At 35.5% G+C, this 72,089-nt stretch overlaps 1 protein-coding gene, 1 long non-coding RNA gene and 2 pseudogenes across 4 annotated transcripts in view; 2 read left to right on the top strand and 2 right to left on the bottom strand.

The window, feature by feature from the left end:
- The window catches only part of LOC306652127 (uncharacterized protein), a 154,897-nt gene extending 141,602 nt beyond the window's left edge, over positions 1-13,295 (top strand). The window contains exons 12-13 of the mRNA XM_079125177.1: positions 8,979-9,201; positions 12,738-13,295. Of these exons, the coding sequence (XP_078981303.1) occupies positions 8,979-9,184 (206 nt within the window). The 3' untranslated portion in view covers positions 9,185-9,201; positions 12,738-13,295. The remainder of the gene's footprint in view (positions 1-8,978; positions 9,202-12,737) is intronic.
- Positions 3,336-6,709, top strand: LOC306652084. Its single transcript, XR_013761303.1, has 3 exons — positions 3,336-3,690; positions 3,776-3,857; positions 6,681-6,709. It is a non-coding gene; the product is annotated as an uncharacterized lncRNA (long non-coding RNA).
- A 22,311-nt stretch (positions 13,296-35,606) lies between the features above and the next one.
- LOC306652094 (RNA-binding protein 3-like) lies at positions 35,607-36,117 on the bottom strand (annotated as a pseudogene). The gene has a single exon. The product of its transcript is annotated as an RNA-binding protein 3-like (transcript).
- A 12,630-nt stretch (positions 36,118-48,747) lies between these two features.
- On the bottom strand, positions 48,748-52,554 carry LOC306652108 (5'-AMP-activated protein kinase subunit beta-2-like; annotated as a pseudogene). Its single transcript has one exon. The product of its transcript is annotated as a 5'-AMP-activated protein kinase subunit beta-2-like (transcript).
- Between the last annotated feature and the right edge of the window lie 19,535 nt (positions 52,555-72,089).

The raw sequence follows: 72,089 nt of genomic DNA, 5'->3' as shown, positions 1-72,089 counted from the left end.
CTTTAGGCAGATCACAGGACCAAGCTCTAGTTGCTCAGAGCTCTCAGCAGATCTCTGACTCAGTTTATCTTTTATAATCACCTTAATCTTGTTGTGAATGCCTCCAAATCCACATTTTATGTCAGAGATCTGTCTTATAAGTTAATATGTAATGTATGCTTTTTCTGATATCCCAGGGCAAATACCTATATAAAATAACAAGTGAAGGGCTCCAACATGCACATTCTAATTCTGTCCAGGAGTTTTGGCAGCATTTTGAATTATGCTTGACATCATTGCAAAATTCCAAGTCTCTCCTTTGCTGAAGATGTTGTATTTGAATTGAGAGGAATCTGCCTTAGTTTCCTATCTTGCACTAAATTTAGTTCCTTTATGAAAATAAGGAGATTTTGCTGTTACAACCTTTATAATTTTGAAAGTTTTAGGACACTGATGTCATACTCTTTGTGTGGATTCACTTTGATATAATGGTGAATCATGAAAAACTAATTTCCTCAAAATCAATCCCAAATAGCTCCATTTTTTAAAATTCACTCTTCTGTTAATGGGAATCTGAGTTAGTTTCATAACTTTATAACTGTGACTTATAATGCTGAAACATTGAAATTTATATGTCATGTGTGCAAACTGATTTTGCTACATTGGTTTGAAGGTCAAGGAATGGGAAATCTGTGTCATATGGCAATCATATTCCTAGTACCCTGAAGAATCTCCATACTGAGATTTCCAGAGAGGAAGTCTTAATTTTCATTCTCAAGGTGTAAGATTGTACTTTTCTCCCCAATTCTCCACTGCACTTATTATTTGGATACATTGAAGAGAGGAGCTCAGCTTCAGCTGGACTGCACAGGATGTTATCTCATATAGAAATTATTGTATCACCAAATGTAATGGTCTAATCTCAAATTCCAATGACTTCACATTTATAAATATGAAAGTGTCTAAGAGTGATAATCAAAACTATATGAAACTCATTATTGCAATTATATTTACCAGAGTGATTCTGAGCAACATAAAGAGGATTCTGCTTCTTTTATATCTGGTCAGTTCCATCCAAGTGCAAAAAAGAAAATAAGTGGATATGTACAAGGTAAGAACCACAAAGGATACAAAATACCTTGGGGAGAATATGGCCAAAATATAGGGGCACTGGTGTATAAAATTATCAAAGAGTGTGCCTGTTAAGTAGCTAGTAAGGATAAAGGAATGTAAGAAATGTCAAATGTTGTAAGGTTTCAGCCACAGGTTTAATTGAGGGTATTGCTAAAGAATTGAATTTTGAATTACATTAAAAACATGTTTCTATCACAGGTAAATTTGAAATAAGAAAAAGGACAGAAGAAGAGGCAATAAAGACTGAGAAAGGCAATAAGTATATGGGATCAAAAAGAAAAAAAATCTGTGTTACTCAGGAGAGGGTAGGAAATTCAAGCCACATATGAGAAGCAAAAAAAGCAGGGTTTTCAAAATGTAAGAAGAGTGAATGTGTTTTTAGTTCCAAGGTAGAATGAGAGAAAATTTCACAAGCTTCCTGAATTATTCCCAGTTGGAAATGAAATGAGGAGTAAAGACCTGATCTTCATTTACCATAAATGGTTAGGCATGCACACAATTTAATGACAAGCAGCATGTTTATACATGCTAGGACACTTATAGGGAAGAAATAGCAACTGAAATATTAGAAAGAAGCATGAATATTTATGGAGCATTCTACAAATCCATATATATATATATATATATATATATATATATATATATATATATAATTAATGTTGGAAATATTACAGATCCTTCTAAACTTTAATTTGAGTCGATATCCTAGGGAGGATATCAGAACTACATCCAAATGAACATAGAGGAATTGGAATCAGCCAAAGTTTACACTGGGATTCTGAAACTGTAAGGAATCATCTCTTGGAGAACATGTTCAAAGTTCATTCTGACTCAGCAGGTCCTTCTACGTGTCCATAATATTCTATTGAGATTACAATGATCTGGGCCCATAGAAAATATGTCCATTGAGGAAATATACAAAAATATACAAAAACTGGTATAGATTCCTACATATTAGGACACAAGCAGATCAAGTGCAAATATAAATATTGCTTTCATTCTGAACATCTCTTGTAGAGTAAAAAGGACTCAAAATGCCAAGAAGAATAAAGTATATTACAAGAACAAATTTGATACATTGGCAGAAAAGAAGAAATGGCAAAAATCCATACAATGTAAAATGGAAAGAAACAAGCTCCCTCCTCTACAAGTTCTTTTGGAAAAGCTAAAGGGAAGAGAAAATGATAGAGGAACACAAGAATTTTACTAGAAAATATTAAGTGGAGAGAATGCTTTTCAACTCTTCTTTGCTTTCAAATCCAAATGTGGTATACAGAAGATTGTAACCCATGGGGCCTGGAAGAATAAGGGCAACATATAGCTATCAACTACTCCCCTCTGTATAAAGTAGGCACCATAATGTGTGAGGCTTTCTTAGTGTTATTCGAATGAGTGACCTTGCATTTTTGAAGCAATCATTGTTTTAAAGAAGGCAAATAGTTCCATTCTTGTCATTTTTACTATTACAATTAATATTAATGTTTTTATCACTATTTTATTGTTTCTTTGTTGAGAAACCATGTTTCTGGACATTTCATGAATGCACAGCATCACTAAGGATAAATTCTGAAATCTAGAAAGTAAATGTTTTAAACTGGGCTTTTTGTGCAAATACATGTAAAAGCTGTCTAGATATGCCACACAAATTCATTTTTTAACCGGAAATCTTTGTGGTGATTACTCCTCAAACACCAACACTGTTACTCTTAGAATATTTACCAATTTATTTGAAACAAAATAGTTTAATGATATTGAATAATTCTATAAGATTTAGGAACACTTTTTCTTTTGGATTGCCATGTTAGTCCCCTTTATGTCTTATCCTACATTTTTTCATAGATGTGTGTGGGACCACATTCTTAACAAAAAAGAGGAAAAAGAAAATTGATTTTGGTTAAAACTGAGAATACAGTAAAAGAAGATGAACCAGTTTCCCACATGAGTATGAACAAACACTCATATGTGTATTAGTTGTATTTTAAACACATATCTGGACTAATTGCTCAGAATACTCTCTCAGATGAGCAAACAATTTTACTTTCTCCTGAAAACTCATCATAACTTTGGAGCTATTAATTGTAATAAAAATTAGGGACAGGAAACACATTCAAAAAATGCATTAAATGATTCTGATAGGATTCACAGAGTTATGTGGTGCCACATTTTTAATTCAGCTTTGTCATTAAACTTCTCAGGGTCCTTTTTTTTCTCTTCTACACACAGATCACTGTGCTTTCCAGCATTCTGCATCTTGGCATGGATATACATACCAATGTCTTAGTATTAAACATCATTGCAAAACTGATTTTACCATAGAAAATTTTTTGACAAATTCTACTAAGCCTGTATTCTTGATTTTAATTTAGTACATTTGAGTCTTCTGTCTTTACTCAACATGAAGGCACAATAGAAAGAAGAAACATAAAGGTAAAGTTGTCTTGACCAATGCTAACTCCCAGAACTAGGGCCCATATTCATTCAGTAGGAACATGAGGGTAGTTTTGTTATATTCAGGTTTTGTTGAGTATATATCTCAATTTATTTTCAGTACCTCAAGATTAACATGCTTCCCATAAGGTAATTCATCTTTTATATTTATGTTACACTATTAAGTTCATGCTGGATGAAATGTAAAATGTTTGTGTAATAGCTTGCCTCCAAGCACATCAAGCCTATGATTGAAAAGAAAGTTTCTCTTCCAAAAAGAGTAAAATGGAAGAAGGAAGCATAGACACTCAAATCAGGTAACTCTTGAGGTACAACTTCTCTGGAAATCCTACATGAAAACTTTGGACTTCTCACATATGACATGGATTTTTTTTCCACAGTGGGTTGGGAGGATTTTCCCCAACCTGTGTGTGTTGATGACTGCATGTACATTTCAAAATATGTTGTGTTTCTTGCTCCATATTTTTTCATGTCCTTCACCACTGATGTGGTCAGTCTGCAGCAAGTAAGAATGGAATGTGTGATTATGTGCAATTTATGTTACTCCTTTTCTGTGAAATGAATCCATTATTTGCTAGAGAAGTCTTTCCAGAAATTTTGATTGAGGGGTATAAATCATGAAGGTACTTGCACATTCCAATGAAGTATTTACTCATATTTCCATCCAGGTTCTGTTTATTAATATTTTTCTCAATGGTGCACACTGAGTGAGAAACTTTTGCCTGATATCCATTTGCTCTTTCACTGAGCCACTCCCATGGACCTCTCTGATTCTATAGTGGATTTTGTACATCCAAATTTCAAAAATTTGCTCACCAATTTCCTAAACAATTTCTTTCAACATAGGAAAATATTGCCATAGGAGAATCTGCATGGTAAATGAAAGCAACATTCATATTTGTGGTGTTCTAGTACACATCTCATTTGAAATCTTGAGTTTTAGTCAGGAGCAGAGTCTCATATTCGTGTGCCCAACATTCTTTCTTTATTCATGTAATTAATCTTCATTCTACACAGGTGACTGAAAATATTCTATTTCCTGTATTTCTGGAAACATTCCCTTCAATCAGGCCTGCATCAACTTCCTAGTGCACTCCTGCCTTCTCACTATTTATCTCCATTCATGCACACACCCCTCATGTTCTCCTGCTTGTAGAATTAAGTTTGTTTCTACTCTTTATGCACGTACTGCTTATGTATCTGTTGGCTCTCTCTGGACCATGGATGTTCAAACATCTTACATTTTGTAGGAATCTCTCATAATCAAAATTCTGCCTCACTCTATCTTGATCCCTCTCTCTGCCTGCACTCTCTTCTGGCAGTTCTACTTACCAATTTCTATATCTCCATAAGATAACATTTCCATTTAAACCCTGTCTGTACGTATAACATTTTCTACCTTTGGTGAATAAACTCATTTTGCAGTCTCCATTTACCTCCATCTCTGGAAAATACTTCATCCCTGGTACCTGTTACTTTCTGAAGCTCTTAATACATGCTCATTTATGTGTGGAAATAAATAAACCTGTTGACAGTAATTTGATGTTAAAGCAGCCCCCTCAATTATAGAAACTGATGGGCTACACAGGAAAAGAAATAATTTACTTATCACCTATTTATTACCCAGAATGGATACTGAAAAGTGTCTTTGGTAGCCCCAGGGAAAGTAAAACCAGTGTATGTCATGAATTACAGGCATAATCATGGAAGTTTCACAAAACAGAGTGATGCAATAATCCATACCAAAAAAAAAAAAAAAATAGGAACGAACCATGTCTCCAACTCTAGATGTTTCTTTGGAAAACTTAAGTGAAAGCTAAAGTTTGGCAGAAATATTAGATATTAGGTAATTTTGGGTGGAACCATGAGGAAACTATGATAATGCAATTTAGCTCTTTTTAGTATATACCCCTCAAACCAAACCCCCCCATACCTACCAGACTCCATGATGTACATGACATCCATTTGAGTCATTCAGATGAGAAGCATATCATATTTAAATCATTGTTTTCTTTTTAAAAGTTATTCTTAAATATCATTATTATTATTATTATGTTTACCATTATTATTTTATTGGTGCTTTAGAATGAAACCAAGTTCTTTGGCTTCAAAGTAATTCACTTTATTACCCAACAAAATTCTTGTCTATAGATACCTAATTTTTTGATCAGTCATCCCTTTTATTAAAAACTTGATACGCTGTCAAGATAAGCCACAGCAGACTCAGTTTTCAACTCAAAGTTTTTATGAAGTATATTCCTTGAATACCAGGACTTTTACTATTAGTGTTTATACAACTGACTGAAATACAATGCCTTATTAATGTTCAATAATTCTGTGAGCTTTTAGTTCCCTTTTTCCTTTAGATTCCTAAATCTCAAATCTTTCTGTCTTCTCATACATTATTTTTTATGTGGAGTGTGTATCTTTGCAAAAGAGTGGAAAGAAACTTGATGTTGGTTATACCTTAAGATCCAGGAAAAAAAAAACAAAAACAAAAGAAAACAGTTTCCCATGTGGGTATGAAAAACAAGGACATGTTATTCCAAAGGCATATTTCAGAGCTAATTAGTTCAAAAAACTCTCTCTGATGAGAAATTGTGTATACCTTCTTCTGAAACCTCATCACAAATTTGGACTTATTAAATAGCCAGACAAATGGAGAGAAGTTCTGTACTTGTAATAAAATGAATTAAATAATTCTTATCTGTTTCATGGAAGAGATGTGTGACTACATTTTTACTTCAGCTTTCATGTTGAACTTTTCAAAACTTTCATTCCTCTGAAGAGGAATCACTGTGCTCTCCATTATTCTGCATCTTTCCATTGTTATATGTACCCTTTGCTATGTGTTTGTGGTCATAGAAACCGTGATCTTAATGTTGGAAATATAACTGCATGTTTTACTAAACCTATATTCCTAATAATTTTTTACCACATTTTAGACATGAGAACATTTAACAAAAAGTCCTTAACAAACACAGAAACCCGAAAGTTAATATTATCTTTACTATACTTAACCACTGGGACTCAGCTTCACATTCATTGAGGAGAAAGATGAGGGTTTTTTTTTTTATATATTTAGATTTTGTTGAGTGTACATTTCCTTTGCTTTTCAGTAACTCAGGACTCACATGCTTTTGGCAAGGTAATTAATCTTCTATGATTATTTTATGTTATTAACTGGGTATTGAAGTGAATACATACTGTTTATGTAATATCTTGTCTCCAAGCACAGGAAGCCTACCATCGTAATCAAAGATTCTCTTCCATATAAATCAAAACCAAAGAAGGTAACAAGGACACTCAAATCAGAAAAATTTTTGAAGTAAATTTTTTCTGTAAAGTTAGCTAAAAACATTGGAAATGCTGGCAGTTTTCCTATTCCTAATCCCCTCCCCAACTTATTGAGAGGATTTATCCTCCAAAAGACCAAAGTCAATATTGGTATTCATATTTTCTTCAATGATATATTCCTGCATAAGAAAGATTTTTAAAATTTAAACTTTTTCTCAGATTTCTTTGTCTTTCATTCTCCAATGTGATCCCTTTGCCATTTATGAATTCTCAAAGGTAAATTATCAGACCATAATATTTCAAAAATAATATAGTTTTAAAATTCTTATTGCAGAGCTAGGCAATGATGAAAATTATATTCCCAGCTTTCTAAAAGATTTAGGCACAAATTTTACTAGAGGCAGAATGTAGGGTTCAGTTTGGTAAATATAGAGAAGACATCTCTTAAAATAATGTAGTTTATTTCTAGTACAAGACCCAGCCTATTGAGTAATTACAATGAATATATGTTGTACTTTAGGTTACAATGTTTTTTTTTTTTCTTTTCTATGGAGGAGAGGATTGAAACCAGGCCTTTTCACATGCTGAGCAGTTGCTCTACCACTGAGATTGGCTGCCAGCCTTCTCTTTAAATTTGATGAACCTATAAAATCCTTTTATCTAAATTGTTCAGAGAAAATACTTAAATTACTTCACTCGAAATAGGAAGATGTTTAAAGAAAAATCACAAGATAAACAAGCAACTTAAACAGCTCAGGTGCTTAATATTGCATCTTATTTGATTCCTTATGTTGGTACAATAATGAGGAGAGTCTCATTTTCCAGAGACCCAGAATTGATTTTTTACTCATTAAATAAAACTTGATTCTTCACCAGGTTACTGAAAATTTTGTATCCCAAATGTCCTGAAAACATTCGCTTAGTTCAGGCCTGCATCATCTTGATTTTGCACTGAAGCATACTTATGCCCTCACCTTCATCTTCCCACATTCTGGGTGATCTATTTCCAATGCAATTCTCACATGAACCACTCTTTAGAACAAGAATGTTAAAGCATTTTACACTTATCTATCAATCTTTTATTACAAGAGTTCTTCCTATTTGTCTTTTTCCCTTTCCTCCCTGTGTCCTTTCCTCTGGCATTACTCTTCACAGATTCATATATATTTAGAAGAATATAGACCCAATTTAATAGACATCTTCCTCAATTTCTAAGGCTTTTCAAGCTCTTATCCTCTCGTACCCACTGGCTGGTAATCTCAGTTTTTATTTCTCTGTTCAGGCATTGCTACTAAAGATTATCTCTGACATCAATTATCTACCTTAGCACTTACCAGTAACTCAAAAAATAATGAGTCAAATAAATAAACACTAATTTCACAGAGATGACTTAAGAGATTATTTCCTCTTCACTATCAAAAGGGATTTACAAGTAAGGAACAAAGTACAGTTTAAATCATAAGGATACAGTAGAAAAGTTGGTAAGGTGCTAATGTTGGCTTGAGTAAAGAAAATTTGTTGAGAGAAGTAGAGCACAAATCAAGTAAAGGTGCATGAAGCACACTGAATCTTTACAGTAGAAAATATTTGTCAAAATTTTGGATAAAAGCATTTCAGATAAGGAACAGGGTGTTCACAATAAAGGAGTAAAAATTATTACTCACTTTGGAAACCATTAATGATGAACAGGAGTTGCTTAAGTTATTTTTATGGGGTAAAATTGTGAACAGTGTGAATTTCTGTTTTTATGTATTTTTAAATTTTGTGTATGAGATTGGTTCCATTTATATTGGCTAGGATTATGGATGAATCTTTGAGGCATTTCTTTGCATTGAACCTGAAGACATCCTCTTTCCCCAACAAGAGGATTTTTCAAGATTTGGGTAATCAAAAGTATTATCTAAAGACAAGATTTATTGTGCACAATTGAGCACATCCACAAGACTTCAAGCTGAACAAGAGAAGGGGTCTTATACCCTCTCTTTGATCTGTAGAACATAGTAAAAATATGTTTTAGGCACTCTACATTTTTTCAGCATATGAATAATGCTTGTGAAAATATATAGTCAATCATATATGTAAGTTACTCATATATCTTTTTTGTTTCCTTCCTGATATAGATTCTATTATCCAATTGAGACATCTGAATACAGATTCTTCATTTCACATAATAACAAAACTTAAAAATATTCACTGCTCACAGTGTTCACTGCATGCAGAAAAAATGGAAAAACTGGAAACTGAGCTTTGTGAACTTAAAAAGGAGTATTCTGAAGCAAAAATAGTGATATCAAAGGTTGCACAGGAAAACATAGTTTTAAAATAAGAACTCCAAAATTTGAGGTATGTGTAAACTAGAACTCTTTCCTTTATAATACTGGTCCTTGAGGGAACATTTGTAACTTCTGACATATTTCTTGACATTTTTCAAGAGAAAAAAACATTTTACTCATGTGAAATATAAAATTCTAGTGAATAAGATAACAGTGTTAATCATCATTACTTCTAAAAATTAAATGACTATTCTTCCAAATCACAGTTTAATGGGTGTACTTACTCCTTATCTTATAGGAATTTATTTATTTATATAATTTTTGAGACACTAAGTTGCTTAGGGCCTTGCTAATTTGCTGAGGATAGCTTTGAACTTGAGATACACTTGCCTCAGCTTCCCTAATTGCTGAAATTAGAGGCATGTGCCACCCTACCTGACTAGGAATCTATTTATATAACAATTAGAAATTTGGATTTTTTAAATTTTTACTTTTTCTTTTTATAGTACAATCAATATTTCAAGGAATGCCATTTAGAAAAATCATTTTCTACATATTTTTACTCTGAATATATTTTCAATGTAGAATTACTTGAATAGAGAAACTTTTTTAAAAGGTATTTGATCAAGATTTCTAAATTGCTCTCAAGAAAGCTTATGTTAATTTAAATATATCTCAAAGATAATAAAATGGGCATTTTTCTTGTCTTCTGATGTTTTGGATCAAACCCAAGGGTTAGTTCAACTAAGTAGATATGTTAGTGCTGAGCTAGACCCTCAGGTAGTTTTAAGGCTAGCTTCCATTTAAAAATGAAATGGAAAGTGATTACTAATTATTTTATTCAAATTCACTGTAGTTTATAAATAAAATTTCTTCTTTATTGAAAAAATTTATACTCTTTTATTATTGGATTAAATATTAGGTTTGGTCTTGTTCCAAATGGGATTTCAAGTTGTTTATAACAAAGTAACAACAAGGTAAGTCAAGTCTTACCATAAAAGAAACAAAAAGTTGAATAAAGTTACTTTTATCTGGAAAAGAAAATTTAAAGATAAACATTTTGTTACAGATGGACCTTTGAAAAAGAGAAGAGAAGAAACTATTATCTGTTATTTGAACAAAACAAGGACCAATTAAAAGAAAAAGAAAATGAATAAAATAAAGAAGTGAAAAAGAAACTTGAAATATCTGTTACAAAATCTGATGCAGAATTAAGTACTACAAGAAATAAGTTTAATCAGGTTAATGAGTTTTCAATAAAGTTTCAACTTTTTAATTTTATTTCAATGAACTTATTTTTAATATCCCTTTAGCATACTGTATGCAGGCATGTTTCACTTCATGATGGGGATATGATCTGAGAAATGCACTGTTTGGCAATTTTACCAATGTGAAATCTCCATGTATGTACTTCCACAAACTTCAGATATCTCCCACAATGCCAGGCATTATAAACTTTCAGTATCTTCATTGTATATACAGTGCATTTTTTCCACAGCATTGAAATATGGGTGTGAGATTATTATTTAGATTTAAAACAAAATGCTATCTCACCCTGTAATTAAGTGACAACATGTGTGGCAAAATTAATTATTGCAAATTTTGGCATCTGGTAGATGTTCAGCATTTGTTTCCTGAATAAAACATTAGGTTTAATCACTGACATAAATACCAACTTGGGACTTTTTGTATTAAGATACAGAGTAAATAGATTTGAAACTAGTTAAATATTTAATTATTACCTCATGTACATATATGACTGCATGACTGATGTGATCCTACAATATACTCAGAAAAAATGAGAGTTTACATTCTATTTATCTATGATCTATCAAAATTTATAAAGCATTCTACTGTCAGGCATGGCAGATTAGAACAAATACATTTTTTTTAATTCTTTTTCACAATTGCATCTCTGCCTGTATTTAAGGAATATTTTTACTACTTGAGAATTTTTTCCTGTCTTTTATGCAGTTGAAATTTGAGTAATTAATGTGTGATAAAGATTTATGTGTTTTAAAAATCTACTTGTTTTCAGTGGTTATTTATTTTAGAGATCTTACACTTAATTAAGGTTTTTTACTTTCTATTCCCTGCTGGGATGAGGCCAAAACCTCCTAAAAAGAATCTCTATATTTCATCAGAACAGGTCCTTGAGAACAGAAGTTACAGGATGGGATTCCAGAAAAACATCTTTGCAAACAAAAACCTATAGACATGGCAAAAACTGAAATGATTTCAGAATTATTTTCCTCTGTTGTTTTCAAGTGTGTGTGGTGTGTGTGTGTTTGAACATTAACTATTTCCATCATGGAGAATTATAGAGGATTTCAAACCCATATATGTATTATAACCATAAGTTGCATATTTAGGGAGTGTGGGTGGCATTTATGTCCCATTGGATTAACTAATGTTTTTAATTCAACTCCATTTATCTGCAGTAGTCAAGTGGTGGCTTTCACAGTGGCCTCATTCAGAGAAAAGGCTTTTAATATTTTTCATGATAATTGATGATTTTTCAAGGATCTTAAAACCCTTGGTTCTAACAATATATCTTCTAGTTTGAGGAAGTGATATCACTTCCTTGATGTGTTAACATAGTGGTGTGCTTATTATTCACATTATTAAGTAACAAGGAACAGTGTGGCCAGCACACTTTTTTACTTTTGAGAAAAAGAAACCCTTTGCAGCAAGCAGTCTCCTGTTTTACACAGATCACTTTTGGAAAGAATGATGCACCATAAAATGTACTTAGAAATAATCTACTGGTACTTGTTCCTAATAAGTTGGTCAGTTTATTTTCATATTTCACATTTACATTTTAAACATCACTAAGAAGAAATAGATTATAATGAGCAGAAACAGGGATTTTTTGCAGTAGAGTTTTGCCTATTTTAGCTTGTTTACCATTAGTATTTTGCAACACAAGCCTTCTCTGGTGTATATACATTCACAGGATAGAAATAACTGGCTTGGTGGGTGAGCACTAGAAGCAGAGGTGGAAGACCTAGAGACAGTTTCACAACTTGCCTATATTTTTGGCCTCACCCTACTTTCCAGAATTGTGTTCATTGATGAACATGGATATGCTTACTGTTCTTCCTAGTTTTCTCATATATTAATGTGTGCAATTCTCATAACTAACTAAAAAAATTTTAAACAACAGAGTATGTGTAGAATATTTTCAGGGAAAGAAACAGAAAAATTCTGTATGCCCGAGTACATGTAGAGCTGTCTCTTACCACGAACTGGTCATATACATAAGAGGTCAGAGAGTGAACAAATTTTCTTTTACATCCAAACTTAGTAGTCACTTATTCTATGCATTGTATCTAATGTACTTTAGAACTTTTTCAATTTTGAGATTCTTTAATTGTAACTTCCTTTTACTCTCATGGATCCATCTTCTTGAATTAATTTTTTGAACTCTTGAGAATAAATACTTTTATATGCTCTGAAGATTAAACCTAATATTTCTCCAGTGGGATACCTATTTGTTGCAACAGTTTCATTGTACAAATATACAGAATGTTGTCTAATTTCAGAGGAAATTTTGATATGTCATTTTGTTTTATGCTAGCTAAATGTATTCTTGATTTTACTTAGGATTCTACTAGTGATATGACAGAAAAAAGGCTATGGCATGAATATGACAGGATGAAGGATAGCTCTATGATGAGACTGGAAAGAAAATAAAATATCAGAACCAGAAAAAGAAATTCCTTGATATTACTGAAATTTTAAGAGAAAAGAGCAGTGACCTTCAAAGGATACACAGACTGAATGAGGAAACACTTACAAAAATATAATTCCAGCATAATTATCAGTTTGATATTCCAAAAGTGGAAAATGCAAAGCAAAATTTTACACTGGAGAGAGAAAAAATGCAGAAAAGATGGAAATGGAGGTCAAATTATACCCTGCCACACTGGCTGCTGCCCCACATCATTGTGTTGAAAGTCAAACACCAAAAATACATCTAGAACTTGCTTTCCAAAGAGCAAGAAATGGGGGCTTTATTTCACAGGAAAAGAAGAATTTTGATGTATATAACTTAAAAGGTAGTAGTGATATTCCTTCCCAACAAGATTCAAAGTCTGAAACAAAAAACAGTGACCTTGAAAATGAGATTGGTCAGAAAAGAGATACCCTCAAAGTAAGGACTTTGATTTCAGAACAAGGAAAAAGACTTCTAAAACAAACAAAGTGCCAAATGAAGGGGATGGAACACAAGTGTCAAAATGAACAAAGGAAAATGAGTGAATACAGCAGAAAGCAGAAATCTTCTATAAAGGAGAGATTATCTAAACTCCAAAGTAAAATTACACTGCTTCAACAGCTATTGCATGACCTTCACAAAAAAGAAGAAAAGCAAAATAATGCAGTCATTAATATCCAAAACCAGTTTCATGATATTATAAAATGATTTCAAACTCAGACCAAAAGACACAAGCTCCTGTTAAAAACTAGAAATATAAAATTATTCAATGAAAATAATAATTTAAAGGAAAAATGTCAATATAAATAAAAACAAAAAGAAGTATCAAGCAAGTTAACTGTTTCAAGTATCTTTGAAGGAATACTCAAAGTGATATTTGATTATGGTTAAATATTGCATCTAGATAAAGTAAAAATTCACATAAATATGTTTTCTGTCTCAACACAGAAACATAACCTGGTTTCCCCCATTTCCATCACAAATAAATCACCTGTGTTTGAAGTAAGAAGTCTTCCATTTTTTCTGCTCTGATTCTTATACATTGTGTACATATTTCAAAAATATCACTCTGCCTCATAAATATATACAGTTACTTGCCAATTAAACACTGAAGACTTAGTGCTACATAGAACTGATTTTAAAATTTAATAAAGGGGGCTGGGGTTGTGGCTCAGTGGTAAAGCACTCACCTAGCACATGTTAGACCTTGGGTTTGATCCTCAGCACCACATAAAATAAAATAAAGGTATTGTGTCTACCTACAACTAAAAAAAAATATTTTAAAAATTTAATAAAGGAAAAATATCAAAAACCTTGAACCTAATAGATGTTTCATTTTGAGTAAAGAACTGTGAAGTTTTAAGAGGTTGAACTACAGATTTTTAGTAGCCATATATGCTCAGCAACATATTCTCAGCAACATCTATTTTTGGTGCTGGTAATTGAATCCAAAGACTTGCACATGGTAAGCACATGCTCAACTAGGAATACACATCATCTCCATGACTTCCTGTCACCATATATATATATATGTGTGATAAAACATATATATATATATATACACATATATATATAAATGCTTATACCTACATTCACTTAACATTTCTTTACAGATTTCCCAACTGAACTGAAATGCAGATGCTGTGTTTTATAATAGATTTCCTTCACTAAAATTTTATATATTTCTAGTTGGTAATTTTAATTATATTCATGTCAATTTGATTTAAATGAGAAAATAACTGTCTAAAATAGCTGTTGACCTCTTAACTATTGAAAAGGATCTACTTGTTATTATCATAAATTGGGACAAATGTGATGAATTGCAGCAACACCATAGTTTATTCAATCTAAATTATTGCATCTGTCCATGATAACTTGCTCATACTTTTCTTCAAAACTCAATTACTATCATGAAAAGGATAAAGACTCTTCTAGCACAAAGATAGTTACACTCATCTATAGTTCATTAATTTGGCACTGAATTCCCATTTCCAGACTAATGAGAGTGGCAGGATTTATGTACAGCAGGAACAGTGTGAGGATGGGTGGTTTTATTTTAATAAATTCATGTACTAAGTAATTGTGAAATTACTTAGTAATATGAAATACTAAGTAATTGTGCAATTCTCAAAGAATCCAAAAGCCTACAGGAGGGTTATACTAGCAGACTCCTTATGGAGAAACAGCAAAAAACAGAGCCAAACTTCATATGGTCCTCCGTATACAAGTTCTGCCCCAAGTCACCCTTGGATTACATATAATTAGGTATCCAACAAAAGCTTTATTAAAAGAAAATCTAGTAAATCCTACCTCAAACTGTGAGCCTTCATGTCAAAGCATTGAGGTCTAATTGACTGTGATTAGTTACATTATGTTTCTCTTTTGGATTTCAGATTTGATTCCTTTTAATCTTGTTTTGACTTTGCTGAAATACTGAACTGTTTAATTGAGTCGTGAAAGTTAAGTAAAGGTCACATTATATTAAGAAAACACATTTTTTATTTTTTAAAAATGGCTGGACATCTCACTGGGGATCTCATTTTTAAGCAATGCTTACTTGTTAACTGTATTCAATAAATAAAACTGAAGTGATAATTTGAACTTTCCTTAAATGCTGCATTTAAATTAGTTTTTAAAATGAATATCACTTTCTATAATTGAAGACAGATGTTGATGTAATTGACATACCTTCTGCATGATTTTAGTTTGTGCTTTTAACACTTTCATTTATCCTGCACCATCCCTAGGTTTCTACCCCTAATCATAAGTGTATGATGTGTACTCATAAATTTCACCAATACAAAAGTTTATAATATAAAGGAATATTAAGTAATTTTATAAATTCAGTAAAGTAACACTAAAATTGTTTAATTTCTTCTTTTGCTAAAATGTTTTGACATGTTCTTCAATGCAAATATATCTTTGGTTGTTTTTACTCACATAATATTTATCATATTTTTGGTACAATATGTTTATTACTGAACTGTTAATACTGTTATAATATATTTCAAATATTTGAATTAAGCATGTATTTCATTTTGTAAAACAATGAGCTCTTAGATGATTCATATCTAAGATGGCAGTGATATCAAGAGTCTTTGAAAAGCAATGACCATAAAGAAAAATTGATTATACTATTCCTATCTCCCATCTTATGTACATTGAGCACTGTCCCCAACTCTCTTGGGGTGTAACAGGAACCTTGCATTCCCACCACGTGATTTTCTTCATACTAAGTCTTCTTTGGGATGTTTAAGTTTTATTCCAAAAATGATGAAATCTATCTATTTAAGAGTTGATAATAAAAAGATTTTCAACCACTTTGGATGCATTTTAAGATATTTTTATAATGTTCAAATATTTTTGATACGTGGGAATGTTACAGAAATGAAATATCTGTTTGAAAAGTATATAAATAAAAGATAGCATCTTCTTTTGATTTTGTGTCATTGCTAAACTATCAGTTTTATTCCACCTTGGTTTAGAGATTTGATGGTGTTTTGATGATTTTAATTCACATTAATTAGCAAATGCCTATTTTAAAAGAGGCCTCGCTCCTTTTTTTTTTATTGGTTTGGTTTTGTGTTCTAATAAAATCTTAGAAGAGCAAATATAAGCTTTTTAAAACACCATTGCAGTGAACTAATTGAACAGGAACATTTAATACATAAATTACAATGTCATAGGTTGGTGAAACATATTTTAACACTCTATTAGCTTACATGAATTCTTTTTGAAAAATTGGGAGAATTAGGTCTGAATTGCTTCAGAGTCATAAAATTGAATGTGTAAAAAGAAAATGAAAGTTAATATTTCTGTAATTCATTAATCACAATGCAAACACAAGATAGTCTCATTAGTTCTTACCAGAATAATCATGTGACTGATCATTTTATAAGACAATGATGAATGAGTGTGTAAAGGTAGACATAATGCAAAGAAGATTTTGAGGTGTCAACTATTTTCCCATAACATTTCTGGAAGAAAGGAATGTTTATTATTTACTGCCTCTTAGGCTAGTTTATTTGAAATTTAATAGGTTGTAGATTTCACTGAGGGGCATTTATTTTGCAAATCATGCTAGCCTTAATGAGAATCTTTAGAAAGCACTCTTCTATCAAGATACAGATATGTCTCTTTAATCACTGCAGCATGCCTTCAAATGTGAGGGGAGGAGAGGAGAAGAAAAAAGGCACCAGGGAGGAAGAGTGATCAAAATATTTTATGGTCATTTTGAAATTTCCATAATTAATACCACTACTATATATAATTAAATGCAACAGTAAGAATTTTGCTTAAAATAATTTCACTTAACCAAGAAGAACGAGACTGGGAAATTTTCAAAAAATTTTTTAAATCTAAAAAATATAGTCATTAAACATCACATTATTGTCACGTGTACTAATTATGTTCCATAATCTACTTTAGAACCTGCTTGGAGAATTAGTGAGAAAGTTGCTTTTATACAAAAAATAAATAAATAAAACCTGTATATGGTGACACTTAGCAAAATAATTGGAATTATTTCCAAACATTTCTAATCAAGCATATAACCATTGAGCCAAATGTTTAAAAAATGTTGGTTCTAACTTCTGAAAAGAAATCAGTTACAATTAAAGAGCTATATATTTCTTTCAAATCTGGGCAGTCAACAAGGTAAAAATCCTAAGTTTGAAACTGCCTCTTTTTGCACATCTGCCCTACTATGAAACTGTTGGCCTATACACTGAAAATATTCATGGAAAAAAAAGGCATCACACATTTTCTGTGATTTATGGCAGAAAGCCCAGACTCACCTGGTAGCACTTAGTCAATCATCTAAATCACCCTGTTCATGACCTTGGCACTGGTTAACATTTACCCTCAATAAAAGTTTGAAATTTCTTAGCAAGAAAATTAAATACCTAAATCAACTGGGTTCTTGTCAAGTTATTCAGGCTTCTCTTTTTCCATTCATACTACTGTAATTTTGCTCTGGCTTCTACTTACACTATACCACTTACAAGTATTTTGTCTCATCTGTCACTGCATGTATCTCTTCCCATCACAATTTCTTTGTATCCTTCAGGTGTCAATTGACACAGCACCTTCAGAGAAGGACCTCCTACACTGCCATAAAATTGGCACAGAATTCCCATCTCTGTGTTCCAGTAGTACCCTATTCTCTACACATCATACTGCCCATTGTTCTGTATGGAAATTTCCAGTAATATAATTGTTGAGAAGTGGGCTTTTTTTTTTAAATCTTCATCTTGTCATCCCAGTGTTTGCCATAGTATCTTAGCACATAATTGTTGTATTCATGAAGGAGGGGTGAAAATTCTGAAGTTCTGATACTTAGTCACAGTGGCAATTCTGTGGGCGAACTCTTTCATAGTAACTTTGTAATGTGATCATACATAGGTGTTTTTCATTCTTATGAACAATGAAAAATTTTCAAGATGTATTTCTGATTCATGCTTATGAAATCTTTGAGATGATAAATAAAATTCTTTTTCTCTCTACTTGCTACAGAATTTGAATCTTTACCAACAGAAGACTCTGCCTTTAGATTTACTAAAAAATCAAGAGAAGACATATTTGTGGAAGCATCACAAGAATACACAGAGGTTGGAAGCAAAAGTAGATATGATAGATAATATTGCATTTGCTAGACTATTGCCATAATATTTTTAAAACTTTTTTGAAAGAAAAATGTTTGTATCATTTACATATGGCAAAACTCTCAAAATATGAAGCTATTTCTTTGCTTCTATAACAAAATTTAAAATGCAAGTGCACTTTAAATTTATTAATGTAAATGTATTATTGTATTATAAAATTTTTGTTAACAAATATGAACCTAGAAATTTAGACAACATTGTATTGGTATGCCAATTACTGTAGTCACTAATGTTTTAAAGTATTAAAATTATATTGTCATTGAACTTGCATTATTTAATTTTTTATGTTAATAAAAAGCACCATTCTTTCCTGGTGAGAAATATGTTCTTAATGCTTTTTACCTTTTTTCTTTGTTTATATAATTTTGAAAAATAATAGTGAAGTTGCAGCTTCTAGTATAAAGTACTTTTTTTCCACTGAATGATTTTAGAGTAAGTGGCTGGCATACACCATCCTTTATGATATCATTAATATTTTCAGCAAATCAGAACAGGCTACACAACTACAGTACCACTTTCATAATGAAAAAGTCAAAACTAATACATTCTACCATTATGCTTTCTACAACTAAATCCTCAGATTCTTTTCACATTTTGCTACTTGCCTGATTTTGTCTTTTATAACAAAATGTTCCATTCAGCTACATGAAATATACATAATTTTGTATTTTGTAGACACCTTCATATTCAAACATACTTTATTCTTTCCTTAACCTTCATTAATGTGACTCTTTTAAAGGATTATGCTTGTAGGATGTGCCTAAGAGGACTTTTTCCCCTGCCTAAGATAGATTTTTTTTATGAATGGAACAAGATTACAGTTTTGACAAGAGTATCACAAAAGTGATACTGTGATTTTTTTCTTTAAATCTCATCAGGTGCCCTATAGTTTTAATTTCTCCAATACTGCTAATAACATTGATTACTAATGGTGGCATCTGCTGTATTTCTCTTATGTGGGGACATCTTTTCCCTTTATAATTATTTATTGTTCTGTGGGGAAATAATTTGAGACTATGTAAATGTTATTCAGCCAATATTCAATGAATTCATTTATTTGTAACTACACAGACCCATGGTTTATTTTACTGAGTTTACTGTTACTTGTTAATATTATAAATTTATTTTTCTGTCCAAAGTGTTGTATTTGGACAAGTTCAGCTTTATAGAAGATTTGTAAATGAAACACAAAGAATTCTTAGGACTCATTTCCTCAAAATTAACATTTTTATTAACTTTATTTTCTACCTCTTGTTCTAATAAATATAAACATAGGTATATAACAAAGTTTCTTTTTTTAACCATTTCTAAGTTGCAGACATGATGCCATTTATTGCTAAATATTTGTATATCTATAAACAAAGAATTATTTATCTACAGTGTAATAATCAGACTAAAAACTGTTCATTATAAATTTCTAATCCACAAATCTTATTCAGAATTATTTCCACAATGTTCTTTATAACCAAAATAAATACAAGCTTGAGAAATTTTAAGTTCCATTATTGTACATATTTCTTTTGCCCCTTTTATTCTGAGACATTTCCTTAATCTTTCTGGACTCTTCTTGGCATTTACACTTTTGAAGGTGTATTTTGGTAATTCTGTAGATTTTTCTTCAGTTTAGGATCTTGTGATGTTTCCTCATGAGTGGATTCAAGTTATGCAATCTGATATGGAATATCACAAATTCCATGCCATGTTCTTACAAAGCTGTATATTCCTGCTGCACTGACAGATATAGCCAATAATTGGGAAAAGCCTCTGGGATGTTTAACATGTGCTAGGATATAAAGTTAACATCCACTCAAGAGTGAGTAAGTATCTGAGGTCCTCAATCACACAGCACAAGAAAATATGCAGTTACATAATGCAACTTGATTCTATCACTGGTCAATGTTGACTCATTGTTTGCTTAATGAATATCTACTGGGATGGTCCAATAGTAAATAAACAATTATTTAAACTTTGCATTGCACAAATATTTTGTGTGGGGATATATTGGACTCTGTAAATATCTGGTTGCTCCTTAAAATTTCACTCACTAGAGTTATATTTCATTCATGATTCTTGTGTCAAGTTTTACTATCCTGGTGGTCAAATAAAATTTTTTTAAAATTCTTTCTACATAAATAAATACAACAAAACAACCAAAAAATGGGGCAGAAGAGAAAGCTTATCAGTTTGTGAAGAAAATGTCCATTTTTGTAGTGTGACATGGGAAATTTCAGGAATATTGATGTACAGGGTTCAATTGTGTTAACTGATTACAATTCATTTATTCACATAACAGATGATGGACTTTGAACTAGGTCCACATTGGAATTATGATAAACTGCTCACTATGAACATTCTAGAGTGAGTCTTCTTTGGCAAATATATGTGCACATTTTTGTTGAGTTTAGCAATATGTTTCAAGACAAAACATAGGTCCACAAAGATTATATACACCATGATACTTCAGTATGATAACTTTACAAACACAATCACACTTCAGTATTATCTTTTACCTTCATATGATGTCATTTTGTTTTTTATTTATTTTATTTACTTTGGTACCAAGGATTGAACTCAGGGGGTATGTAACCACTAAGTCACATCCCCAACCCTTTTTCATATTTCATTTAGACACAGAAATCACTTAGGGCCTTGATAAGTTGCTGGGGCTGACTTTGAACTCACAACCCTGCCTTAGCAACCTAAGATGCTGGGATTATGGTCATGTACCATCACAGCTGGTATGCTGCAATGTTTCAGTTAAAAAGAGCTAAAAACAAAATAGTAAAATATTAGATCAATACATAAGTATACAGTATAAAATATTTTTACCTTGTGAATAAAACAAAAAAATTATACATATAAGATACTGATTCATTTTCACCTTGGTGAATAGAAGGTGGGGAAAGAGAAGCAGGGATTAACCTGTATTCTAACTTATGTGTTGTATGATTATGTCATGGGTATTATAAATATACAAATATAGTCTTGAATGGAACAAGACAAAGATGTGTTGTAAATTAAAGATTCTTATTTTCAAGTTTTAAAATGTGTAGAGCTACACAAATAAAGTAGAATATCATAATTCAAAAGTTCTGAAAAATAATCAGTCTGCAGGACACAGTTCACACATGAGAAGACCAAACATCAAGAAGTTTAAGTGACTTAGAAAGAAGCCAGTCAGATATTCTTTTACTTAATATTTATAAAAAGCTAGTTTTAAAGGTACTTCCCTCCTCTGCTTTATGCTTGGCATGAATAACATTTTCTTACAAAAATACTGCATTCTAATGTTTAAAAGATCATCATAGTCTAACATTGTAGATCTCAATTGTTTCTAAAGGTGTTCCTGCTTCCTTCCACTTGAGTTATTTTCTTCAAGTAAGTTGCTATTTGAAGGGGCAGAAAGCATCCCATTCTGGGTGATCTAATTTGGCAGATTCACACAGAAGGAGGTGAATATTTTTAGGAAATTTTACCCCCACTTTTATGGAAGTTTCACATCAGAAGCAGCTACTCTTAGCTCTTACATTTTTTCTCCTTAGCACAAGTGTGCATGGTAGCACTACTTGTAACAGTCAAAATCTGGAAATAACTTAGCTGTCCATCAAAAGTATAATGGATAAATACCTTGTGATATATTCAGATATACTATAGCACTGAAAAGAAATTTCAGCTACATTTGACAAGAAAATTAAACCAGATGCACAAGAATACAGAATGTATGACACTATTAATAGAAATTGCCAAGTCATAAAAATGAATATATTAACTGAATTCAGAATGGTTGTTACTTCAGGACAGAGGTGATACTGGTTAGAATGGGTGACGATAACCACTTCCTCTTTTAATTTTTAACTATTTTAATTAGTTACACATGACAGAAGAATGCACTTTTACATATCATATATTTTGGAGTATAATTTCTTATTCTTCTGGTTATGCATGATGTAGAATCCCACTGGTCATGCAGTTCTATATGTACACAGGGCAGTAATGTCTGATTCATTCTACTATCCTTCCTATCCCCTTTTCTGGATACAAGTGGTAATTTTATAAATTTACTTTAACTCAAACTATGCACTTTTTATTTTGCTCAATTAAGTTTTATTGAACAATACATGAGAAAATTCATAGGAAGAAATAAGTTGGAAGAAACATAATTTGGGCTTGTAAATCTGTCAATTAAAACCAACAAAACATTACTAGCAAAACATAAATCATGCTAGCTGTAAATGGCCACAACTTATGGGACTGAGTTTTGCCAATATATGAAGCATAGCATGGTGGGTGTGATGAAAGAGGGTTGAGCTGATGCTTGGAGTCCTGAAATGTAAGCCCACTGTACTGCTGATGAACAATATGTTTAAATTCTAACATGCAGCTCTCAGTTTTGGGGCACTTAGGTTGAACACCCTGAACAATAATTGTGAAATTCAGGTAACATACATTTTAAACATTCTCAGTTCTAAAATTTTCTGAGACTCCATCACAAAACACGTGTGTTGGGTAGCCAATTAGATGTGTTAGGCATCCAATTATTTTAATTTCAAATATTCCCCAAAAGTTGATTGTGAATAAAAAAATAGTAGAGTAATCCTAAAACAAAAACTTATTAAAACCATACAATTACTGCAAACAGGAACAGTTTGAGAATGAAAGCTGTCTTTAAATCTTTAAATCAATTATATATAAGTAAGCTTTAAAAAGACATATTAAGACTAACCAATTGTTTATATTATTTTGGTGGACCTAAATTAAAGTTATTTTCAAAAATTTGTTTAAAAATAAATTTCAAATAATATTTTATGCATTAAGGCTATAAAAATGATTTTTATATAACTTATCTTAATTTTTGGAAAACAAAGTTCAATATATATTCTTAGTCCATACAGAAAACTTTAATCATGTTTTAAAAATCATATTTTTCTTGAGCACCGTGTCATTAGTATTTTTCAAAATAATATATTTCTTATTGCAATATAACATCATTATTTTCCATGAAATTTTGTTCAGTATTATATTCTGGAATTAAAGCAATTCAGTTTTTCACAAATACTTTTTAACTTTATTTTATTTGTTTACTTATTCTTTTATGTGGTGCTGAGGATCTAACCCAGTGACTCACACACACTAGGCAAGCCCTCTACCCCTAGTGACAAACCCAGCCCTACCTGATTTTTTTAACATCTAACTCTTCTCTTTTTTTTCTACATATGCCACAGTTTGTTTATTCAGTCACTTAGAGAAAATAATTGTAGTTCCTCTCATGCTTAGGCAATTATAATTAAAAGGCAGTATTATTAATTTTGAAGGAATATCAGGGTTTTATAACTTTCTATATCATTAAGTCTTAGTAAATGCAGACCAACAGAATGAGTGCATTCTGCACTAAGCATATCGAAGTAATCACAATTAATATATGATAAAAATTAGAATTTATTTTTATTTTTATTAGAGCTTTATAGCTATACATAGTAGTTGGGTTCATTGCAACAACTCACTCATGAATGAAATTTGATTTCAGTTCACTATCCATCTCTTTTCCCTCCCAGCTTCCCTCTCCTCCCCCATTCTCTCTCCTCTACCAGACTTCCTATCCCTCATATATTTATATTTGATTGGTTCTTTTTTACTTATGTATAAATATGAAATTCCCAATGGAATATCTAGACATGTACATCATTTTTGAAAATTCATTTTTCATTGTCTCCCCTCATTCTTCTCACTCTCTCTCTAGATCTACTTCTACATTACTAATCTTTGTTTTATCTTATGTTATTCTCTTATTTCCTCCCTCTGTCCTTTATTCTGCCTATGAAAGAAAACATCCAATCTTTGAGTTTCTGAGTTTAGCTTAGTTCACTTAGTATTATATTCTCCATTTCCACCAATTTATCAGTAAATACCCTAATTTCATTCTTTGTTGTAGCTGAGTAGAACTCCATTGCACATAGATATATCCATTTTTCTATTTGCAGTCACCTAGGTTGATTCCATAATTTTACTAATATGAATATTGCTGCTATGAACATGAAAGTAACTCTATCAGTATTACTATACCAATTTAAGATCATTAATACTGAGGAAGGAAGTTTCTGAGTCAATTTTTGTTTCATTCCTAGTTTTTTGAGGAATCTGCTGACTACTCTCCAGAGTGGATGTACTAGTCTGCAATCTCACAAAAAAAGTTCAATTGTAACTTTTCCCCCACAACCTCACCATCATTTGTTAATGTTTGTATTCAAAATCCTTTTGACTTGAGTGAGAAAAGTCCTTAATGTAGTTTTTATTTGCATTTTCTTATCTGCAGAAGATTTTCAACTTTTTCTCATACATTTTTTGACCAGGAATTTTTCTTCTTTTAATAAGATTATCTTTAGTTCTTTGGCCCACTGATTGGTTTATTTGTTTTTAGCTGATCAAGATTTTCTCCCATTCTGTTGACTCTCTCATATTCTTAATTGTATCCTTTGTCGTGCAGAAATTTTATGGTTTCATGATATCCCACTTATTAATTCTTGGTTTTCTTGGTTTTATTTCATATACTTTGGGCATTTTATTAAGGAAGTTGGTGCTGGAACCTGTTTGACTTTTGACCCTAAGTTTTATTCTAGAAGATTCAAGGTTTATGGTCTAATTCATGTCTCTGGTCTATGTGTGCAGGGTGAAATGTACAGATCTATTTTCATTTTTCTATGTATATCTATTCATTTTTCCTAGCACAATTTGTTTAAATGGCTTTGTTTTCTCCAAAATATATTTTTTGGAACCTCTGGCAAGAATTAGATAGCTACAAGCATGTGGATTTACCTGTGTCTACTATTCTACTCCCTTGGAATTTATATCTATTTCCTTGCCAATACTGGTTTTTTTTTGTTTTGTTTTGTTTTTGTTTTTTGTTTTTTGATTTTCTCTTTCTCTGTAGTATAATATCAGATCAGGTTTGACTACTTTCCTTTTTTCACAAGTACCAATTTGTCTATTCTGGGTCTCATTTTTCCCAATAAATGGATTTTTTTTCTACCTCTGTGATGAATATCATTGATGTTTTGATGAGCATTGCATCAAAGAACAGTCATTTTGACAATACTGGTTCTGCTTGCCCAAGAACTTGGGATGATTTTCATCTGCTAAGGTCTTTTTCAATTTCTTTCTTCAGTATTCTATAACCTTCATTGTATAGAACATGCTTTGCCTCCATGTTATATCAATCCCCAGATATTGTTTTAGGTTACTGTGAAAATGATGTTTTTCTTCTTTTCTGTAAAGCTGAATAACTGTTAGCATATAGGAAATCTATTGATTTATAGGTGTTGATCTTGTATCTTCATACTTTGCTTAACTCATTTATACACTGTAGAAGTATTTGGTGGAATTTTTGGGGGTCTTCTGGATATAGGGTCTTGTAATCCTTTTTCTGTATGTAACCCTTTGATTTCCTTCTCTTGCCTGATTATACTTGCTGATGTTTTGAGGACTGCATTGAATAGTGGAGGTGAGATTAGACATTTTTTGGGTGTCACAGACTTTATAGACCATGTTTTTAATTTTTATCTATTTAATAAGATGTTACCTTTGGGTTTGTCATAAGTGAATGTTATAATGTACAGGTAAGTTATTTGATCCCTAGCTTTGGCATCATTTTTAACATGGATGGATACTGGATTTTATCAAAGGCTTTTTCAATATCTATTAAATTTATGTGATTCTCATTCTTAATTCTGATTAAGTGGAGAATTGCATTTATTGATCTGGGTATGTTGAACCAACTTTGCATCCATAAAATGGTATTTACTATACAATGTTTTATCTTTCTGATGTATTTTTTAAGACAGTTTACTAATATTTTCATAAGGATTTTTGCATCTATATTCATCAGTTATATTAGTTTGTACTTTTCTTTACTTGATGAATCTTTGTCTGATTTTGTTATGAGGGTTATTCTGGCTTCATATATTGTATAAGGGAATATTCAATCCCTTTGAATTTTGTGGAATAATTTGAGAGAAACTGACTGGTGTTAATTCTTCTTTATATATCTTGTAGAACTTGAATGAGAGTCCATCTGATCCTGGGACTTTCTTTTTTGAATACTATTAATTTCTGTTTCAATTTTTTTTATTTGATATTGGTCTATTTAAATTTTCTATATCTTTCTGTTTCAATTTGTGTACGTGGTATATATTTAGAAATTTTCAATGTCTTGCAGATTTTACAGGTTTTTGCAGTATAAATTTTCAAACTATGTTTTGATAGACATTTGGATTTCATATGGGTCTGTGATAATATCTCCTTTTTCATCTTTGGTCTTGTTGACTTTGGTCTTCTCACATTTATTTTCATTGGTTTGTCTAAGGATTTGTCAATCTTCTTTATCTTTTAAAAGAACAAACTTTTCATTACATTGATCCTGTGTGTTGTTTTCTTATTCTCTATCTCAATAATTTCACTTCATTTAAATTCTTTTTAATTTGTTCTAGTTAGTTGTACACAACAGTGGAATGCATTTATACATTCTGATAAATCATAAATACATGGAGTGTAATGCATCATTTTTCTGATTATACAGATTGTAGGATCACATTGGTCATGAGGTCATATATGTATATGAGGTAATAATGTCTGTTTTATGCACTGTCCTTCCTATGCCAGACCCCCTTCCATCCCTTCACTCCCTCTACCTAATATGAAGTTACTCTATTCTTCACTATCCCCACTGCCACTTATTGTGAATTAGCATCCACATGTCAGAGAAAATATTCAACCTACAGTTTTTTTTGGGGGTTGGCTTATTTACTTAGCAAGGTATCCCCTAACTCCTTCCATTTACCAACAGATGTCAGAATTTCATTCTTCTTTAAGCTGAGTAATACTCCCACACACACACATGCCACATTTTCTTTATGCATTAATCTGTTGAAGGGAATCTAGGTTAGTTCCATAGTTTAGTTATTGTGAATTTAGCTGCTATAAACATTGATGTGTCACTTGTAATATGCTGTTTTTAAGTACTTTGGGTATAAACCAATGAGTGGAATCACTGGGTCAAATGGTGTTTCCATTCCAAGTTTTATGAGAAATCTCTATACTGATTTCAATAATAGTTGTATATTTTGCCTTCCCACCAGCAATGTATGAGTGGACATTTTCCTCCACATCCCAAAATTTATTGCTGCTTGCATTCTTGATAATTGCCATTCTGATTGGAGTGAGATAAAATCTTAAGTGTAGGTTTGATTTGCATTTATCTAATTGCTAGAATGTTGAACATTTTTTTCATGTATTGATTGATTGATTGTATTTCTTTGTCACGGTCTTAAGCCCCCTTGCTCTTCTCGACAAGCGACAAGGGAAAGGGACACTCCCCAACAAGGCCAGACCGGAATAAGTAGGGCTGACTGACCGCCTGCACCCAGCCCTCCAGGCGGAGGGCAATCAGATGCATCAGGGAGACCAGTCACAGCAGGAACTCTTTATTGAGGAAGTCACACAGCTTTTATGTAGGGTGGAGGCTAGGTGGGAACCAATCAGCTTAAAGGTCAGTAAGGCATGGGGGGGGTTCACACAGGTGAGAGTCCAACAGGACTATATGGCAAGCAGGAGCTGATCACATTTGTGGAACTGTTGTTAACCAATCCCTGATGGTGGTCCAATTTATCCTCATTAACCTTTGAAACTGCCTTTGAGGCCTTGATCTTGCTCATCATCCAGGGAGTAAGGAGTCAGTCTGAGTTAGTTAACGTGTCATTAGTCCTAACATTTCTTCTTCTTTGAAGTGTCTGTTCTATTTCTTAACTCATTTTGATTTGGTTATTTGGTGGGTTTTTTTTTTTTTTGGTGTTAAGATTTTTGAGTTCTTTATATATCTCAGAGATTAATGCTTTATCTGAGGTGCATGTTGTAAAGATTCTCACCCATTCTATAGGCTCTCTCATCACAATAATGGTTGTTTCTTTTGCTAAGAAGAAGTTTTCAGTTTGAGTCCATCCCATTTATTGATTCTTGATTTAACTTCTTGCACTTTAGGTGTCTTCTTAAGGATGTCAGATTCCAGACTGACAGGGTGAAGATTTTGTCGTATTTTTTCTTCTAGTAGTAACAGGGTCTCTGTACTAGTGCCTAAGTCTTTGATCCACAGTGAGTTGAGTTTTGTGCATGGTGAGAGATAAAGGTTTAATTTAATTTTGTTACATGTGACTATCCATTTTTCTCACACCTCAATGATTTACCTTCTGATTTTAATTAATTATTGTCTTTTACTAATTTGTTCTAAGGCCTTGAGGTGGTGCATAAGTTCATGCACCTGGAATCTTTATTTTTTAAGTACTGGGGATTAAATGAGGGGCACGTGACCACTGAGCCACATTCCCAGTCTTATTTTGTACTTTATTTAGAGATAGGGTATCACTGAATTGCTTAGCACCTCACTTTTGCTGAGGCTGGCTTTGAAATCAGAATCTTCCTGCCTCATTCTCCTGAGTCACTGGGATTACAGGTATGTACCATGATGCCTGACCAGAATCTATTTTTTAATTTAGGCACTCAGTGCTACAAATTATCCTCTTAGAACTGCTTTCCTAGTATAAAAAATATTTTGATATGTTTTATCTCTGTTATTCATTTCTAAAATTTTCTTGATTTCTATTCTCATTTCTTTGCAGAGATGATAGATATCTAAAAATTGTGATTATCAAAGAGTTCTCTTGGAACTACATATGGTGTTGTTAAGTGTTTGGCCACATCTCTCTACCCCACACTTTGCTAAAGGATCATGTCTAATGAAGAGGCACATAAGATTTTTTTTTCCTTTTTAGAATCTGTCCTCTGCTATCTGTATGTGCCATTGGATCAAACTGTGTCTAAGACTAATGAAAAAGTGAGACTCAAATGTGCCATATTTTTGACCTTCTACATTCTTCCAAACCTGCCATGAACAATAGCACACATGACAGTTTTCCTCAAGAGAATTATGTCCTAAATGCTGTTAAAAAGTTCCAATCCTAGGTATACAAACATATTTACAGTAATAATGGATCTTGGCAGGGTTGGATTTCACATAAGTGGCATGAGTCATTATGTGCCCTTTGTAAGAGGTGCATACAATTTTGTATAGATGTGTAAGTGAAGTGTTTTGTTTTCTCATTCACAGATCATTATATAAAGTTTTCAGAGACTCAGGAAATACAGTAAAGAACAGATTCAAAAGATTTTTCTCACTACATTCTCTTCCAAAGATCTAATATTGTGGCTCTGATTACCAGAACATTATATGACCATAGCCTACTCAGGAGTGGAATGTACTAAGTTTAAGTAGTAGACATCTTTGGGATGTCTGCCATCATCTCTACAAGGCACTTCCAAGACTTATTAGAGCTCCCATCTGAGGTGCATACTTACTATCAACTGACACAGCTAGCAAAAGGCCTGGTCAGTGCTGGCACCTGTTTCAGATCAGCCATTGACCCTCCCCAAAACAGAATTCTAAGCTTGTTGTTTCCACTCATCACCCTCAGAGCATATATTGGAGTATACCCAAATTAATAGCACATTCTGAGTAGTTTGGTGTTTTGTTTTTCCTTGCACATTTTGTGTCCCTTTAGGTTAATTATACTGGCATCAGAGATTTAAATAATATACAAAATCTCTAATTTTCTTCTGAATTTATTTTCAGTATTTCCAAAGCATGGAAAATAATATTGAATTCACATTTATGAAATTGTAATTGAAAGGATAAGTTCATCTCCAAAGATATCTTAATTACAGCTCATGAGGACATCTATGACATTATAAAAGCTAAGTGTTGTGTATAATAATTCAATCAAATTGACCCACTCTACTGGCCACCACATGCTTTTATTCCCAAGAAGCAATTTATCAGTAGCTCTGCCTGAACTCTATGGACAGGATATACTGAATTCCTAGAAAGCTACCTCTTTGCTGCAGGAGAAATGCAGCCCCAAAATATTGTTGATAAGAGGAACCCAAGTTACCCTTAAGGAGTATATTTTTGTGATCAGACCTTGAAACTCTGGGTGATAAGGACATTTCCTCCTAACCATAAAATCTGTAAGAATGTGTGGTTGGAAATCCAATTAGAACCAGTCATCATGGGCCAAGTTGACCTAGAATTGCCATGATAGCAGAGATGTAAAAAGTCTGGTGTCACCTTCTGTCAGTAAAAATGAGGTGGACATGTGCTGTACTCTCTGGAAACTTCCCTAGTGTTCCCATTAAAACTGGAGTGCAGGAGAGGTACATTGTCCCTTTCTCCTCTTATTGAGTGGATCCACTCTCTCCCTTGAGACTGTCCTCTTTCCTAAAAGTTATTTTTCACTTTTTGAATGAATGAAAATACCCAAAATTTCCTTCCTGTAGTCTCAAAATGAGCACCAAATAGAACTTCAGAAATAAAATCATTGCTCATTTCAATTGCCATTTTATAAAACTGAATTCAAAGATATATCCCATCACTCTGGAAACACAAGTGAAAAGAAAATCAGAAAATCTAGAGATTATATTGAATATCTTAAATCTCTGTATAGGTATATTTGATCCAAAGCTACCCAAAATATATCAGAAAAAAAGATGCCATAAATGTACATTGGAGAAAAGATAGCCTCTTCAATATATGGTGCTGGGAAAACTGCAAATTCATGTGGAATAGAAACAAATTTAAATTCTGCCTCTCATTCTGCACAACACTCAAAGTGGGTCATGGACCTATGCCTTAGACTAGAGCCCCTGTGCCTTCTACAAGGAAATGTAGGCTCAGATCTCCATCCGTGAACTTAGGAGCCAAATTCCACAAAAAGTCTCTTAAAACACAAGAAGTAAAGAATCAATAAATGGGATAGTATCAAACTAAAAAATTTTCTCACAGCAAAGGAAACAAGAACATAAACATAGAACATACAGAATGGAAGAAAATGTTTACCACCTGTACCTCAGAGGTTTAATCTCCAGGATATATAAAGATCTCAAGAAACTTAACACCCAAACCACAAAGAAACCCGATTAACAAATGGGGAAAAGTATAGTATAGAACATGCATTTCACAAAAAAAATATACACAAATGTCCAAGAAATATATGAAAAATGTCCAAAAACCCTGGCAATTAGAGAAATGCAATTTAAAATTGCACTAAGATTCCCTTTCACTCTAGTCAGAGTGTCAATTATCAAGAACACAAGTAACAATAAATCTTGGCCAGGATGTGGAGAGAAGCTTTACTTATACATTGGGGTGACACTATAAATTTGTGCAATCACCCCAGAAAGCAGTATGGAGATTCCTCAGAAACCTTGGAATGATAGCACCATTTAACCCAGTTATCCTAATCCTCCAGACATACCAATCAAACTTAAAACCAGCATACTCCATTAATTCAACCATGACAATGTTTATAGCACCTCAATTTACAATAGCAAAGCTATGGAACCAACTTAGGTGCCCTTCATCAGATAAATGGATTAAAAAATTTGGTATATATACATATAATGGAATATACCTCAGCAATAAAGAAGAAAAAACTATGGTATTTGCTGGTAAATGGAGGGAACTGTTGACTGTAATGCTAAGTGAAATAAACCAGTCCCAAAAAACAAAGGCTGAATATTCCCTCTGATATGTGAATGGTAACAGTAAGGAGGGGAGTTTGAAATTCACTTCAATAGACAAAAGAAAATGAAGGGAAAGAATGGGAATACAAAAAATAGTAGCTCGAATCAGAGATAAATTTCCTATATTCATATATGAATACACAAGTGAATCTCCACATTATGTGAAATCAGAAGAATGGGATCCTTGGACTGGGACTGTAGCTCAGTGGTACAGCACTTGCCTGGCACATGGGAGACACTGGGTTTGTTCCTCAGCACCACATAAAAATAAATAAAATGTATGGCATCCATGTCTATAACTAAAATTATTTTTAAAAAATGGGAATCTAATTGGAATTAGTTGTCCTTAATGTATGTATAACATATAAAAATACACTTTTTTGTCATATATATCTGAAAAGAACCAAGAGAATATAGAAATCAGGGCAAAATAGGAACCATATTATTATAATTTAATGCTTCCTGAATGTTGACAATCTCTTAAGCAATATAAAAAAGTTACACAAGGACAAACTTAGCAATTTTTATTTTGTTTTTAAGTAACAGATGCAGAAGGCATGCATGTCAGTGAGTTTTGAGATAACTGCATAGGCAATGGTGATTGTCAACATGTAAGACCATTTGTTGCAAAAACCATGTGTATGAGTTGTTTAACTTTTGTTGCTGTTAACACTCATTTCTGTTAGGGCTGTTTCATAGGTTGCAGTTTTGCATAATATAAGCTTTTTCACTTATTACATTTATAAGAAAAAATATATGTACTTACCCTCCCCACTCCCCCTATAGAAGAAATTTTGAAGTCAAAAGTAAAATGACTGGTTTTGATACCATGATCTGTGTGCTTAAATCTGTTACTGACATTAACAGTCTTTGTACTCTTCCTGAGTCAGTTGTGTTGTTTTGAAAATGGAGTCTATAATATATAAAAAGCATTAGTGATAATAATAAGACACAAAGATACAGTATAAGTCTTAGTGGTTTCTTCTTTTTTGGTCATTTTACATATAGATGACAGTATAGTGTATTTTGACATATTATATATGCATGAAATATAACTTATTTTAATTAGGATAATGTATTTTTACCTTGATACATTTTACATTTGATTTTATGTATTTTAATTTTGATAAGTTTGACAGTAATTTTGTTTCTTTTTTAAAGTAAATCTTGTTTGAGATCCCTTTAGCTTTCAAAAATATTAATTTTGTAAAAAAATCAATATTTGAAAGAAAAAATTCATGTAAGCATTATCTAGCTTTCTCCATTTATTCACACATTTAATACCTATCAAAAACAAAATGGAAAAATAAATTGAATCTTCATTGAACTTTTGAAATGTCATAGCACATGATCACCTGGCTCCATTATTCTGGGTTTCAGGTGGGAATAACCTCATGGTGGAATGAGGTGATAGAGAAAGCTTGCTTACCTCATGGCATCCAGAAAGCAGGTAAGTTAGGAATCCACGGATGACATAGATTCTAAGTCCCTACCCCCAGCAAACTACTCCCCCTACCCTTGCCCTACCTGGATACTATTAAAATAATGTACTCCCTTCAGATTATTAATCTTACAAATGGATTCAACCTCTGATGAGAATACAGTTCTCTTAATCCAGAGTCCTCACCTCTGAGTGTTGCTAAAATGTTAGCTTTCCAGAGGACAACCCTATATCCAAACCACAATGTTCAGCAATATTACTGAATGTGTTTCTATACATTTGTTAATAGTTTCTTGCTTTTCACACAATCATAACCTAGTTAATTATCACTTACATTTTATCTTGTGTTAATAAGAGGAAAAAAGATACATGTGTTCAGCAGCACTGTTTTATTGCCTTGAAACATTGAAAACATTTCCAGTATGATACCCTAACATCAAGCAATTTACTTAAAAGGGATCTCAAACAAGATTTACTTTAAAAAAGAAACAAAATTACTGTCAAACTTATCAAAGTGGTAAACTAAACAAAATTGTCTAAATATTTTTTCTGATTTATATTATTTTATTTTGCTGTTATTATGAACACTAATTATGTATGACTGATATATATTGAGTGAAATTCAAACTTATTACAAATTATAAAATTAAAAATTCATTCAGAGTTTACTACTGAAACATAGAAAATCTCTCATGAGTTAGATATTATCCTAAATGAATATCATATCTATCTCTGTCTTCAAATAGAAGACAAAATTGGTAACTGAATTAGACTCATAATTTCATACCTATACATGCTGCTTTAATTTATATGAATCTTATATCAATAAAGCTCTTCAAATATAAGTATGTGTAAAGAAAGAATGACATAAAGTGAAACAGAAGTTATTCTCTAAATACTGAATCATACTATTTTAAATTGCATATTAAATAACTAACTCTTGAATTTGTTGGAAAAAATGAAATTGGTCATAGTCTAAAGGGATGTTGAACTTTAACTGTTTTATAAATTGTAGTGTATTAATATTTAAGATCCACTCTACAGTTAAGGAAAAAAGATTTAAAATATTGACAAGGTTGTGGAAGTAAATCACCCAGAGAAGAATATGTGTAATTCTAGTATAGAAATAAATGTATTATTACATTTTACACTCTTCCTCTGTGAACCTACCCTGGCAATTGTGGTTATTTTTATTTTAAAAAACTTTGAAATTTGCATTCTCTTCTCAAATCAAAATTTCTATATTTTGCCTCCTCATTTTTGTATATAAATGGATTCAGTGTTTATATAAGTCATTTATCATGAACATATAAAAATTTTAAGTCATTTCTTAGTTTCCTAGATTTCATGGCAAAGCTGATTATTTTTACATTTTCAAACAAGTACCATGGACAATAAAAATCATTCACTACTGCATTAACTCTTAAGATTTTATGATAATTTATTTAAGTCCTTTTGATTGAAAAAGGATACTGGGAAAATATTACCTACAAGATCAATTATACAGACCTGTATTCTCTAAATTTCTGGTCAGAAATACTTTGTGTGTGTGTGTGTACAGGTTTCATATTTTAATCAGTTCTGTGAAGGATATCCTAAACACTACAAGAGACATAACTGAATATTTTTTCATCCAGCATTAAAAAAATGACATTCACAAACATTTTTAAGTAGCTTGTCTGTATAATTGGGGTGGTGATCTTGAATTTTAAGAAAAAGTATCATATTATTGACACAGCTTGTTAAAGGTACATTTGGAAAATTTTCTCTAATGATGGTAAACATTGTCTAAAGGTTTTTAAAAATATCCCCAACTTTAATGCTAATAAAATTGAGTCTGGCCAAACTTTTCTTTTGCCAGAAGCAATAATCCTGAGAGACCAAACTAAAAACCTGGTAAAAGGAAAAATATCTATGAATCAACAAATGTCCCAGAATTTGTCTTTAAATGGGAAAAAAAAAAATGTACATGGAGCTTTTTTAAAAGGTCTTTTAACAAGCAATCTTGAGAACTCATTTTAAAAATAGATCAGACGTGCTATTTCTTGTGTATGTACTTTATGTGTGCATGCCTCAAGTCAGTTGTCATAATAGTCTCCGTAATCTCCTCCTGAGTAACGGACATAGCCACCCTGACTTCTGCCACTATAGTCTCGGGATCATCCATATCCATATCCATATCCTCCAGGTCAACTGTCATACTGGCCACTCCCATAGCCCTGTTTTCCACCAACTCTATCTGTGACCACGTCCATGGGCCCCAAAGGCATCCCCTCTGGTTCCCGGCCAGACTTGCCCGCATGCTCCACATGGATCTGACAGCCATCCAGGGACTCTCCATTCTTGGCTTTCATGGCATCTGAGGCATGTTCTGGGTTGGTGAAGTTAGTGAAACAAAAACCCCGGGGTTGCTGAGTCTCCTGGCCCTTGACAACAACCACCTCAGAAATAGGCCCAAAGCTGCTGAAGTGATCTTCCAAGACCTGCTTATCAGTATTGAAGTTGAGCCCTCCCACCAAGAGCATCTCTTCTTCAGAAGGCATGGTAGTGAATTTAAATCCTAGAAATTAAAAAGTAGACAGACAGGAGGCTCTGAAGAGCAAGGAGAATAGGGAGGCTGCTCCATGGGAAGAATCCAGAAATAGTTTTAAATTGAACAATCAAATGCAATGAACTCAACACAAAAATAATTCATCCTGGGATGTTATATGCACTGTTAAGACAGAAAGAACAGATAAGGCAAAAGCATAGAGGTGAGAGACATCACTGGATAATACACAGTGGTTGAGACAGAGCTGGAGGCCCTGGTGAGACAGAAGAGGATAAAAGAAGAGACTGTAGCTGCAGTCCCTGGCCACAGGGATAGACCTGGTTCATTTTTTTCCAAAAAGTTCAAGAGTTAGCAATGACCTGGGGGAAGAACATTATTCATAGAAAATTTTATAATGCAATTGGATGAGCCAGTTTCCACCCTATCCCACATCAATCTGTATTCCAATTTGATTCTGTTCAAGGTTCTTCTGTCTTCTAAGCACTGAAAGTTGGGCACCTTCTTTAATGACAATTCCATTTATTTTTGTGTTCGCTACATTACACACTTAAGTTGTGAATCTATTTCTGTAAGAAGCTGTAGTTATTGCTTTGTTGCATCATTTCAGTTCTCTTTTTAAATAAGTTTTATTTTCAATTTGTTTATTTGTCTCAATTAGTATTACATGGCAGTAGAATGCACTTTGATACAAAATATATAATATATATTCTTATATATAATATATATAAGAATGGACTCATTCTTCTGGTAATACATGATGGAGAATCTCTCCAGCTGTATACCTATATATGTACACAGGATAATAATGTCTCTTTAATTCTACTATCATTTCTGTCCCCAAACCTCTCCCCTCCCTTCAATCCCCTCTACCTAATCTAAAGTAACCCTATTCTTTCCTAGTCCCCCACATTGTGAATTAACATCAGTATAATAGAGAAAAAGAATTCAGCTTTTGTATTTTGGGGATTGGTTTATTTCAATTATTATGATATCCTCCAGCTCCACTGATTCACTGGCAAATGCCATGATTTCAATCTACTTTAATGGTGATTAATATTCCATCATATATATATATATATATGATGGTATATATGGTATATATATATATATATGTGTGTATATATATATATATATACCATTGATCCATTCAACTGTTGAAGGGCATATAGTTAGGTTCCATAGTTATGCTGTTGTGAATTGAGCTGCTATGAACATTGATGTGGCTGTGTCACTGCAATATACTGATTTTAATCCTTTGGGTGTAAACTGTACATTGGGACAGCTGGGTCAAATGGTGTTTCCATTACAAGTTTACTGAGGAATGGAGATTCCTGCTGCTTTCCATACTGCTTTCCATAATGGTTGCAGCAATTTGCATTTTCACCAGCAATATGTGAGTTTACTTTTTTCCTTAAATCAATACAGTTATTGATGTTTATATTCTTGATAATAGCCATTCTGAATGGGGTGAGATGAAATCTTTGAGCAGTTTTGATTTCTAATAATATAATTGCTGAAGATGTTGACAAAGGTGCCAAAAACATCCACTGGAGAAAGGATATCCTATTCAGTAACTGGTGCTGGGAAAATTGGAAGTCCACATGTAGCAAAATGAATTTAAAAACTTATCTCTCACTCATCACAAAACTCAACTCAATGTGGAACACAGACTTAGGCACTAGACCAGAGACCTAATAGATGAAAAAAAAAAAAAAAAAAAAGGCCCAAATCTTCACCATGTTGACTTAGTACCTGATTTCCTTAACAAGACTCCTAAAGTACACGAAGTAAAATCAGGACTCAATACATAAAATGGATTCAAAATAAAAAGCTTCTTCTCATCAAATGAAACACTGGATAAAACAAGAGAGAGTCTACTAAATGGGAGAAAAACTTTATCACATTCACCTCAGATAGAGCATTAATCTCCAGGGTATAGAAAGATTCAAAAAAATTAATACCAGGAAAACAATATAAACTAATCAATAAATGGATTAAGAAACTGAATAGAAGAATAAAAAAAGACACTTCACAAAAGAATAAGTTTTATTTGGGATAATTCTATTGTTTTTCTTTGCCCTACTTTATCAAAATTTCTTTACCAAATTTGAAATTTTATGCTGCCTTCTATATCTTTCAGATATTTATTAGGTTATTATGTTATAAATGTGCTTATTATCTCTAATTTTCAGAGATCCAATACCCCAAATTCTTTTATAATAATATTGACTTGTCATCTCATCTTGGATTTCTTCTATTGTTTTATCTGTTTTTTTTTTTTTTAGTTATACATGTGGAGTTCTTCTTTATTAAATCTGTCTGCCTGAAATTTATAGCATGAAATATTTTTGCAATTGCCATTTTATTCATTTTGGATTTTTTTTTTTTGCTGCATCTATTTACTGCCTCTCTGAGATTTGACATGGCTCTGTTGGAGTAGAGGATTCGACACTTGACACAGTTCTGTTGCAATAGAGAACTCAATACTTGACAAGGTTCTGTTGATCATCCTCCCTATTGGGGGCCATAGACATGGCATGTCTCCATGTGTAATTACTTTTTAATATTAATAATCAATATAGGAGGCAATCCAAGATGGCGGACTAGAGGGTGACTGCATCTCCAGTCGCCCCAGAACCCAGGATTCAAGAAGGGGAGGCATTGAGAGACTCGGACTAAGATAGAACCACGGGGTGAGTCTCCCCCACCTAGCAAAGCTCAGCTGGGTGGCAGGCCAGGATTGGAGTGGCTTATTAGAGTAGGACAGGGCAGATAGCGTCTCCCCCAGGCAGCTGTGTGCAGTCTGGCAGTGGGCTCCGCCCACAGGGACAGATCCTCCAGCCTCTCGGAACAGGCCCCCAGTGAGAGCCCTTCTGCACAGAAGCAGTGCGGCCAGCTCTGGCCTGCCCCGCTGCCAGCTCCAGCCCACCCGCAGTTTGCTTTAGAGATCAGCACAGGGCGCCAGGGACTCCCCCAAGCAGCCCAGGCCCCTCCAGTGGGAAGCGCCTCTCTAGGCTAGCTTCCCGGGGCAGACCGCCCAGTGAGAGCCTCCTGACGCAGAGCCAACCACGGGTCCCCAAGCCAGTGGAGACATCCGATACACAAGCGGCTTCTGGGACCAGGGCTGGGCAGCCAGAGACCTCTCCAGGCAGCATTGTCCCACTCTAGCTGCAGGCTTTTTCCATGGGGCAATCCAAGATGGCGGACTAGAGGGTGACTGCATCTCCAGTTGCCCCAGAACCCAGGATTCAAGAAGGGGAGGCATTGAGAGACTTGGACTAAAATAGAACCACGGGGTGAGTCTCCCCCACCGAGCAAAGCTCAGCTGGGCGGCAGGCCCAGATTCGAGTGGCTTATTAGAATGGGACAGGGCAGATAGCATCTCCCCCAGGCAGCTCTGTGCAGTCTGGCGGTGGGCTCCACCCACAGGGACAGATCCTCCAGCCTCTCGGAACAGGTCCCCCAGCGAGAGCCCTTCTGCACAGAAGCAGCGTGGCCAGCTCTGGCCCGCCCGCAGGTTGCTTCAGTGACCAGCACAGGGCGCCAGGGATTTCCCCAAGCAGCCCAGCCCCCCTCCGGCAGGAAGCACCTCTCTAGGCTAGCTTCTCGGGGCAAACCGCCCAGTGAGGGCCTGTCTACACAGAGCCAGCCACAAGTCCCCAAGCCAGTGGAGACCTCCAACCTACAACCAGCCTCTGGGACCAGGGCTGGGCAACAAGAGACCTCTCCAGGTCTCTCTCCCTAGAACCAGTAGTGGGCTAGGAGCAGCGTTCTTTGGAAGCACTGCATTATCAAATTAATCCAAGACTTCTGGCTACTGAAGGCTGGTAGGTGATACACTGGAAATCTACAGGGTCACTATAAGCCAATAGAGGAAATCTACAATATCACAGAGTCCCATTGACATCTGACCAATATGAGAAAATAAGGGAAGAAAATGTCCGAAACAAACTTAGATACTATATCAATAAAACCCAATGACAGCACAGCAGAAGAAATGTCCGAAAGGGAGTTCAGAATGTACATAATTAAAACAATCAGGGAAGCAAACGAGGAGATGAAAGAACAAATGCAGGCATTAAATGAACGCACTAATCAACAGTTAAAAGAGCAAATAACAGAAGCAAAAGAGCATTTCAATAAAGAGTAGAGATACTGAAAAAAAAACCAAACGGAAATCCTTGAAATGAAGGAAACAATAAACCAAGTTAAAAATGCCATAGAAAGCATAAACAACAGGATAGATCACCTGGAAGACAGAACCTCAGATATTGAAGACAAAATATTTAATCTTGAAAACAAGGTTAACCAAACAGAGAAGATGGTAAGAAATCATGAACAAAATCTACAAGAATTATGGGATATCATGAAGAGGCCAAATTTAAGAATAATTGGGATTGAGGAAGGCTTAGAGAAACAAACCAAAGGAATGAACAATCTATTCAATGAAATAATATCAGAAAATTTCCCAAATCTCAAGAATGAAATGAAAAATCAAGTACAAGAGGCTTATAGGACTCCAAATATGCAAAATTACAACAGACCTACACCAAGGCACATTATTATGAAAATACCTAACATTCAAAATAAAGACAGAATTTTAAAGGCCGTGAGAGAGAAGAATCAGATTACATTCAGGGGTAAACCAATAAGAATATCAGCAGATTTTTCAGTCCAGATCCTAAAATCTAGAAGGACGTGGAACAACATTTACCAAGCCCTGAAAGAAAATGGATGCCAACCAAGAACTTTATACCCAGCAAAACTTACTTTCAGATTTGACGATGAGATAAAATCCTTCCATGATAAACAAAAGCTAAAGGAATTTATTAAAAGAAAGTGGCCATTACAGAACATTCTCAGCAAAATATTCCATGAGGAAAAGATGAAAAACAATGATGTAAATCAGCAATAGGAGGAACTAGCCTAAAGGAATAGCCAAATAAAGGGGAAACCAAATCATGTCAAAAAACAAAAATGAGTCCAATGACTAGGAATACAAATCATATCACAATAATAACTGTGAATGTTAATGGCCTGAACTCATCAATCAAATGACATAGACTGGCAGATTGGATTAAAAAGAAAAATCCAACAATATGCTGCCTGCAAGAGACCCATCTCATAGAAAGAGATACCCATAGACTAAAGGTGAAAGGATGGGAAAAAACATACCATGCACATGGACACAGCAAAAAAGCTGGAGTATCCATCCTCATTTCAGATAATGTGGACTTCAAGCCAAAACTACTCAGAAGGGATAAAGAAGGACATTACATACTGCTCAAGGGAAGCATAAATCAGCAAGACATACCAATCAAATATATCTATGCCCCGAACATTGGCTCATCCATGTACGTCAAACAAATCCTTCTCAATGCCAGAAATCAAATAGACCACAACACAATAATACTAGGTGATTTTAACACACATCTCTCACCGCTGGATAGATTGTCCAAACAAAAAGTGAATAAAGAAAACATAGATCTCAATAACACAATCAAAAATTTAGACTTAACCGACTTATATAGAATATACCATCCAACAAAGAATGATTACACTTTCTTCTCAGCAGCATATGGATACTTCTCTAAAATAGACCATGTTTTATGCCACAAAGCTACTGTTAGCAAATACAAGAAGATAGAGATACTACCTTGTACTCTATCAGATCATAATGGACTGAAATTAGGATTAAATGACAGAATAAAAAAACAGAAACTTCTCCAATACTTGGAGATTAAATAATACACTAGTATATGATGAACGGATAACAGAAGACATCAGCAGGGAAATTAAAAAATTCTTAGAAGTAAATGAGAACAAAGACACATCATATCAAAATCTCTGGGACACTATGAAAGCAGTAATGAGAGGAAGATTTATTTCATGGGGCACATTCAACAAAAGAAGTAGAAATCAACAAATAAACGACTTATCACTACAGCTCAAAGCCCTAGAAAAAGAAGAGCAGACCAACACCAAAAGTAGTAGAAGACAGGAAATAGTTAAAATCAGAGCTGAAATCAATAAAATTGAAACAAAAGAAACAATTGGAAAAATTAACAAAATAAATAGTTGGTTCTTTGAAAAAATAAACAAAATTGATAAACCCTTAGCCATGCTAACAAGGAGAAAAAGGGAGAAAACTCAAATTACTAAAATTTGGAATGAACAAGGAAATATCACAACAGACACGAGTGAAATACAAAACATAATTAGAAGCTATTTTGAAAATCTATACTCCAACAAAACAGAAAACCTCGAAGACATCAACAAGTTTCCAGAGACATATGAATTACCTTAACTGAACGAGGAAGACATACACAACTTAAATAAATAAATTTCAAGCAATGAAATAGAAGAGGTCATCAAAAGCCTACCAACAAAGAAAAGTCCGGGGCCAGATGGGTTCTCAGCCGAGTTCTACAAAACCTTTAAAGAAGAGCTCATTCCAATACTTCTCAAAGTATTCCATAAAATAGAAGAGGAGGGAAACCTCCCAAACTCATTCTATGAAGCCAATATCACCCTGATACCTAAACCAGACAGAGATACATCGAGGAAAGAAAATTTCAGACCAATATCCTCAATGAACATCGACACAAAAATTCTCAACAAAATTTTAGCAAATCGCATACAAAAATTTATTAAAAAGATAGTGCACCACGATCAAGTGGGTTTTATCCCAGGGATGCATGGTTGGTTCAACATCTGGAAATCAATAAATGTCATTCACCATATCAACAGACTAAAAGTTAAGAATCACATGATTATTTCAATAGATGCAGAAAAAGCATTTGATAAAATACAGCATCCCTTCATGCTCAAAACAGCAGAAAAAAATTGGGGTAGTGGGATCATTCCTTAACATGGTGAAGGCCATCTATGCTAAGCCCATGGCCAATATCATTCTAAATGGTGAAAAACTGAAAGCATTCCCCCTAAAAACTGGAACAAGGCAGGGATGCCCTCTTTCACCACTTCTATTCAACATTGTTATTGAGACTCTAGCCAGAGCAATTAGACAATCCAAAGAAATTAAAGGGATACGAATTGGTAAAGAGGAACTCAAACTATCCCTGTTCGCTGATGACATGATTATATATTTAGAGGAACTTGGAAATTCCACCAGAAAACTCTTAGAACTCATAAGTGAATTCAGTAAAGTAGCAGGTTACAAGATCAATGCTCATAAATCCAATGCATTTCTATACGTAAGTGATGAATCTTCAGAAAGAGAAATTAGGAAAACTACCCCATTCACAATAGCATCAAAAAAAAAAAATACTTTGGAATCAATCTCACAAAAGAGGTGAAAGACCTCTACAATGAGAACTACAGAACACTAAAGAAAGAAATTAAAGAAAACCTTAGAAGATGGAAAGATCTCCCATGTTCATGGATAGGAAGAATTAATATTGTCAAAATGGCCATACTACCAAAAGTGCTATATAGATTCAATGCAATTCCAATTAAAATCCCAATGATGTACCTTACAGAAATAGAGCAAGCAATTATGAAATTCATCTGGAAGAATAAGAAACCCAGAATAGCTAAAGCAATCCTCAGTAGAAGGAGCGAAGCAGGGGTTATCGCAATACCAGATCTTCAACTCTATTACAAATCAATAGTAACAAAAATGGCATGGTATTGGTACCAAAATAGACAGGTAGATCAATGGTACAGAATAGAGGACATGGACACAAACCCAAATAAATACAATTTTCTCATACTAGACAAAGGGGCCAAAAATATGCAATGGAGAAAAGATAGCCTCTTCAACAAATGGTGCTGGGAAAACTGGAAACCATATGCAACAGAATGAAATTAAACCCCTATATCTCACCCTGCACAAAACTCAACTCACAATGGATCAAGGACCTCAGAATCAGACCAGAGACCCTGCATCTTATAGCAGAAAATGTAGGTCCAAACCTTCAACTTGTTGGCTTAAGAGCAGACTTCCTTAACAGGACTCCCATAGCCCAAGAAATAAAAGCAAGAATCAACAACTGGGATAGATTCAAACTAAAAAGCTTTCTCTCAGCAAAGGAAACTATCAGTAATGTGAAGAGAGAGCCTACAGAGTGGGAGAATATCTTTGCCACTCATATTTGAGATAGAGCGCTAATATCCCGAATCTATAAAGAACTTAAAAAACTCTACACCAAGAATACAAATAATCCAATCAACAAATGGGCTAAGGAAATGAACAGACACTTCACAGAAGAAGATGTACAAGCAATCAACAGATATATGAAAAAATGTTCAACATCTCTAGTAATAAGAGAAATGCAAATCAAAACTACCCTAATATTTCATCTCACCCCAATTAGAATGGCGATTATCAAGAACATAAGCAACAATAGGTGTTGGCGAGGATGTGGGGAAAAAGGTACACTCATACATTGCTGGTGGGGTTGCAAACTTGTGCAGCCACTCTGGAAAGCAGTATGGAGATTCCTCAGAAAGCTTGGAATGGAACCACCATTTGACCCAGCTATCCCACTCCTTGGCCTATACCCAAAGGACTTAAAAGCAGCATACTACAGAGATACAGCCACATCAATGTTCATAGCTGCTCAATTCACTATAGCCAGATTGTGGAACCAACCCAGATGCCCTTCAGTTGAAGAATGGATAAAGAAACTGTGGCATATATATACAATGGAATATTACTCCGCCATGAGGAATGACAAAATTATGGCATTTGAGGGAAATGGATGAAATTGGAGGATATCATGCTAAGTGAGATAAGCCAATCTCAAAATACTAAAGAACGAACGATCTCACTGATAAGTGGATGAGGACATACGGGGGGTTGGAGGGGTTAGTGTTAGGGTTAGGGTTAGGTTTAGGGTTAGGGATAAGGAGGGTGGTAAGAATGAGGAAGAAAGGACTGTATAGAGGGAAAAGATGGGTGGGAGGGGAGGGGGAAGGGAAAAAAATAACAAAATGAGTCAAACAACATTGCCCTATGTAAATTTATGATTTTTAATTAAAATTTTTTAAAAAAGACTACCATATCGCTTGGTCTGAAAAAGCAAAAATAAAGTGCACTCCTTTGATTCTAGACTCTTCCATTGTACAATTGGATTTGAGCACTTTAGTTCTGTTTGTTCAATCTTTCATGTTTCCCTTGAAACATCAAAATACATTACCTTTTAGGTATTAATACCAGGCTATTAAAATATTAGTGGAGTGAACTTCCCTTCTTTCTATTTTAATAGTTTGCTTTGTGAAGAATATAAAAGAGTGCTTTCCCTCACTCTGTCTTCTCCTTTTTCACATTTACACTTGTGTGTGTGTATCTGTTACGTATATGTGCATATAATTTATAATTCTCAGGATAAATTTTATGCATGCTGGTAAAAAGAAAGTCTTTTCTGAATACTTCTCTCAATCTTCTCTATCTCATTATCACCTCTTTAATAATACTACAGAGAACTCTAGCTCATCTTCATCTTCATCTTTTATAAATCTCATAACCACCTGGGTGGAACTGTTCCCAATATTTGTCACCTTTCTGGGTTTTCCTCACCTCTGCCTTTCTTCTCTATGTTTTATTTTTTTCCTTCTAATTTATTCTTTTTTTCCACTCTGTTCCTATCATTGTTACTACACGGAAAAATGATACACATATAAATTCTTTTAAACTGAATAAAAGCCTAGAACATGAAAAAAATAATCAATATATCATTAGAAACATTGGAAGAGCATTGGGAGGGTTTTACTGTATTGGGACACAAAATAGTGCACAATGAAAATTTAGCAGTAATACATACCTAAAATATAAGAAAATAACTATCATAACTGTGCTTGAGTTTACAGGTGCCTGTGATTGCTTTAGTGAAATAATAGATGGATAAAGAGGAATTCCTTTGAGTTTGGATGCAGTGTTTACCCTTTGTTGCTTTCCTAGTTTTAAAAGTTGATTCTAGAGATATTTTACATAATAAAAACATTTAGGTTAGTTATAAATATAATTTGTGCTTTTCCTATGTTTAGTCTAATTCTTTGAGAATAAGATTGTGTCTGCAATTAAATAAAATAGAATAGACTAAATATTAAGTATAAGTTGATTTATTTGACCTTTAAAAATAGTAAAAACTTTTCTCTGTTAAACACTGGAGTTCATGTTGGGGGTTGTTTCTCTGAAAATCTAGTGACATGTTTGTTCTGAAGTTTGAAGGCTGTCAGATCATGGTGCCCTCAGTTTAGCTGGGATACAAGGTTGATTTAGTTTAGTGGGGAGACAAGTTTGTTTTAATCTAGCTGGGAAATAAGGTTGTTTTGGTCTGGGCTGTCATACAGAGAGAATGTGTACTTTGAGAAGAAGTATAGATTGTACTTTTGAAAGGTTTTTTTAATTTTAAACTAACCATAATATTATATAATCATTACTAAAGAAAAATATCTATAAAAGGCTAGCAGACAAAATAAAGACAGATTCAGTCTCAGAACACTTGGTGTCTCTGTGTGCTGTTTCTCCACCATGCCAACACCTCCCATCCACCTAGGACACCTGACCCCTGCTAGGGCTGCTGTGCCCTGGCATTTTTTCAAGTGATTTTTATATTGCTTTGTCTTATTCATTAAATTTATGTCATTACTGTCCTTTAATTCCAACCTTTTCTCAATTTAAAGTTTCCACTATCATATTACATATTACTATATTTTAGTATAGGTGAATTAACTCTAAAACTCTATGGTCTTATTTTTGTCTAGCAGGATGAGGAAAGAACCCAGTGTTCCTTCAATCTTTCTCCAACTGCAACTCTCCTAATTAGTGGAACCTATATAATGTGACTTTGCATGGCAAAAAAGACTTTACAGATGAGATGAAATCAAGTAGTCTCAATGGGAAGATTTTCCTGCATCATCAATGCAGTTAAGGTGAACACACTGTCTTCTGTGAGAGACAGATAAGAGAGTAGTCAGGGTATACCTGTGACCACGGAAGCAGTTGTTGGGCTGATGCCTGTTGAAGATGAAGAGAATGAACAAGAGCTAAGGATTTCAGGTGGCTATGAAACCTGTGTGGGGGTGAGGAAATGTCCTCAAATTGAACCTAGTGACAGGGGCAGCCATGGTGACATCTTGATTTTATGCCTCAAAGCTCTTAGTGGATATTTTTTATCTCAAGAACTAGAACAAAAAGAATACATTTACAAGTGATGTAATTTGGTAACTTTTTATGGAAACAGTAGGAACAGAATACAGGAGGAGTAAACCTTTTCCATGAATCTAGGCCTATGTGAGACATTTGTTCTGAGGTACATTAAAATTTTTGTCATGTTAAAATTTGATAGATTATTGAGTTATTAATACTCAATATAAGTATTGAGTAGTAGAATGTTCATTAAACTCTTGCAATTATTTCATTGAGTAATATTTTCTTTTTGATCCCTGATCACTGGTACTCTCCTGGTGCTCCTCCACGTGGCATACTTTGCTCAGCTTGACCTCTGCTTTTGGAAATTAATTAAACAACCATCACCCACCAATATTTGTCTATTAATAATTTTCAGTTGGAGCCTTAAAATTCATGACCAAAATAGAAAATGAAATTCTAGGGACACCATTCTTGTAAATGTTCTTTATACAGTGAGATTATAAAGTAGTAGGTTATTTGAATGTCTACTTTATGAAATGTAGCCTCATTCTCCAATATGGCACCTAAATCAATATTTCAGTTCATGAAGATTCCTCATGAGATTGTATCCAGATAATCATTTTGTATAGTTTTGACCTCCCATTTTTACCAATTTGATATATGCAAGATAGTAACTGTGTTGTATTTTACATTTTATTTATTTTTTTATTTTTTAATGAAGTTTATTCACTCCAAAGCACAAGTAAGAAAAACAAATCACACAAGGCCCAAATGAGAATCCTGGAGGGACTCCATGGCTCATAATTAGATTATACAAGTAACAGACTTGAGGGTTGTTTTTTCCTTCCTTCCTTCTATTATAATTTTTAAAAAGATTTGGCTTTTTACTCCAAAAGTGTAGTTTCATTGCAGAAATCAGTCTTTCAATCTCCAGTTGTGATTGGCACTTAAGGAAAGACAAATGCCTACACCCATAAAGTTTTGAAAGACCCTTACTCCTACCAGGTCCTTCATCCCATGGGTAACTGGAGTCAGCAGCTCCTGGTAGAAGACAGTAAAAACTTGGCTTTAAGGATGAGTCAGAATAATATGTGAACAAATTATAGTTCTGCTTATAAGCCCATGCCCCAAATTGCTAGAATGGGAGGATGTAGAAATCTCTGAGAATAGAATATATTTCAAACACACAAACATAGACTATTGCATATCATTTTAAATTGAGGTCAAAATTTTGAAAGCCCTATTTCCCCAATAAAAGCAGGGAATTCTATCATTAGTGTTTCTCCTTCGTTTATACCCCAAATTACTATAAACCCAGTCTTGAGATATCACTTCTTTCCAAACTCCTCTTCACTTTAGCAGCATGCATAGAATACTAACACTTTTCAAAAGTTTTATCTGAAATTCATTAGATTTACAAGGACTAAAAATAACTGGAAAAAATGTGTGGGCCTGGCTTGTCAGATCCTCTCAGAAACATCTCTTGGATGACTGTTTTGCACATGTTAATCATACAAGCATGTGTTAAAAAATAGTCAGCACTATTGAGGGTACGTATGCCCTGCAGGGGTGTTGCCTACTGTGGTTAAATCTCATTCAAGTCTGAGCTTAATGCAACCTACTAACTCTGGTGTGGAAGTTTTCCATACCAGTGAGATGACTAACCTATGTATTTTATGTAACATTTAACTTTAGGCTCTGGTAGAGTCTGTCTGACAAAAGAAGTTAAAGCAACAAACAGGAACAAGAAGCAAAGGGAAGATGTTCCACATAATGCTAAGTTTTGTACAATGAGATCCAAGGATGTATCACCAGGTTGTGTCTGATTTAAATTTTTTATAAAAATTATTTTCAGTTGCTTAATTCTTTATTTTCCTGATCTTACTCCTCAACTCACTCTTCTTTCTTTTCCCCACAATCACAAAACCATATTGTTGTTGTTTAAGGGTCAGCCCACCTTAAAGGGCTATTTTCTTATCCTGCCAACTTTGACTCAGCAAAATTCCTAGAGGTCAAAAAAAAATTAAAAATTTATTTTTGCCTTTACTCATTTTCAAGCTCTAACATTCTCTTCTAAAGAAAATAATCTATCCCTTTAAGTAACCATTATAAAAGGGGAGTGAGTTGTACTTTAGGCTACCTTTCTTCCCTGTCCAGAACAGTTTCTTGGTGATAGACCAAAACAGGGTATCTCAGGGCCATTTATTAGCAGCATAGAAAAGGGACAGTGTTGAAGTAGTCATTACCCAATTCCCCCTACCCATTCCCTTCCATACCCACTGATAGGCACCCATTTCACATCTGGCTGAACGATAAGAATTTGGGAAATAAATCTGTACATTTCCAGATTTTACCAGCAACAAAACCTACTCTCATTAGAGCCAGACCCAACTGACAAGAAGCCTCTGGCCTGAGACACATTGAAGATATTTCTTTTTCTGTTCCACTTTACAGATACACCTATGTGGAGTAAAAAGTTTGATACATTAACACAGATAATTGCATTTCAATACTATTGACAAGAAATGAATATGACAAATCCTCCATGTAACAACCAGGATTTGAATCCTTCTAGGTGACCCAATTATTTAATGGATGTAGAATAAAAACAAAATTCCAGCACAACTGAAGACTATATAGATCCTGAGAGTTGGTTAAAATAGGATTTGGCCTGGATTTTTAAAATGGCAACCACTGACAAAATGGTTTGGACCATAAAAGGTTCTCCACAAAAGCCTTTTTGTTGCAGAAGGTGGCTTTGAAAGGCAAAAGCAGTACCTACTCTTAGCAATTAACTACCACAGCACTTAGTAGTTTGCATTCCCTGGAAAACAACAAGCCCACACCTTACTGCTTATCATATCTGGGATCAAAGAGGTCTATATTCCCAAAGAGAACTGCATGGTCAACTTTGCATGGAAAAAACAGAGGTAGCTAAACTGACCTATAGGTGCCCTTTCAGTGTGGCTGGGCTCATCTTAGCAATCAAGAAGTCTCTCAACCATCAAGTATGGCCTCCTTCAAGGTTGAAAGTTTGACTTGCATTTATCTGTAAAATGGAAGAGCCAAGATACTTGGAAAAACATGTTTTATCTCTGAACCCCAAGGGTGAATTGAATACTTTCCAGTCCATAAATGGAATTCAGTGACCCTACTTCGTTACTGAACACATTTAAAAAGAAGAGGCAAAAATAAAATAAAAAAATTATCTTATTACTATTTAGTACAAAGAGCCTTCCAGGAGTACTTTCTTGCTTCTTGGCCTTATACACCTTAAGAGTTAAGGGAATCTATTATGTGTATCAATGAGTCTGTATGAACTTCTACCAAGAGCAGTACTTGGTGTAAAGTTGAACATGGGTCTGGCCATATTAATATAAGAGTGCAGTCTTCTCTGGACTAGAGAAGAAAATCTTAAGGACCATTTATTAAAAGTCTGAAGTTCTTCAATATAGTCTCTTTAAGACCAATGAAAGGGCATATTTTTAATTAAAGAAAAATGCAGGAACCTAAAAATCTTTCACGAATGAAAGTCCTGGAAGTGTTCCCTGGTCCATGTCTATCTGCAGAGCTGTATGCTCTGAGAAAGCATAGCTGGAAGCAAGGTCAGGCCAAATGGGAAAACTTATGGAAGTGAATCATACAGCCAAAGCTGTAGTAGCAAATTAAAACAAAAAATAGATCTTCTGCATTATGCCTTTTTTAGAAGGTTGAACCATATTTTCTTCAGTAGAAATTTAAAACAAGTCGTAACAAAGTGGCTTAGACCTCTGATGGGCTAAAAAGGAGATCTTCTGACAGCCCTAATCAATAAGGTGGGTCAGGTCCCACACAACTTTTCAAAGGCGTCACTTACTGAGTGAATTTTATATTAGAGGGGTTAGGTATGGGATCTGAATGAGGCTAGTAAAGGAAGAATGTGAAATGAGAGAACAAAGCCTTCTTGTGAGGCATCTGTTACATAAAAAAACACAGAGACTGTGCCACACACTGTGAAAATACAGAGACCCCATGCAAGAGAAGCTGCCCCTGCAAGGCAGAAGCTGTAAGTAGGGCAGCAGTCTAGCCAAGTCCATTTCTTGGACTCCCAAGGTAGCAGTGATAGAATATTTACCCAACAAGGATCCTAAGAGTTTGCTCTTCTTACATTTTAGGAAAAAAACCTCCCCACATAGTTATTCCTGAAGCTTCCCCAAACATGTCTTGGCAAATACCCACAGACAGAAAGAATATATCTAGCTGGGGCTAGGAGGCTTCCAGTAACCTTCGTCTCATATATATATGTTTTCTTCTTAAAATAAATTCCATGAACTCATAAAGCTCTTATCTGCAATCAAATGCAAAAGCAAAGCATCCTATTTAGAGGCTCTGAAACACACATATTGGCCTCAAAGAAATTCAGCCTTCCAGTCTCAGGTAAGACTGGTTCAGTTCAAAAGCAAGGGAGAAGCTTCTCCTGAATCCATGGAGGCAAGACAGGATGCCTTCAGATGGGCTTGTACAGCAGCGTAGTGACATACTTCTTCTTGTAGCGATGGGTTGCGCTAAGGACCATCACACTTTCCTTAATAGATAATGCATAGAGATGGTTCAGCATAACATGGTTGGGCTCTGAAAGTAAAGCTGGATCACAAGAAATATTAGTGTCCTTGTTAAGAATAACTTGGAGTAGGTGAGGAGGAAGGATGGGTGGGGATTTGAATCTCTCTTCAGATTGAAATACATACATTTCTTGACCATAAGGCCCAGGGGGTGAGCTGGAAAGATCTCCACAAGATGTCTCAGAGCTTTCCATAGAATCTAGTTTTAAAGCATCAAACACCTCAAAATCAGATTTCTTGACATGGATCAAATTGTTAATTGTGCCAAGCTGACTGGTAACCACAGGCTCTGATGGATCATGAACCCACTGTCCATCTACAAAAAACTTGTATTGGTTCTCTCCCTCAGGGAGATCCAAGATGGCAACAAAGTCATTATGGCTCTTAATCAGTGGAATCTTGGTGCTCCCATTGTTGAAAGACCCAGAAATGAAGACCTCCTTGCCTCCTTCAGACCAGTGGATAACAGTAGGCCGGGCCTGCTGGGTGGGCTTTATTTAGTCATCCAAATCCTGCTGCCAAGATACAAACTCTTTGTCCCTAGGGAGCTTGGAGTCCAGCAGGCTGAAGACGCCGGGGTCGTAGGTGCTGCCCACCATGATCTTGTGCTCCTTGCCTGGGGCATGGCCACCACCGCCCTCCGTGCGTGCAGCCTTGGCGCCATGACGCTCCCTGGACACCCGGTCTCTGGTGGTGTTTCTCATGGCTGCAGCTCCAGTTGGGGGGCCACCTGGTGTGGAGAGCTCCAGCGATGCGCTCCCTCTTCCCAGGACCACGGGCGGGTTGGCCGTCCTGCGGGCAAGGCCACCAATAAAGTTATTGAAATTGAAGCCGCACCCGAGCCAGGGATCTGGGTTTCCTCCTAAAATGGCTACAAGGCCCCAGGCGCGGGGCCGCCCCTGCATGTTCCTGCTGCCGGCTACCGTGGCTCCTGGCCCGCCCGCCCACCTCTCATACATTTTAAATTAGCTTAAAATGTGGAAATTTTATCAATAAATGTGGCCTTCTATTCAGTGGTCATAGTACTTAAGAGAGCACCCAGAGTAATGAGCCTATGTATGTATAAAGAACAAAGGAGTCTAAACTATGATAATTATTAAGAGTAATGGTGCTGTGCATGGTGGAATGCACCTGTAATCTCAAAATTCAGGAGTCTGAGGTAGGAGTATTGCACGTTCAAAGCCAGCATCTGCAATGTAGCAAGACCCTAAGCAACTTAGCAAGATCCTACTCAAAAAAATGAAAATAGTGGGGGTGGTGGCTCAGAAGTTAAGCATCAATGGGTTCCAATCCTTGTAACAAAATAAAAGAAAAATAATCATAAAAACATATGGACCCTCAAAGACAAAGTGCTTTGCAAAGTTGGTGGGAGTAAAAAGACTTCATCAGAGCTCAAACTCTGTATAGAATCTACATGTTTTTCAAAGTCAAGTTGGGCTAAAGAATAGAATTAAGTAGTGTGAAAAATATGGGCTTGATGAGAACAGCAATTCTTAGAAATCCCAGATATGGTGAATGTGCCAATGTGGAAATTGTGAGAAAGAGTGACAGGAGAGGTATTCTGGCAGTGAAGTTACATGAGACTATTGTCAGAAGCAGGGACATTTAATAACTGTTAGGTGATTATGGATGAATGAGAGGCCCTCAGACCCATACCCACTTTCCAACATGCATCTCATGTAGGTTTCTGTATGCTGTCAATGCTACTTATGATATATAATCTTTATTTTTATATGAGACAAGTATGGTGTTGAGTCTGACCCTCTGTGGTATAGCTGTATCACCATTGGGGAGATTGAGTAATGCAGTGTTCATAGATACACAGAAGAATTTTCTTTGTTTAATCCATACCATCTCTAATTTTGCTATCAATTGCAAGAATGAAAATTCAAGTTAATGATAAAATATACTCTGTATAAAGGAATCACCTCAGATGTTGGACTTTAGCAATGCTGCAGTACCATGAAGACTGACTGGGTCCCAGGACTGTGATGTCATCAATTGGTCATAATACTTACTGAGGCCTTAGTGATAGCTGGCCTCATAAAACCTAATGTTTGTCCTGAGCACTGCTCATGACAGTGATCTAGTGAACAGATAGCCTTGCTCCATTTTATATTTTGTTTCTTCAGGTAGGAATTTTATTCTTGCTTATCAACTAACTTTTGGAGAGTTAAGCTTCTGAGAGAAAATTACTTGATCTGAGTAACCATCTAAAGAGTTACACCATGAGAGAAAAACAAAATAGGAAGCATTGGAATAATACATTCACCCCTCAGTTTACAAAGATGTCAATGGTATGTGTTGGCATATTCTCTAGGTTTAGATAACCATCAACTGCTCTTCAAACAGAAAGAAAGGAGGATTTCTAGTTATTTGAAAATGAGGGGAGGTGAGGGGATTTTAAAAAATTAAGTGACTGAAGTAGGAATGAAGAATTTTTTTTTTCTCTCTACTTCCTGAGGTCTCCTTGAGGGCTCAAGTTGTCTGAGAGTTAAGAAAATATTCAGATGATTCAATTTTGTTTCTGTGGCTTTGTATTCCAGCTACCTACCTTAACTAAGTATCTACCAATTTCCTTTTGTTATACTTATTTGTAATTAAATTGGGAAATGACTATTATTAATTTTATAATATTAATTTTTCCTTTGAATTAGAAAAAGAAATATTATCTGCATATCCAATTATATTAACACAGGTTTTATTGTCAATATATGCTAAAAAGAAACAATATAACTTTTTAGAAAATGAAGTTGAAATTGTCTCCTAGAAATGAGAAAAATATTGAAAAATATTAAATATTTTAAAATGGATTGTAAAGGGATGCATATGAAGTCACACAGAAGTTATGTACTCAGGAATAAAAAAAACTGCCTTGTTTCAAACTCAAAGATAGAAATCTGGGTATCCTTTGTGAACTATAAAGAGCAAAAGATACACACACATACACACACTCATACACATACTTCTTAACAGTGTAAATTGAGATAATATTTAGCTCTTTATGAGAAATGAGATAGTGGTCATAAATATACAGATTAACTGTAAACAAATTACTCCTATGGGAGAGAATATTATTACATGATGGTAAGAGATGAATTGGAGCGAAACACAACATTTTAAATTGTGGTCAATATCTCAGAGGACAATCTGATACTTCCAACAAAAATTTCTGAATATAACCTGATATTTTCAATAACATTTGCATTTTTCATGTTTCCTAATGGTCACATGAAGAGGCCTGGATAAGCATGTTTTCTTCAGGCACCTTCAATAAAATCCACGCATATTCAATATCTTATTGAGTATAAACTGAGACATGTCAAGCACATTTATCTCTTCATATTTATGTGGATACATAAACATCAAACACATCAACAAGTTAGGGGAAGATACATATTTACATTTGCCTTAATTATCCATTTATTCCGTACCAAGTGAGATTATTTGCCTCTCAAAAAAATTTACATCCTGACATCATAGAAGTAACCCAGGTAATAACAACTTCCTGAGGAATTTCCTTCTTAGATAAGAATTCAGAACACTGGTGCAGGCAAAAATGGTAAGTCCCCTCTGTGGTCTAATTCACAATTCACAGAGCATGATGGAAGAAAACTTTGTCATCTTGAGCACAGAGTTTTCTAGGCAACTTTGGCTTATCAATATCCCAGAAAACAAAAAGGAAAGAGCATGGAGAAGTGTGGAGTTTTGTGTGGCTGTGCCTGGCAGTGGCACTTTTAACTTTAAATCATTTTTAATTTTAGAAAGTTTAACAAATGATCAGAGCTAGCTGTGAGGAATTTTGATAACTATAACACACTGGTATGCCCAGGTTGAAGGGATATAGTTTACAGTCTCTACTTCAAAAACATATTACACATTGTGCAAATTACAGTCATCCAGATCATGCATGGACACAATAAATATTGTAGTACATTTAAAAAATTTAGTGATATAGACCAGAAGGGAAATCATATGTTTATTGCAATAGTCACAGAATAGACTTTTACTATATGCTTAAGGATAGATCAATACACATGAACTTCAAACAAGAACCCCATTTCCTACTTGTATTTATTTTCTTGGGCAAGGTAAATTTATGCAAAGTTGTTTTGGAGTATGTACAAGAGGTGAACTGAAGGGAAAAGCATATTACCTAATACACATATGACCAACTATGATCAATATGCCAGCAAAAGCCAGCAGAGAGCATGTTGAACTGTCAGAAGAATGTGAAATTACTAACATCTTCCAACAGGCACATACTGATGAAGCCAGAATTGGGAACAACAGGCCATTAGTGTAGAAATAGGGGATTGGTTTAAGTAGAGGAAATGGAGGCCATGAAAACTATCTGCCTCTGTTAATTGGACACTGCCCCTGGGAGAATGGAATGTCAAGGGTCCCTGGAGCCCATTGATTATCAAATTTACCTATTCTTGTCAAGTATTACAGGCAAGGAACTGTTGATTAATGCCCTCCGGGCCCTTACCTGACTGAATCACATTGGCCCTCCCCCTGCCATCTGATGCTCACCTTTTCTGCTATGTCACCTGCAACTCCTGGGCCTAGTCATGTAGGCAGGAAGGAGAGATAACAGGGGAGAGAACAGAGCAAAGGAGACCTTAACCTATAAAACATGTAGGGCATGCTCACTTCTTGGGATTCTAGAGCATCGGCCATAGGCCCCTTCTCCCTTTTGGGAGAAGTCTGTATTATTACATTTAAATAAAACCTGCTTAATATGCTTGCCTTGGCGTGCTTCTCTGAGTTATACTTCAACACCTGAGGAAGCAAAACTCATCAGTGGTAAACAGTGGTATCACTGGTAGGATCCTCAAGAACTCAACTTGACACAGTTCAAGAACACAAAACACCTATGTATTTTCATATGTTAGATGCTAACATTATTTCTTCATACACCAATTTCACTTCCCACCCTCATCTCTCATTTCCCAAACTATCATATGCCCATAAATTTTGCTTAGCTTTTGTTTCTATCTTAAAACCAGACACAACCACTTTGATTTCACGATGACCCTAAATTCATGGGCTTTTTAAAACTTTTGTGTATAGAGAAATATAGCATATACATTTTGCCTGGTTCCTTTCACCCATCATATGTGAAAATGTCACCCACATTTCAAATGTCTCTAGTTTGTTCATTCCCATCACTGCATATGACACAAAAATAGCAATAAATGCTTCATGTGTTACACATAATCCTGTGTTTTGAAAACCCACATGATTTGGTTATGCACATTGATTTTTACATTGTCATATTCTTTGTTTTCTTAGATTTCTATATGTACTTATTGATGTAGACTTGAAAAGAATATTTTTATTCATTACTTGAACAATTAAACCACATAAAAGTGTACAACACAGTAATTATTCATGCAGAAATTTGACAGTCCCTAATTGGGGGGGAGAACAAAAGTAGACATGTCTTTTCTTTTCAAAGAAAACTTTCATATTCATACTTCAATCACTCTGTCAATATTAACCCTGACCCAAATTTAATCAACATGCCATGAACATATTCACACCAGGCACTCATTCACCACAAACTATTGGACTTCTATGTGTTGAAAATATATATGCCTGAAACATTCATGATAGATCTTGGTAATCCTGTACAGTTAAATACTCGGTGGTATGCTTGGTTAATATTTTAAACAGGGGGTGACATAAGATCATACATATTTAATGATTTTGAAAACAAAATTTTGCCAAATATTGGATTTAAGGTAGTATATCTCTAGGATATGAGATGGAGAGAATGAAAATGTGAAAATACAGGGGAACATTAGAAAAGATCTTAACTAAGTTTGGTGATTTTGCAGGGTGATGAGGGCAGAATCTAGGTGAAAGAGCAGAGTATTTAAACATACCAACTTCTTGTTCAAATGAGGGGTAATTGTACAGGACAAAATAAATATTTTTGGTGTGGGGTTGGCACATAATGTTCAGAAAAAAATTTGATGTGAAAAAGTCAATGAACTCCTACTACAATACCATGATTTCTCTTCTCCTTTCTTGGAGCTCCAATTTTATACATGTACTATCCATATACTCTGTACTCTTTGGAGGACAAAGCATCAGTCCTAGAGGAAAACTGTTTATTCTCTGACTCAGGTAATTTATCTTCTGACTCCTCTCTCTACATATACAGTCTCTCTCTCTCTCTCTCTCTCTCTCTCTCTCTCTCATGGCAGAAATGTGAAAAGAAGAGAAATGCTAAGTATAACAGGAGAGTAGTAATCTGAAACATATCTGAAGAAATTCAGCTGAGCATCTCTATTCAGTCTCTGAAAGAAAGATGTACTTTGGGCCCAGTCCTAATTTTCAACTCCTCTCTCCTTTGTTGAGATTCTGGATTTCAGTTTCTGTAACATCAACAGAATCTCATCAAAAATATATTTTTATTGTGGCAGGAAGTGAAGAAACTCTGTGTTTATGTTCTTTGAATAAAATCATCATATGGGAGGGAAGAATAGGTGAATTCATAAGAACAGTCTCATCAAATTGTATTGAAAGTCAGAACTAAAAGCAATAATCAAGGAAAATTAAACCATGCCTAATAGTAACCCAGTAATGCCTCTTGTGTAAGAATTTGAAAAAAAACTGATAATGAACATTTAACAATATTTGAACAATCTTATGGACAATAACTTGTCAAACATGAGTTAGCAGCAGGGCATGGTGGCACATGCCTGTAATCCCAGCAGTTTGGAAGGATGAGATAGGAGGATTATGAGTTCAAAGCCAACCTCCACGAAAAGTGAGGTGCTAAGAAACTCAATGAGACCTGGTTTCTAAATAAAATACAAAATAGGATGGGCTATGAGGCTTAGTGGTCAAGTGCCTCTGAATTTAATCACTGGTACACACACACAAACATAATATGAGTTAGCAATCTAAAATTACAAAGCATGTAACTAAAAGGTAGATCATTCGAATACAACAAAATATAAATTGTAGTACAATATGTTATTCCACCATTTTGAAGGGGTATCAAAAATATATGATTAAATATTCTGAGGATATAAAACACAGTCAAAATATTATTCACAAATACTTACAAACTAATCAGTGGTTTCAAAAATGAGTAAGATCATCCTAGAAGTTATTTGTCATTTATGAATGAATGAAAACACCCCATAATTCCTTGCATGATTAGTCTGTAGCCTTGAAATATGCAGTAACTGGAATTTCAGAGATGAAAACATTCTGCCTTTCTATTGCCATTTTATAAAACTTTGCATTCAAAGATATGCCACATCCTTCTGAAAATAAAGTCAAAAACAAAATGAGAAAATCTTTAGTGAATTTGTTGTATATTTGAAATCTGTGACACAGGTATATTTGACTCAATAGTTCCCAAAATATACAAGAAAAAAAAAACACTCAGAATATGCCCTTATATTAGAAATTTTCCATGATATTCTCTGAGTTTGATAATTAGAAAGGGCAAGTTTGAATCCTGTGTAGATGAGGGACACTGAGAATGATCACCACAGACCAGACCAAGCTGTAAGTAGGTACCCCAAAGGGGAACTCTGACTACTGTTGGAGGTACATTCTGGAGCTATTGTTAGAGATCCCAATGGAATCTCCTACTCAAACTTAGAACCCTCCACTTCTCACAATGCTCTGCTCCTGCAGATTTCTGGCAACAGAAGCAATGGAGTAGATATATGGAAGACAATGAAATCAGGAAAGGTATGTCAATTTGTTGTTTTCTGTATCTTCAGTCTTTGAGAACTTTATTATAGCAAACCAGGATGAACAAAACAAAGCACTTGCACAACTCTACCAAAGTGGATAAGCTGCTCATGCATGACACAAGACTACCAATGACAATTATGGAGAATCCAGTCCTACCCAGTTACATCATCCCAGAAAATATTTTTGTATACCTAGGTTTTGAATTTTGAAGAGTATTTAAATCATAATTCTCAGGAGGACAAGTGCCATGTGTGTTATTGTACATGGAATATTTGGATGATTGTTGAAGTCAATAATGTGGCACATTTGAGTCTCACTTTTTCAATAATCTCAGATTCAGATAGATACAATACGTAATATGGAGTGTCTATGTTGGCTCAAGAACACATACAGACAGTAGAGGACACTGACTCTGAAAACAACTTCTGTGACTCTTTGGTAGATGAGCACTATGTGAAGTTCCTAGCAGATCCTTAGATAATTCTAATATTTAGCTAGCTATCATCTATCCATGTTTTCAGGTACATCTCTCACTGTCTCTCCATAGATATGTGTATTTATCTGTGTTCATATATGTACATACATACACACACACACACACACACATATATATATATCAAGGTAAATATTTCTTCATAAATTTATACTCTGTTTCCTTAATTTTTACTTCTCAAGAGGAAATTGAGCTAACAATAATACTATCCTATCTAGAGTGAATGAATATCATTATAGGTATGAGTGAATTTCCAATATTCTGTATAGTTTACAAAACTGTCATATATAAGAAATCCTATTCCAGTGATATTCAACACACACACACACACACACAAACACACAGACACACACACACAATTATAATAACTGCTTTGTACTTTTATTTTGAAATTTTAAATGAAAAATTACCTTAAGGAGCAAATAAATATCTGAAAGAGTAATTTTCATGACTAGTAAAAATGCCTAAACAGAATATCCAAGAATCAAATATGTGTTTTATTGTACAGAGACCTGATAAATCCTTGTATCAATTATTTGTTTTTGTCTCTGCTATTGTTTCTTTAGAAATCCAGAAGTCTCACAAAGTTGCTCCTGAGCCATGTGTTGTGCTTCAGCTGTACTCAGGCAGCAGGAGACAGTTTTTCTGCCTCAGTTTACTTCATCTATGTGTCCTCAGTGAGCAACCTAATTCCCATTGATGACCATAGTGAGACAGTTGCCCAGGTGGGATCTGAGCTAGAGCAAGAGTTGTGGCTGACCTGCATGCTCAACCCTTGCTTATATCATATTCCTTACCAATACAGAGCAGGGATTCAGAGCAGAGGGAGACAAATAGGAAATGAGCCTTCAAAAACAGGACAAGGTTCCCCATCACAAACCTCCATATGAACACTGGGTCAGCTATAGTTGTGAGAGTGACAGTGTGATATGTTTGTGGGAATTTTATCAGAAATCCTCTCATGTGATAGACTCAAACTCACACTTCCATGTTACCAAATTCCTACTAAATATGACTCAATTTCTCCTTTTTCTTTTTCTCTAACTTAAGTATCTCTTCTTTCTCAAGCCATTGTTCCCATTCTCTATTAGCATTATGCAGCCATTACCTCATACCCCTATCTGTATTTCCACACTAATGGATTCAATGTTTTCACTCCCATAATTACTTCACAGTGCTCCACACGTGTGAACTGCTTCCACTGTGTTAGGGTTGACTGGACCCTAAAATCCTCAAGTGTCCTGAAGGGAAAATACTTTCATATATAAATTTTTCTCATCTGAATTTTGATGGGTGACCCTGTTTCAGGAATGACTTTCAGAGATGTGCACCTTTACACGGGTAGTAAATACTGTTAGAATACACACAAAGACACACTCATTGTCATCCATTTAAATAGCATCAGAAATATTTACCCAATATGTATGACAATATAAATAGAATTCCACAAGGCATACCACAACCTCTTTCTGAATATTTGTGTCAGGTACATACCTCAGATAATATACAACACACACAATTCTCATACATCAAAGGTACATTTACCCACAATATACAGTCCTAAAAAGGGAAATTTCAATGGACATTTCTAAAAGAAAAAACTGTCCCAGACCTCCCACCCAAATAAAAATCCAAATGTCACTTAATTTTACTACCCCGGAAGAAGGCATGAGAAAAGCAGCAGCAAACTCTGACAATTTCACCATGGTTCATGTCAGAGACAAAGAAATATTCAAAACAATCATCAGTAAGATCAGTTGTGCTCATCATATCTGTAGTTGTTTCTTTCTCCCATTTTGCCTCCACAGCCTCCTCAGTCTCCTCTGTAACCACTTGTTCTCCTATATGGCACACACCACTCCTGTCTCCTCTGTAGCCTCCACTTCAGTCTCCACCATAGCCTCCACTACCACCACCACCACGTTCTCCTCCATAGCCCCCCCTGGACTTTGCTCTCCTCCATTGCCACCTCGGTCTCTGCCATAACCTCCTTCTCTGTCTCCACCATAGTCACCTCCTCTGTCCCCACAATAACAAACCCGACTTCTGTCTCCACTATGCCCCTCCCCCACTTCTGTCTCCACCATAGCTAATGCCACTGTTGTGGAAATGACAAGATGGTACTTGGAAACTAGGAGAAACCAAACTTTATTTTACAGCAGTGGGCCTAGAGGAAATTAGCACTCCAAAATTCTGAGGCCTGATCCACAGTTTCTCACAATACTTTTAGGTTATTTGATGTCATCTTAGACCCATCCTATCATTGGGTTTTTTTTTTCTTTTTATAAAAGAATTCCTAATCTATACAGCTGAAGGTCTTGTACAGGGTCTCTAAATTAAAGCATGCTCACAGAACAGAGAAGAAGAAACAGCTCTTTTCACAAACATCTACTACATTTTAGGAAGGAGCAGTCAGACTCTTAGTACAGTTATTGACAATGTAAAAGGTAGGGACACTCCTGAAGAAAACCTAAGAGAGAGGAGGAAAACTGACCCCTTCTCCAGGCATTGAATGCTTACCATAATATTTTTGTAATTTCACTCCACAACCAGGTCTGATTTTGCCATCACACCACCGCTTTTGTTTCCACCATAGTCACCCCAACTTCTGTCTTCACCATAGCTGCATCAGTCTCCACCTCTGCCCTCATGACCTCTGTAGTCTCTCTCTCCACTGTAGCCTCTCACCTGGAAATCCCCTGAGGGATGAGAATCCTCTGATTTAGGTTCATTGAACTGATTACAGGTATTCCTTTGAGCAAAGTTCATATTTCCACATGATGGTTTAGGACAAATTCATTGCCCAATTTGGGGGACACCACCTCTTCCCTAAAAGCCTCTGTGGCCTCTATAACTTTTGACCTTACTGCCCACCTCCACTTCCCCGTTCTTTCATAAATTAAGGTCTTCTGGTGGCAAAGGACACTAATGATGTTGTCATGGACTTCTTTACTGTCAAACCACCCAATGGCTGCCTTAGCTGAAGGGGGATCATCAAATGACAGTTGCCTCCCCTTTTGGCTTTCCTGTGCCTTTGGGTAAAGATATATCATTGAATTTCCAGTCTTCTTGTTTGTCTTGATAATACCTATTTGCTTAAATGACTGTCCCACTTGATCTGTAGACACACCCTCCCCACATTCATGCACAAAGATTGTGTTGTTATCTGAATTATCATATTCTGAATCAGCATCTAGTCTTGGTCCATAATCCCTGTTACCTTGATTCTGTCATAGGACTGCTTCCATCCTTGTCATATTCCCCATGCCCTCTATCTTCTCCCTGTGACCCACCATATCCTCTATTATCTTCTTCATACCTACTCACATCACCTTGGTCATCTTGTGTGTGGTGGTTAGAGTTTTCCCTTTGTGAATGACTTGATTGCTGATTTTGATTATAGGAATCAGGATACTAGAGGCGATATCAATACTGTTTAGGAAGGCCAATCGAATGAGTATCACAAGTGATCTTTGAGTTGTGTAGGTACAACATTCGTAAGTAATTAGGGAGTGCAGAGAGCCGCTGCTGCTTGCAGATGGTCTGCTTCAAGCGGCTTGTGCTGCTCTTATGAAACACCACGGCTTCTTTGCCCAGCGGCTCCAAGTGGCTCCGCTTATGGAAAGCCGCTTCTCACACTTTCAGCCCCACCAGTGGGACAGAAGACAGGTACTCTTTAGAAATTCATGAAGAAGCTTCCCATTTATTCCAATAACACCCTCAATATATAAGCAGTCTCATGCATAGGCGATTGTAACCAGATATGTCCATCCAATCCTGTTAAAGGTCAAGTAGTCACTCGCTGGAGCATACATACAAAGTATATCTGTCCACATGCTAGGCAGCTGAACAGATTATCATACAGCCAATTATAATTGTGTTCTGCCTTTCTCCATGCATATTCAGAACGCCGTTTGCTCTCTGCCAGTCGCCATCTTTCGATGCACATGGTGTAACCCTGGGCCCTGGGTTTCGCCTGCCACAAGGGAGGACTTTTTGGTGTGTAGTGACGTCTATCTGAGATGTGTAGGTAGTGTTCACTAAGGGGTTTAACAAAGGCATTCTAAAGTTTGAATTAACATTTCTCTGGAATCTCTAAGGAGTACTCTTTCGGGTGTATGAAGAGGGCTTTCTTTATTGTTTAGGTGTTGCTCAAAAAGGTGTTGAAGCATCCTGAAGGTGTGTATGTATGGCACTTTCAAGTGTGTATGAAATGTTCTTGATTTAAATAGGGAGGAATTACTTAGATATGTAGGGAGGTGTGTTTTAGGTGTGGAGGAAAGGTTCTCTTGCTTCTCTTCATTGCATAGGAGATCTCTCTGAGGTGTGTAGGGAAGACTCATTGGTGGTCATAGGAGAGCCAATAGATGTGTGTGGGAGGGCCCCCTGAAGTGAGTTGAAAGGGTTCACAAATGTGCATAGGGATGGCATTCTTTGCTGAGTAGAAAAACCTCAGTAAGTTGTTTACAGACAACCTTTTGAGGTGAGTATTGAGAGCAATGTGAGATCAGTAAGGAGGACAGACTGATATAAAAGGGAAAGAACTATAAATTTTGTGTTAGAATTAGGCTGTGGCTTACAGTTTTGGGTCAGAATCCATATCTTGCTCAGTGTCAGGGTCAGGGACAGCCTTCTGTGGTATGTAGGGAGGGCTTGTATTTATGGTTATGATTAGGATTAGGGTTATGTTAAGGGTCATGGTCAGCATTTTTGGTGTATAAAGAATGACTCAGTGATGAGTTGAAAAGACTCTTCGAGATATGTATTAATTGCTTTCTAAGGTGGGTAGACAGACTCTGTTGTTTTTAAATAAGCCTTGCCAAGAAAAATAGATAGTAGGGAATGCTTGGAAAGGAATATATTTTGTACCCAGTGAGGTATATAGACATGCCTCACTGAGATGTGTAGCAATAGTTCTCTGAGGTGTTTACAGACTGCTTTTGATGTGGTTAGGGAGGGTTAACTTTGATTTGTATGAGGATACACTCTGGTGTGTAGGGAGTGCCCTCTGAGGTTGGTAGCATGTGCCTCTGAGCTGTGTAAAGAGGGCTCTATGAGTTGTGTAGGAGGGTTCCATGATGTGTGTCATAGGACAATTTAACGTGTGTGGATGTGCCACTGATGTGAGTTGGGAGGGCACACAGTAGTGCAGAGGAAAGGTGCTTTGTGATGTGTAGGAATCGTTTGGTGAGTTTTGTTTGTAGGGCCTTTTGAGGAAAGAAGTGAGACCTCTGAGAGATAAGTAGGGAGGGCAAATTGATATAGAAGTGAGAAAACTATGAGGTTAGGGTGTGGGTTGTGGTTAGGTTTAGGGTTTAGGGTCAAGTTCATGATCATGGTCAGCATAATGATCAGGGAGGGCCCTCTATTTTATGTAGGGACACCTTGGGGTTAGAGTTAGGATTAGGTCTAAGGTTAGGTTCAGGATCAGAGTCATTGTGGTGGACATAGAAGGCTTATGTAATGACTCAAAAGTGTTCTCTAAGTTTTACATTGAAAGATTTCTGATGTGCATAGATAGGCTATTTGAAGTATTTAGAGAGGACTTGCAAAGAAGTATAGTTATCAGAAGGGGCTTTGAAACAAGTACAGTTTGTATACAGTGAGGTATGTATGGATGTCTCTCTGAGGTGTGTAGAGATTGCTTTGAGGTGATTAGAGAGTGCTTTTATTTGTGTGCATAAAGGATACTCTAAGGTGTGTAGGGAGGGCTCTTTGAGGTTAATAGAGCATGGTCTTTGAGCTGTGTAGAGTACACTTATGAAGTGTGTAGGAGAACTCTATGAAATGTCAGAGGACTATTAGACATGTGTGGGTGGTCCAACTGTGAGGTGATGAGAGGGCTCACACAGGTCTATACCGAGTGTTTACTGAAATAAGTAGAAAGTACTGTAGTGAGTTGTGCTCAGAGAACAATTTGAGTTGAGTAGAGAGAGCTCTATAAGATGAGTATGGAGGACAAATTCATAAAGAAAGGGAGGCATTATGAGGTGTGTAGTGGAATAACTCTTTGGTGTGTAGGTAGTATTCACTGAGATGAGTAGGGAGGGCTCCCTGAGCTTTGTTGTGTATGTACTCTGAAACATTTGGTGAGGACTCATTGAAATGCATAGGGATGGCACACTGATATGTGAAGGGCAGTCTCTCAGGGGTGTGTTGGATGGTCCCTATTAGGTTTGCAGAAGAATCTATATGGGGTGTAAGAGGGCTTTGCATCTGAGGAGAATTGCTGTCTCAGTGTTGTAGGGAAGGACCTGTGAAGTGGATAGTGTGATATCTTTGATTTGAGTATGGAGAACATACTAAAGTTGGATGGGAAGATCGTTTGAAGACAGTATAGGGAATCTCTGAGGTGTTTAGGGAGGGGACTCAATGGAGTATCAAGAGGACTCTTGAGTTTTGTAGTTTTGGTCTTTGGCAGTGAATAGAGAGAGCTTTTTGGTGAGTAGTGCAGGCTACCTGAGATGAACAGGTAGCATTTTTTTGAGATTTGAGGTTTGATGAAATGGTATTCTGAGGTTTTTATGGAAACCTCTCTGAGATTTGTAGAGAGGATAGTTGAATGGGATGTTTAGGGAGTGTCCTCTTTGGTGAGAGCTATATACTCTTTAAGGGGTGTAGATATGTATTTCCAAGGTGAGTAACTGGAGAATTCTGATGTGAATAAGGAGGACAAACTCAGGTTTGAAAGGAGGGCTCTATGAATGTGTAAGAGAGTCCTCTGAACTGTAAAAGTAGTGTAGAGAAGCAGTGTGTAGTATTTGGCAACTGGTCTCTGAGTTCTGTAGGGACTGATAAATGATGTGTGTAGTATAGGCTTCTATGGTGAGAATGGATGGTCCTCTGCTGTGTAGCAAGTGTGATTGATATGAGTGTGAAGGGCTTTCTGAGATGTGTAGAAAGTTGACTGTGAGGTGTGTAGGAAAGGAAGAGCTCTCTGAGATTTGTTGTGTGGGCTCCCTGAGGTGTGTAGAGAAGTCTCCATTAGGTGTGCAGAAGCTATCTATGAGATGTGAAAAATGGCTTTTGCCCATGCAGAAGTGCTATCTCAGTTGTGTATTGAGGGCCCTGTGAAGTAAATACAAATATTCATCTTATATAAGCAAGGAAAACTCCCTGTGGTGGAAGTTTTCTTTTAGGATAGTATCCAAAATCTCTCAGGTATGTATGTAAGGCCGTTGGAGGTGAGTAGGGAGAGTTTTTGGTGAATATTGAGGTCTATCTAAGATGTGTGGGTAGAGTTTGCTGAGGTGTGTAGCATGAGCATTCTGAGGTTTGAACTAACATTTCTCTGGCATTTTTAGGGATTACTCTCTGGGGTGTATAAGGAGGGCTTCTGAGTTGTTTAGGGTTTGCTCAATGAAGTGTGGAGGGTGTGTCTCTAAGGTGTGTATGGATCAGATTTAGAGATGTGTAGGAATGGTTCTTAATGTGACTATGGAGGGAATCCTTAGATGTATAGGGAGGTACTTTTGAGTCATATAGTAAATTTCTCTGAGGTGTGAATGTGGATTCTTTTTATTGTGTAAGGAGGTCTCTATGAGGTATTGTGGGAGGGGTCTCTGTGAGGTGTAGGAGGGCTTTATGAGTTTCATAGGAGGGCTACTTAACATGAATGTGAGTGCTCAATTAAGTAAGTAGGGGTATTTTTGGTGTATATGGAAGGCCAGTCAAAAGGGATTTCTGAAGAGTGTAGTGAGGGTTTTATGAGGTTAATAGAAAGGTTCACTAGGTGTTTAGAAGGGCTTGAAAAAGAGTATTGTATGCACTCACTTATTTGTAGAGGGATATATCTATTTCAAGTATATAGGGACTTCTCTTGAGACATATAGTGAGGACGTTTTCAATGTGTCAGGAGGGCACTCAGATATGTAGGGAGGCTTCTGTGATTTTTGTATGCAGATGATTCTGAGCTGAGAAGGGAGGGTTACTCTTAGGCTTAAGGTTAGTTTTTGAGTATAGGGCTTGGATTAGGGTTATATTTATAGTTAGTATTAGAATAAGGGGGATAGTGTTAGAGTTAGAGGGTTAAGGTTCAGTTCAGTGTTGGTGTTAGAATCCAAATCAGTATTTGCATTGTAATGGGAAGGCCTCTGTTGTGTGTTTACAAGGCTCTTTGAATCATTGTAATGACACTCCATGGTGTATTATGAGAGTTCCTTGAGGTGAATACACAGACTCTCTGAGGTGATTAGGGAAGTCTTCCAAAAAACCATAGTGAGTACTCACTGAGGTCTGTAAGGATGTCTCTCTGAGATGTGTAGGGACAGTTCTTCAGATGTGTAGTGAGGGTATTGTTTGATGTCTCAGCAAGAAACTAAGATGTGTGTACAGAGGGCCCTCTGAGATTTTTAGGGTGTTTAATCTGAGCTGTGTAAGCAGGGTACTATTATGTGTGTCAGAGGGCTCCTTTACACATGTGGGAGTGCACCCCTGAGATGAGTTGAGAGGGGTTCACAAACGTGAATCAGGAAGGTGCTCTGTAAAGTGCAGAAAGGGCTAACTGAATTGTGTTTCAAGGGCCATTTGAGGTGAGTTGTCAGAGATTTGTTAGATGAGTAGGGAGAACAAACTGATAAATGAGGAAAGGCACTATTATGTTAGGCTTAGGATCATGATTTATGGTCAGGTTCAGGTTCCTGGTCAGTGTCAGTGTCAGGGAGAGCTTCCTGGTATGTAAGAAGAACTGAAATTTAGGCTTAAATCAGGGTTACTGTCAAGCTCAAGGTCAGTTTCAGTATTTGCAATTTATAGGGAAGGACTCTGTGGTGAGTCAAAAGGGCTCTATGAGATGTATATTGATGACATTCTGTCATCAGTAGATAGACTCTCTGAGGTGATTATAGTGCACTTGCAAAGAAGTTTAATTAGTATAACTGACTTGCAAAGGAATCTAATTTGTACAAAATGAGGTATGTAAAGATGTCCCTCTGAAGTGCATGGGAAATGCATTTGAGGTATATAGAACCAGCTTTCTTTGATGTCTAAGGAGGGTACTCTGAGGTTATTTGGGAGGTGCTTTAGATTGGTAGTATGTGACTGTGGATGGAGGGAACTATGACATGTGTAAGAGAGCTCTATGAAATGTGTTTGAGATCTCCTAGTGGTGTGTGGGAGGGTTTCCTAAGGTGAGCTTGGAGGGCTCACATAGGTGCATAGGGAGGTTGTTCTGTGAATTGTAGAAAGGGCTTAATGAGTAGTGTTTGGTGGGCCTTTTAAGGTAAGGCATGAGAGCTCTGTGACATGAGCAGGGAGAAAACACTGATGTAGAATTGAAGGTTCTATGAGGTTAAGGTTAATGTTAGCATTAGGATCAGTAATGTGTCAAGGTCAGCATCATGGTCACTGTCAATGTCAGCAAGGGCTCTCTGTGGTATGTATGGTGGACTTAATGTTAGGGTTAGAGTTAGGGTTGGGTTCTGGTTTGGGGTCAGTATTTTGAATGCATAGGGATGGCCTTTGTTGTGAATTGAAAGGGCTCCCTTAGGCATGTATTGAGGGCTTTATGAGGTGAGTAGAATTGCTTTCTGAGGGATTTAGAGAGTATTTGAATTGAAGTGTAGTTAGTAAAGAGGGCTTTTAAAGGAATCTAATTTGTACTTGCTGAAGTGTGTAGGAAAGTCTCTCTGAGGTGTGTAGAGACTGCTTTTGAGGTAAGTAGGAAGGGCTTTCTTTGATGTGAATGAAGGTTACTTTGAGGTGTGTAGAGAGAACTCAGGTTGGTAGCTTGCAGTCTCTGATTTGTTTAGAGGAACTTCTACAAGGTCCATAGAAGAGATTTTTGACATGTGTCAGAGGTCTCTATCATGTTTGTGGGTGGTCCTTCTGAGATGAGTTGGGAGGGGTCACTCAACTGTATAAACAATGCATACTGAGATGAATAGAGAGGACTCAGTGAGTTGTTTCTGTAGGGACTTTTATTTGAGTAGTAGTAGTATTTCTTTTATTTGTAAGAGAAGTAGGGAGGACAAACTGATGTAGAAGGGAGGACCTTATGAAGTGTGAAAGGGGGCCTATGTCATGTGTAGATCAGACTGCTGAGATGTGCAGGGAAGACCCTCTGAGATTTGTAGTGTAGGTTCTCTGAGGTGTATAGTGAGGGTTCGTTTAAATCATAAGGATGGCATTCTGATGTGTGCATGAGGGCTCTCACAGGTCTGTAGGAAGTTTTCTGTTAGATATGCCAAGTAATCTATGGGGGTGTAAGTGGGCATAATGACTGATTAGAGATGATAATGCATTTGTGGAGGGAATGAATAGTGAAATCTCTCTGATATGTGTAGGGAGAATACACTGTGTTTTGATGGAAGGGTTTTCTGAGGATAGTGTAAGAAATCTCTGAAGTGTATGTGAGAACTTTCAATGGAGAATGATGTGGGTTCTCTTAGGTGTGGATATGCAGTACCCAGAGATGAGTAGGGAGCATTTTTGGATGGAAGTGAGATCTATCTATGTTGTGTATGTAGCACTGGTTGAGGTGTGCAGCATGGGCATTCTGAGATTTGAATTAACATCTGTCTGGTGTTTATAGAGAGTGTTTGCTGGGATGTATATGGAGGGCTTGTGAGTTGTTTGGATGTTGCTTAATACAGTGTAGAGGAAGCATCCCTCCAGTGTGTACTGATGGCACTTTGAGGTATGTAGAAAGAGCTCTTGATGTGAGTAGTGTGGGATTACTTAGATGTGTAGGGGAATGTGTTTCTGGTATGTAGGAAATGTTCTCTGGGGTGTTAAAACAGGTTATCTTTGTGTAGAGAGGTCTCACTGATGTATGTAGGGAGCGCCTTCTGAAAGGTGTAGTGGGGATTTATAAGGTTTGTCAGTGGACTTCTTGCTATGAGATGGAGGGCTCACACAACTGAATAAGTAGGGCTCTTGCAGTGTATGCAAAAGACCTTTGAGCTGAGTGAAAAGAGCTCACTGAGATGTCTAGTGAGGGCTTTCTGAAGTGAGTGGAAATTCTCTCTTAGGTGTTTAAAGAGGAATGCATAGAAGTATAGTTAGTACAAAGGTCTTGCAAAGGAATATAATTTTTACTCAGTAAGGTATATATGCATGCCTACCTGTGGTTGTCTACACAAGTAGGTACTCCTCTTGATATAAGGATGGTTTCCATTGATGTTTATGGAGCATACTATGATATGTGTAGAAAGGGGTCTCTAAGATTGGTAGTGTGCAGCTGCTGAGCTGGGTAAGGAAATGTGTATGAATTGTGTAAGAGGGATATATGATGCTTGTTCTAGGGCTCCTTTTCGTTTGTCAGAGGGCCCCCTGAAATGAGTTAGTATGGCTCACAGAGTTGCACAGGGCATATGCACTGAAAATTGTAGAAAGAACTCATTGAGCTGTGTTTGGAGGGTCATTTGAGTTGAGTAGTAAGAGTTTGGTGAGATGAATAGAGAGAAAAAATGGTGTAGAAAGGAAAGAGCACCATGAGGTTAGGTTAGGATAGGCCTAGGGTTAGGGTTTAGGGTCAGGGTTAATATATGGTCAGTTTCAGGGTCAGGGAGGACTCTGTGGCATGAAGGGAGGACATAGATTTATGCTTAGGGTTAGGGTTAGGTTCAGAGTAAGAGACAGTATTGTATAGGGAAGGTCATGGTAGACAGTCAAAATTGTTCTCTGAGGTGTGTGTATTGAGGCCTCTGTGAGGTGAGTATATAGGCTATTTGAGGTATTTATAGAGGACTTGAAAGCAAACATTGTTTCTTCTTGCAAAGAAGTATGGTTTTACTCACTGAGTTATGTAGGGACTTCTCTGATGTGTGTAGGAACTGCTCTAGATTTGAGTATGGAGGGTACACTTTGCAGTGTTTGAAGGTTAAACTGAGGTGTGTAGAGAAGTCTCTGAATTTGGTAGCATGTGGCCTCTGAAATATGTTTTGTGGACATTATGAGGCATGCAGGATGGTTCTATGATGTGTGTTAGAGAGCTACAAGAAGTGTGTGTGAAGATCCCTTCAGTTGAGTTGGGAGAGCTCACTCATGTGTGCAGATATGGTGCACTGAGATAAGTAGAAA

The sequence above is a fragment of the Sciurus vulgaris genome (genome assembly GCF_902686455.1).
Source record: "Sciurus vulgaris genome assembly, contig: HiC_scaffold_629_arrow_ctg1, whole genome shotgun sequence".
Lineage (NCBI taxonomy): Eukaryota > Metazoa > Chordata > Mammalia > Rodentia > Sciuridae > Sciurus > Sciurus vulgaris.
The sequence above is the reverse complement of the archived record's forward strand: the minus strand, read 5'-3'. Positions and strand labels throughout refer to the sequence as shown.